This window comes from Agelaius phoeniceus, chromosome Z, assembly GCF_051311805.1.
Source record: "Agelaius phoeniceus isolate bAgePho1 chromosome Z, bAgePho1.hap1, whole genome shotgun sequence".
Taxonomy (NCBI): domain Eukaryota; kingdom Metazoa; phylum Chordata; class Aves; order Passeriformes; family Icteridae; genus Agelaius; species Agelaius phoeniceus.
The window spans coordinates 55,318,483-55,390,040 of NC_135303.1; the positions used below are offsets into that span (position 1 = coordinate 55,318,483).

Below are 71,558 nucleotides of genomic sequence, written 5' to 3' on the forward strand. Positions count from 1 at the left end.
GGCCTGGTAAGGAAGGCCTAACCTGGCATAGTAATGGTAGGACTTTGACATGTTACACTGACTTTGAGAAGCTGGGATAGCATAGCAATGGACAAGAATTTGCCTAAGCAAACATTTGAGGATTTTCAGTTAGTTTAAAAGAGCAGTTGAAGCAAACTCAACTATAATTCAGAATGAAAGGGCTGCTGATCTCAGGATGGATAAGGAATGCTGAAGCCCTATATTACAGCCTCTGTGTTGGAAGAATTGGTAGGCTTTTCCCATTATCCAAAAGGGCATTACTTAGTAATCATACACTGCAAACCTGCTCTTCCCTGCACCTTCCTGTTCCAGTCAGTCATGAAGTTTGCCAACACTCTTACAAGGCAGCAGTCAGCAGCATACAAACTGCGAACAAAATAGATCTGGGGGAAAAACCTCACAATTTTTGGAGCTCCGTGGCATCTCTGTGCTCCTGATACTGGCCTCGAAATTTAGCTACTAATGTAATAAATGTAAGCTATGTTCTCAGACTGGAGCAGCCTCGTGCTGAAGGGAAACTTCTTATGTTTTAGTTCTCTACCACACTCAACGTAAAGAAGCTGACACTCATGTTGAAGTGAAGCTTCTTATGTCTCAGTTTAGAGCCACTGCTCCTCGTCCTGTCGCTGGGAACCACTGAATAAAGTCTGGCACCATCCTCTTAAAATAACACCTGCCTTAAGAACCTCCTAAAATTCCCGAGTCGAGTGTCATGACAACGTCTTCTGCACACTTCTCACAGCCCCGGGATCGGTGCACGTAGCTGTACAGCTACGAGTGCCCTATTGCCACGGGCACCGGTGCTAGACGGGGCGTCTCCCCGGGCGGCCCCGCCAGCGCCATAACGGCCGCGCCGGCCCGACCCCGCCCGCCCTGCGATCCCCGCGGGGGCAGCTCACTGGGGTACCCTCCCAGCCTGTAAGATCGCTCCCAGCTCTGTCCGCCGCTGAGGGCAGAGCTCCAGCAGGCGAAAGGAAAGAGTTTCCCCCCCCCAGGGAAGGGAAGCCACGACCCGCTGTCCCAACGCCAGGCGACCCCTTTAAGCCGCCGGGCGCGCCAACTCCGCTGCGGCGCCACGGGATTGGCCCGCGCAGCCCGCCCACAGCCGCAGCGCGCCAAACCTGCCCGGGCGCACCGCCCCTGCCTTCCCCCGCCCCCGCCCCGGCAGGCCAATCAGCGCCTCCGGCGGGGCCGTGGGCCCGGCTTCTGCCCAATAGAATGGCAGCAGCCGCACGGCCTCGCCCTCAGGCCCCGCCCCTAGGGGTGCGGCCGCCGACTTTCCCGCCCAGCGGTTGGCCGGCGGGAACAGACTCCCCGTGACACCCGCGCTTGGCCGGGTGATTGGCTGCGCTCGGGCGCGAAACGTAACGCGGGAAAACCTGGGGCTCGGCCCGGGCTGCGAGCGCGGAGGTAACGCGGCGGTGGCGGCGGCTCCTCCTCGGGCATCGCCGGGACCGGGGCTGCCAGCGGGGCCGGCTTCGCTTCAGAAAGGTGCGGGGACGCTGTGACTGCTTCGCTCCGGGCGCTGCCATGTCCGGGGGCCGCCGCTGACTTGGCGGACCCGCTCGGGGGTGGCCGCGGAGGCGGAGGGGTGCGGAGGGCAAGCCGCCGAGACCACAGGGAGCCGCCGTCCTCAGTAATGAGCGGCTGAGGCGAGCCTGAGCGGCGACAGGTGCCGACGGCCGCGGGACCTCCGTGCAGCTGCACGGCCCATTCCGGGACACGGGCGCGGACTGCGGGGCCCTGCCGCCGCGGATCGCCGTCCTTTCGCTTTCTTTCCCTCCCTTCGCCGCTGCCCGCGAGGGTTCGGCGATGGCGGAGCGGCTCCCGCCGGGCCCCCCCCCGGTGATTTTTTGCCAGGACTCCCCGAAGCGCGTCCTGGTCTCCGTTATCAAAACCACCCCGATCAAGCCCTCCTCGGCTGGGAGTGGGGCCGAGGAGCCGATGCCCGTCCCGCCCGTCCCCACCAGCCCCGGCTTCAGCGACTTCATGGTCTACCCCTGGCGCTGGGGCGAGAACGCGCACAACGTGACCCTCAGCCCCGGCGGCAGCGACAGCACCGCCGGCCCGTCAGCCCTGCCGCCGCCCCGCGGGGGAGCGGGCAGAGTCCCCGGCGGGGACGAGGAGAAGGCGGGGAGCCCGGGGAGCGGCGGGCGGCTCCGGCACCTGAAGGTGAGTGCGCGGCGGGCTGGGGCGGGCGGGCCGCGCGCCTGCGGGGTGACTCCGCGGCGCGCGCCCCTCCCGCGCTTCCGCCCGGGCATTTAAAGTGAAGTCACTTCCGGCAACGGCGCGCGCGCCGCGGGGAAGAGCGGGGGATGGAGCGGCTGCCCGTCCTCCCTCCTTTAAAAAGTAAAAAAATGACCATGAAAAAACCATCCTCGCCGCCGAAAAAAACTCTTGTCTTCTCTCCTCGTGTCTGGAGCGGTTTGTCCCGTTCTGGGCTCCTCGGTACAAGAGAGGCATGGAGCTCCAGGAGTGGGTCCAGTGTATGACAACAAAGATTATTTAGGGACCGGAGCATTTATTTTGTGAGGAAAGGCTGAGGGAGCTGTACCTGTTCAGCCTCAAGAAGAGACGATTTTAATAACGGATATGAGTATTTTACCACGGTGCCAAGAGGATGGAGCTAGGATTTGCTTGTAACAAGCTGGAGGAAAAAAAGGCAGTAGGCAAAAAGTGATACACAGGAAGTTCCACCTCAATATGAGGAGGAATTTTTTTATGTGTTGGTGACCAAGCATAGCACAGGTTGCCCAGAGAGGTTTTGGAGTCTCTGTCCCTGGAGATACTCAAGAACTGTCTAGACACAATCCTGTGCCATGTGCTCTAGAATGACTGTTTGAGTAGGGAGGTTGGAGCAGATGACCCGCTGTGGTCCCTTTCAGCCTGACCAATTCTGTGGTCCTATTGTCAGTTTCCCCCGTGCTCCTGAGCTCATGGTGGTGCCTGCCATCTCCCCTCCTGCACCGGGCCCTTAGGAATGGGCTGGGCACAGTCTGGTGTGGCTCTGTGCTGTCACAACACCATCCTTGGTCATGCCTTCGCTCCAGGGCATGCTGTGCCAGTTGGCCAAACTGCAGGGGGGAGGAAGTGCCTGAGTTTAGTTGCCTCGTTATTTACACCCAGGATGGAATAAGACGCGGCCGTCCAAGAGCAGACACCGTCCGAGACCTGATCAGTGAAGGAGAGCACTCTTCCAGCAGGATACGCTGCAATATTTGCAACAGGGTCTTTCCACGAGAGAAGTCACTGCAAGCCCATAAACGAACTCACACTGGTGAGTAAAAGGAAGGTGTGAATAGCTGGGGAGAGCCACTTAGGAAGCACAAATGAAGGAATTAAATCGCCCCCAAACAAACATAAAGGAACCCCAAAGAACTTAACCTGTTATGATTTTATTGTAACTGCTAAATTAACATACTTTGCTCCCAGTGCTTGTTAGTCAATCAAAGTCTTTGTAACCATATTTGTAGTGGGGAAGTGTAGCAGCAATTTGGGCTATAATAGTATAGCCAAATTGTGTAAACATTTTATCTGTCATAGACTCACTTTTTAAGAAAGACTGTAGTCTTGGGCTTGGTACTCTGTACTTGAGCCTGGTAGCACTTTCTATCCTGATTGCCTCTTTGTGATTTGTTTCCTCCTTGCTGATGTATTTTTCACATCACAATTGAAGTTTTGCTGTAAGAGGTTAGAGTAACTTAAAAAGTGGCAACTTCAGGATTGTCCCAGGAAGTGGGCTTAAATATTGAGAGAAGAGTCTACATGCTTAAAATCACCACCCAGTTGTTTTTTCCCACCACCTAAAATTAATTTTCTGGGGTGGAGGAGATCAGGCTAATTTATTGAACAGTATTTAGAAGGTGATTTGCATTTAAGTTTAAATGTATGATGAACTCACTCAATACTCAACTGAGCTTAAATTGAAGATGATGTTTGGGTTTTTTTTTAAACCAAGCAAATACATTTTATTTCTTCAACATAACACTGTTTGCCATAAAACATGAAAAAATGTAGCTCACAATACAGACACAACCACCAGCACTCTCCTCAAACCAACCAAACAAAATCCCACAAAAGTCCTGGCTGTCACCATCTCCTTCTGACTCAGGTCACTATGACTAATCTAAATAATGATATTAAACAGCATCATTCCTCATTTTTTGGTCAAAATAAACTATTTCACTTGGTCCTGCAATGTGTTGAACTTGTAAGAACTTCTTAACTGAGTAGAGCTTACCCTGTCATTCCTCTGAATTAGTGAGCCATACTCACCCTCATTTTGTTGCCTTCCTGAGGGCGGTGGCATGGCATATCTTTGTGTAGTGTGTGCAGTCAGGTCCACTTGAGGAAGGAGACACCTGCTACCTTTGTTCTCTTTGTTGCAGTTTGCATGGAGAACTCTTCCTTGATCACTGATTTAAGAAAACTTAAATCTGGAATAAGTTTCTCATGCAGCCTTCATCATTATAACTTTTCTTAAACATGAGCTATTTCTCCTAATGAGATAATTCTATAACCTTGCAGTGATGTTGACCTCAGGTTATTTTACCCTAGTTCAGGCTATGGTAAGGATAAAATGTTTCTGGTTATAACCTGAATCCAATACAATCCTTGTATTACTGAATCCAATTACTTGTCCATATTTCTTGCTTTTTATCTGCACAGTTTTACAAAACTTATGTAGTGCTATCTAGCAGTCTTAAATCAGGAAATATGACAAGGAAAAGTACAATTTTTTTTTCTCTTCAGAAATAAGTGTATTGTTCAGTAGCATAGAGCATGCACTTCTAAGTACACCAGGATTTTTTAAGTAGATGCAAGTTTCTGAAGCCAGGGACCACTGCTGGTTACTATGACACTTCTAGTCATCTTTCATAAATCTCTTCTGTTACTACTTTTAGGTGAAAGGCCTTATTTATGTGATTACCCAGATTGTGGGAAAGCCTTTGTACAGAGTGGGCAGCTCAAAACTCACCAGCGTCTCCACACAGGAGAGAAGCCTTTTGTCTGCTCAGAGAATGGTAAGTCATCAGAGAACGATTTGCAGCTTTCTGGGGTCAGACTAATATTGGGAATGTATGCGTGTTAACATGGCAAAAGCTTTGGAGTTTAAATTTGGTGGAACTTTTAGGGAAGGGAAGAGCCCTGCAGAATCTGCCTAATTCTGCAAGTATGTATCTACGGATTGCATACATTCTCTGTCAGTGGATACTAATGTATAAAATAATGACGGGGGCGTGTTACGAACCTAGAGCCTTTGGTTTTCAACAAAACCTAGGGGTTTTGTGAATGAGGAAGGGTGGATTCAGTGCCATTTCCATCCCACAGATGCTACACTTTCTTTGGTTGGCTGCTTTCTGTAACACGTTCTTCATTGTCACTCTGTGTTTTTTTTAAGGCTGCTTAAGCAGATTCACACATGCAAACCGTCATTGTCCCAAACATCCCTATGCCCGACTGAAGAGGGAAGAACTCACAGACAGGCTGAGAAAGAAGGAGACAGCTGACAATAAAGCTGTGGCCGAGTGGCTAGCAAAGTAAGTTTCCTCATCTTTCTCAAAATACTTAAAAGAGTGGTCTAACACAGCATTCATTCTTTGGGATAGTTAAACCCCAAGAAAGCAAAACTAAATGTTCTTCCAGTACACATCAGCACAGCCTTGCCTCTCCTTAAAGTATTATGAACTCCTGGTCAAGACCAAGTTCTTGAGACTTTTTTCTTACAGTTTTGTTTTGTGTTTGCTCTCTGCTTAAATACCTTTTTTTTTGCTTGATCAACACCTGCTAATACTTTATTAGCTAGTGCTACAGTTTTGCTGAATTTGCATTTGTATGAGGGGTACTGTATGTCTAGGAAGACATGCCTGCTGAGAATACCATGGAGACAAGAAATCTGTCACAGATGTTCACTTGGGCACTTCACATTGAAAATACTGAGTAAAGAAGCTTTCTGACAGCTTAAATACTACCATATAAGGGCTGAAAGGTAAAGCCAAGTGCAATGCCCAGTTCAATGCAAGCTAGTATTTGGGAGGTTTTTGCCCATTTTGAATTGGTGGTGTGCGAGTCAATTGTTGTGTGTATTTTACAAGTATTCCTCACGTTTGATGTTATAGATACTGGGAGACTAGAGAGCAGCGTGCTCCTGCTTTGAAGACCAAAGCAATCCAGAAAACAGATCAGGAACAGCAGGACCCAATGGAGTATCTTCAGTCTGATGAAGAGGACGATGAAGAGAAAAACAGTGCTCATTCAGCTGCCCGCCACCGTCGCCTCCAGGAGCAGCGTGAACGCATGCATGGCGCGCTGGCGCTCATTGAGCTGGCAAACTTAGCTGTGGCACCCCTGCGACAGTAGATAGGAGGAGCAGTCTCTGCCCATTAAAAATGTACTTTCTGGTGTTACTTAACCAGTTAGATCCCAAGCATAAGCTAAGCACCTTATTTGCTTATAATAGGCTGCTATTCTGTAGAATTTATGAAGAATGTTGTTGCCCCATAACATGGGGTAAGAGAATTGCACTTTTGATAGGGTAGAAGACAGATGTAAAATTTCTAAGTATTTTGTAAATATGGGACTGCATAAGGCAGGGTTGATAAATTTATGTGTCATGGAAAGCTAGATTTTTGCAAGGTTAACTCATTTATCTGAAGCAGATTTCACAGGAAACACTTTCTGAATAAAGTGTTCACAATTAGCAGGATGGTACATGTGGCCAAAGATGGCTGACAAAAAAAGTATTTATCTGACTATCTAGCAAAGTGATGAGTCTGGGGATATTGTTAAAACAGCAATGAAACCATGTTTTTCTAATGTCAGTATATCTATACCTAGCATCTCCAAGGTGAAGGGCAGAGTTTAGTTATCTCAACTTGTACAGGGAAAGAAAATGCTTCATGCAGGGAATATCTTCACTGTGACTGCCCAAGGTATGAGGCTTGACTTTGCTGCTTCACATTTTTTTGATTTGATTTCAGCAGAATCTCTTGGTAGCACTTGTTATTCCTAACATGTGTAGTTGGGAAGTTTTGCACATTGTTTTATCTGAAAATGATTAGTCTTGCAAAGTCTAGAAAAAGGTAAAGAACTGGTAATATTTTTTTCAGGTATTTGGGCCCTTTAGTGATTTGGCACTTGATTTTGTTAATAAAAGGGTTATTTACAGGGTGGTATGAATTTGTAGTAAACTATTCTAGGTCTTCTATTAGCAAACACTAAGTTTTAAAGCATTGCTTTTATAATGATTAGCAAATAGAAGCCTCAATACTTACTGTGCATAAAGCCACCTTACTGCTTTAGTCCAGCATAACATGCCAATTTTTTGTTCACTAACCATAGCACAGCTATAAAGTAAACACTGCAGAAAAGTATTCACTATACAAATAGAAAATAGGCTTCCAAAGGTAGTTACAAGTGTGTTAACAGTGTGATTTCATATATTTCCCAAATAAATGAAGTTGCAGAATGCTGCCTAGTACTCAGATGCTGATATAAAATGTTTAACAGGGTATCTTGTCACTTTGTGAATGTTATGTACTTTCAGTAGCATTGTCTCACAGTGATCTTTTACCATATTTTGCTTTGAAGGCAGCCAGAGATTCCTAATATACTAACAAAACTTTGTTTTCAGATTGGACTTTTTGTGTGTGATTTTGTTGTCAGTTGTTGTTGTTGTTAAGCTACTGCTTATGGGGATATTAATAATGTGTATTTACTGACCTGCTTGCTTTAACTTCTTCCCCTTGTTGGAAGTCAGGAAATTTAGATGAGAAGGGAAGTCTCTTTCCCTCTTGCTTGAACTGAAAAGGAAGAAAACATTTTGTCAATCACTTGATGTAGGCTGACCAGATGCATACAGCTGTCCCAGAAAAGTAGAGTGGTTTTATATCTGAAACTGCAGCTGTTGAAGTATGTTCTCTGATAACCTTTTGTGGTTGAAAATCTCATTAATCCAGTTTGTTTAAATCCTGTGTCGATGCACTTAACTAAAAAGTAATTGAATAATTTAAAAAAAGAAAGTGTCTTTCATTGATTGTAAATAATTTTGCACCAGTGATACGGTTTAACTTTTGTTTCAGCTTCTGAAAAAAATAGGAAACACTAGTCATATAAGGCTTCTTTGCCTATGTAAAACTGGTAATTCATTCGTGTATGTAGGTTTTGGGTTTCTAAAAAATATTAAGTGCTTCTGACTGTTCATCTGGCTTCATGTGAATAGTCTGATCCCAAAATGAGCCCTGAACATACATCTGTTGTAATTCTGAATCATAACTCAGAATTGCTCCCGAGCAGTATTTCACGGGGCAGAAGACTGTAATTAGCAGCCACTTGCAGACTGGAATATTACTTCATCAGGTTTGGTTGTGGATTTTTTGGTGGGGTTTTTTTGTTGTTGTTGTTGTTGGGTTTGAGGTCTTCAAATTTCTTTTTTCAGTCAGCCAGAATATTTCCTCAGGTCTTTGAAGTATGACAAGTACACTGGATTGTACTTTGCCATAGACAAAATTCAGACAGCTGAAGCAGTTTTCGATCATGACAAGTTTAGGGTAAAATACCAAGTTAAAAAAGCAAAGATGGGTTGTGGAAGACTGCTTTTTGTTTTATTAAGTGATTACATACAAGAAATTGTTTGGTTCTTTGAAAGATTTAAGTTGTAGTTTGGCGTGAGTTAAAAGCAGAAGAGTTGATGTGCTGTCATTCTAATAGATGCTTTGAATAAAAACTTGATTTAATTTTCAGGTTTAATGTGTGCTGTTTGGTAATTATTAAATACTCAGCCTCTTCCTTGTTTCTGACAGCCCGGCTTGTTGGAGAGAAGGTTAAAGGTGTTTATTTTCCCTGTCCCTTGAAATCTGACACAAGTAAACCACCCGAGGCAAATTGTTTTTTAATTTCAGGAACTTGGGAGAATCCCTCCCTCCGCGCGGAGCTCAGGCCGAGCTCTGGGGGTGCTGAGGGCTGGCTGCACCAGGGTCCCCGCGGGGTTCAGCCCTCTCCCTTCCGCGGGCGGGCTCCAGAGGCCCCGCTTTGCCGCCGGCCTGGTTTAACAGCACGGCCGGGCGCTCTGGGGGCCGGGCTGCCGCGGCCCCGGCCGGCCGGAGGCCCCGCGCGGTGCCCGCCCCGCCGCCGCCGAGTCCCGTGGGCCGCTCTGGCGGGGCTCCCCGGCCCTGGCGGCGGCAGCGCCCCCGGCAGGCGAGGCGAGGCGCGGCGCCGCTCCAGACCCGCCCGCGGGGCCGCCGCGGCCGGACCCGGGGCCGCCGCCGCCGTCTGGGGACGGGCCGGGGAGCAGGAGGAGGAGCGGCGTCCCCACGGCCACCCTGGTGCAAACCCGCGGTGCGGCCCTGCTCGCCGCCGCTCGTCGCCGCCATGAGCGCCGGGCAGGCCGCGGGGGAGGAGGCGGACGCCGTCGCCGCTTCCCCGACACTTCCCAGGGTGCTCTCGGCGCTCTTCTACGGGACGTGCTCTTTCCTCACCGTGCTGGTCAACAAGGCGCTCCTCAGCGCCTACAGGTGAGCGCCGGGGCGGAGCGGGCGGCCCCCAGCCGCGGGTGCCTGTACGGCCGGTGCCGGGCGATGCCGGGCTCTGTCCCTGCCCGGCGGAGAAGCCTTCCCGTTCCTGTTCCCCTTCCCGGTGGCGTGACCCTCGGGCGTCCGTGCAGCTCGGGATCCCGAGCCAGCTGGTGGGTAATGTGCTGGAAGCAGGGCTGGTTTCTCCAATCTGGGACTCTACCCGTGCCCAGTATGTACCAGTTCTGCAGCACCGCCCGACGGCAGGCACAGTTCCGACTACACCCGTCTTTTCCTGCGGGTCTTTTCGCTATTCCCAGAGGATCGCACTACTTGAGACACCCGTGAGGGAAACAGCGTATCCTCTAACTGTTCCTGCTGAACAGTATCTTTCTTCCAGCATCTTTCCTTTCTGAGGCAGCCAAAAACGAAAAGTGAAACTCGTAAAATGGCTTGATCGTAAAAACACTGAGAGATTCAGTCCTTGACTTGATGGTGCTAATTCCCATATGGAATCCTGGTGATAATTAGAATCTTCTACCACTGTAAAGCAACAGCATTAACTGCACCCCTCTTACACTGCACTTTACTCTTAGTCTTGCAGCTGACGGAAATAGGAACTTGGGCATTCATCTCCAAGTCATACTTTTCCCATCTAGATGTATATACTTGTTGGACTTCAATCATCCTTGTGGGTCCCTTCTGACTCAGGATATTCTATGATTCTATATTGTCCTGTGACTGTCATTTTTGTCACCAGTAACATGTTTTACTTGAAATCTTTGCTCTGTTTTTGCTATGGTTTAGCTCATCTTGAATCAAAATAAGAAAAAGAAAAACCAAAATAAGAAGAAAGTTAAAAAGCCAAATGTCATTTTCTAACATTCAGTGCTATTTGAACATATAGCAGTTGTATTTAATATGTCTCATAAATTGTACATGGTGCAAGTTGAGATTTTATTTTATAGTACTTTTTATCCTACGGACTGCAGCTCCCTGAAGGTCCCTAGCATACATCTAGCACATCTGCATGAGATAATCGAGTACAGTATGTCCATCAGTAAGCCTAAGTTTTGTATTAAGACCTTACAGCATTGCTGGAAGTATTTAGGCCTCTGCAAATCACAAATGTCTGCAGAAATCTGTAGTACAGATGGGCAAACTCTCCATCTTTATGTGGGGGAGCTGTAAATACTAAACAAAAGGCAGTTTAAGTGTCACATGATTATAAATGGAAGTCCTGCTATTTTTTATGTTTTTCCTGCCCCCAATACTTCTGTTTCCCTGATCTCTTTTGCTATCAATTGCTCCTAACTCTGTGTTAGGACTGTAGGGCTCTTATGGCCTTTTTGCTGTGAGTCAGTGTGTTTGTTTCTTTTGTCAATGCTTTGTTCCCATTTCAATTATGTTAATATTAGATGTACATTTCTCGCCACACTAAGTAGGAGAACTGCAGCTTCTGCAAACGTCATGAAGTTCAACAAGGCCAAGTACAAGGTCCTGCACCTGGATTGAGGCAATCCTAGGCACAAATATAGTGTGTATGGAGAATGGGTCAAGACTAGCCCTGGGGAGAAGGACTTGGGGGTGCTTGTGGTAAAAAGCTGAATATGAACCAGCACCGTGTGTTTGCAGCTCAGAAACTCAACCACCTGGGCTGCATCAGAAGAGGTGAGGCCAGCAGGGGAAGGAAGGGGATTCTGTGCCCCTGCTCCGGTGAGACCCTACCTGTAATAATGCATCCAGGTCTTGGACCCCCCAACTCAAAGACATGGACCTGTTGGAACTAGTCCAGAGGAGGCCACTAATCACAGTGGCTCTGATCGCAGGATGGCAGCACCCCTCCTGTGAAGACAGGCTGAGAGAGACAGGGTTGTTCAGCCTGGAGAAGGTTCCAGGAAGACCTTATTGTGGCTTTCCAGTACCTAAAGGGAAGAGCTCAAGAAGGACTTTTGAGAAGGCCATGTAGTGATAATACAAAGGGAAGTGGACTTAAGCTGAAAGAGGGGAGGTCTAGATTGACACTAGGAAGAAATTCTTTACTGTGAGAGGGGTGAGGCACTGGAGTAAGTTGTCCAGAGAGGCTGTGGGCTCCTCATCCCTAGAGATGACCAATCATCAAGAGCAGTCTGGATGGGGCTTTGAGCAACATGGAGTAGTGGAAAGTGTCCCTGCTCATGGCAGAAGGTTTGGAGCTAGATGATCTTTAAGGTCCCTTCCAACCTAAACCTTTCTGTGACTCTATCTATGCTTTCAGCTAAAGCCAACTGAAGGGTTATAGTAGGAATGTAGCTAGTTTAGTAGACAATAGATGTTTCTACAACATTTACCTAAGAACTTGATTTTGACAAAAACATATTGCTAGTATGTTTGGATTGTAGAGATAAGCTTCCATGTTAGAGCAAATGCAAGATGTTTTAGTTACTATCCCATCTCAGGATTTAAAATGTATATGTGAAGCTACTCAAGAAATGATGCATTAAGAGTTCTTTAAGTGTGTTACCTTCAGTTACGAGTAGTCCCCAAACAGCTAGCAGTTCAGAATTGATCAACTGTACATACATGGGCTGTATCATTTGGGCTTCAGAAATAAAATATTTCTACTACATTAAGTGTAGTCCTGAACTCTTCTTAAACACAGGGCAGTCATCCTCATGTTTAATTGTTGAATTTGGTTTTAAAATTTAACTTTTTTATTTTTCCTAATTACTTATTTCCATTCCTCAGTACTAAATATCTGTTCATGCTTTTCAGCTTCCCGTCACCAATGTTTCTTGGAATTGGACAGGTATGTTCACAAGTAAAGCATACTAAAAGTATTCATTATTTTTTAAGTTAAACTAATGATAATAGAGGTAGATTTTAGGGGGCAAAATCACAGTTACAGTGAACTGCTTGTCTTCTGGATTAGATACACTTTAAGGAACTGTAATTTGTTTCATTGAAAACAGGCAACTTTGAGCTTGAGTAAAAATTATTGCCTGGAAAGACTGGAATGCTATTTAATTCTCCTTGAAAAGTTCAGTAATTAAGGAATCTGGCCTTCAAAACTGTCCAGCTTTGTTCTAGCAAATGCATACATTCTGTGAGGGTCCTTGAGCCTTTGTGGACTGCATGCAGAGATATTGCCCCTGTTTGTAGCCAAACCATTAATTTCCTCATAAATTTCTCCCCATTTCCCAGCAGTTTTCCAGTAGGACCAGTGCAAAATTTTTATTCTTTCTTGCTTTATTTGCCCATGGGTAAGTTGGAGTATGGCAGCAGAAATGTTTGTTGTTGGGAGACATTGTAATAAAACCAAAGTTCAAATGCTTGTGGACTGGGTCCATAAAGAAGAATGTGTCACTGCAGAGGGATCACTGATAAAGACTGAGCCTTGAAGCAAGTGTTATTTAGGCAAAAACATTTTATAGGGAATTTGCTTTCTGCCAAGGCTGCACGGCAGGGGGTAGTGAGGAAGTATTGAAAACAGGGTACCGCAAGTCTGACATCTCTGCTGTTAGGTGCTAGAGAGAGTGAAATGTCTTGTAAAGACTTTGTGATGTGATAGAGAGTTTTACATACCCAGACAGCTCAAGGAACCATAGAACATGTTTCAGTGAAAGGCTTGAAAATGTGGCAATAATTCATGTCTTGATGTGGCTTTTTTCTTTGTAGAAAAAAGAAAAAGAGTCTTTGCAGAATCAAAGACTTAATGACATTTCCATTTTTTTGTTGACAGATCCTTCCAAGATTTTTGTGAACATTATATAAAGTACATATGATACGATATAATGCTTTAGTCTGCAGAACATGACTCCACCTCATCCTCTAGATAGTTGATTGCTCTATTTTCATATTAGGAAAATTTGACCCTTTGTTTTGACTCCCTGGAGCAGCATTAACACCTGTGATATATCATTGCTCAGATACTCTTCTTCATTCTGTCTACATCTTTACTATTTCTTCCTCATGTTGTCAACAGATTGATCAATGCCCATCTTCCATGTTGCATTACCAAAAAAAAGTTTTGGGAGTTGTTCTGCAGACTAAACTATTCTCTGAGTAAAAATTTCACGGTTTATCTGGGGTTGTGTCCTATTTTATTTTCTCAACTCCTTCTCAGCATGCATTGTTTCACAGAATGCCACTAATTTTCTTCAGGATAGTAAAGTATATTTGTGTATTTTACTTTTAAATAAATAGCTGGTAAAATTGTTTCAATAAGAGCAAAATTATTTCAATTTGTTAATTTCATTCTGTGCTGTTCTTTTAAAGAAATACATAAAACCTAGCATTTGTCAAATTCATATAAAGATTTTGTCTTTGAAGCAGTTTTTTCATTCATACATTACAATTTTGCTCTTGCATGACTTCTCATTTTTTCTTTTTGTTTAGATGGCCACCACTATACTTATCTTGTATGTGTCAAAACTAAATAAGATTGTTCACTTCCCTGATTTTGACAAAAGTATACCTGTGAAGGTAAGGATCACATACGTCATAGTATTAATAGGAAAGAGTTACTTCTTATAGTAGCATTCTTTCTTATGGAGACAAGAAAAACATTTGCATTTCTTTTTCAAATGGGATTCTTTGCATCATTGTTTCATTTAAAAATTGATTTGATAATTTTAATTTCTCTGTAATATTCTAGTTTGGGCAATAGATATAAACTCTGTTTGCAGAGAAATCATTGCAATTTAGTTATGCAGCACATGGGAAGGTTGCTTTACCTTTATATAGCAGGATGAAATCTTCCACATTTCTGAAAGGTTTTTCTGGATATAGCTCTCTGTGGGATCAATGGGAGATAGGTGTTTGTGAAAGACTTTTGAACACAGCATAAAAAGAGGAAGGCTGCTTGGAAATATGAATGAAGCATGTGATAGTAGAAAAAATAGTAGAAAAGTAATGTGTTAGATGAGAAACCAGAACAATAGCTGACTCCCAGTACAACATTTACGTTCCATAGGAGGGGCTAAAATAATGCCCACTGAAAATACTGATGGTGGCGACTAGCTGCATTATACAGACCTTAAATGTATATGGTCTAAAGAGGCAGGATAGAACAAATGTGACAGGACCTCCTCAGTTACCTCAGTTTGGGAACTAGAATGTGAAATTAGTACAGCAACAATCCTCAAAGATTTTTGCATCTATGCAATGTTGTTGGAATGTTTCTTCGATGCATTAGCCTGTGTGTTTATGTCTTGTTGCAGGTTATCAGTTGTGTTTGCTCCAGGACACAAGGAATGTTCCCAGCCCTGCTGCAGGGATCAGATAGCATAGTTTTTCAAGCCCACATCTTTACTGCAGAATGTCTTGTCTTCCTGTCAGTGTGAGGTTTACAATGGATGTCTCACAGATATGTTCATTCTTAATGCATGTTGAAATCATTGGCATTTCTACATGTACAAGTCTTGGAGGAGAATCCATGGTATTATTCATAAAATGGACAATCCTTCTTTATTATTCCAGAATAAGAAAGAAAGTTTCCCCATGGGTAGCTTTGAGTTCCATGTATAAACAACTCATTGAGACCTTGAGAAGTTTCTTCCCTCCATCCCCACAAGTCCTGCTGTGCTTCCTCTCTGCTGTTGTCTTCGCTTTAACTTATATACAAAGGCATTAAAAAAATACAGCATGTATTTTCTTTATCCTAATAATACCTGTTGTTTGGAAGATTTTGCTGGATAGGCTGGGAGCAGTCAGCATTTTAGCATCTAGGACATGTACACTGTTTGTGGTGTTGGATTTGACTAGTCATAGTGAATCAGCTGGATTGCCCATTGTTGATTTCTCTACTTTTTAAGGAACCCTTAGTCCAACTCCTTATCCTTTTGTCAACTTTTGCTATGGCACTAAGATAACCATTACTTTTCACTCCTCAACTGGTAAATGTCTTCAGTGCATTCAGCTAGAGTTTTAAAGTAGTGAAATGCTTATTTTACTGATGAAACTTTGAAGTTCCTGACCCCTTTTAAATAAATGATTCACTGATCTCTGCTGTTATGCTGGATGTTGTAATTTTGTCTTTACAATTGAATGAATTTCAGAGGAAAGATAATATAATATCTGCTCTGTTTTCAGCCTATAAATTAAATGAACCAAAATGTTCTAAATAAAAGTCTGCAGATGAGACTGTGCGTTACAAAATTTTTGCAAACTTAGGCCAACAGGCTGAATATTTATTGTTACTCATACTCCTGCTTTCTTTATACTCCTGTTTACTTTTACTGTGACTTTCACTTAAAAGTTAACTTCCATTGACTATCAACTTTTACTTCACTTTTTTCTCTCTTGCTGTGGAAGAAACACAGCATTTTTAACATAGATTAAATACACCCTACTCCTCTGTATGCTTTTCCAGCAAGGTTTAAAAATGAATAGCCTTTGACTTTAGTGTCCTCCAAAGCGTCCCTGTTTAGAAACCAGAGCAACTATTACACATTAGGATAGAGGATTTATTATGTCTTTCTGCCATCTCAGCCCCTCTTGACTGATAGTGAATGGGACCAAATGTACACACTGCCTTTGTCCCCATTGATTACCTTGGCTGGCTTAAATCTTCTGCAAATTCCAACCTTATCCATTCTGTGATAATGTAATTTTTTCTGTAAAAGGAAAATTAATGGCTTTGAATTGCAGCTGATAATTGTAGGGATTAATGTATTCTTGTACATTTTCTTAAGGCTCATAAGTTCCATTATTTTTTCTCTATATTGTGTTATGGACTATAGATTTCTGTGCAAGTCAGTCTCTTTGCTGGTTTAATTTACTCATAGTTAAATTTACTCATAATTACTCAAAGTTTAATTTACTCATAATTACTTAACTTTCCTTTCTAGTATCTTACAAAGCAAATTTTTTGGGTTAATCTAAAATGTTGCAACTTCCAGCTGTATTAGTATGTGTGGAATATGTAGAAGAGCACAGCATACTTATAGTTTATTAACTTTTTTATTCTACCTCTTCAGTTGATTATTTAGATACTGTTGTTATTATTACCTTTATATCTAAAATTAAATGTTAAAATGGATATTTATCTGAGGATTATAGTAATTAGAATAAGAGTGATTAACATTTACTCTAAATGGATTCTAAGTCTCATTAGTGGTAAATTGCAACTCTTCTAATGACATCAATGAAGCTGTGGTCATGACCAGTCACATAAATAGGAGCTGCAGATGAGCTTGCAGCTTAGTTATCTTTTTTCCTGTTGAAAAACCCCTCTTTCTTCGTAAAAGTACATCTGATATGACAGGTATCAAATTCTATCAAGTAAAGTTCCTCAACAGTACTTCTAAACAAAATAATCTGAGTTATGCTTTTAATTTTATCACAGTTATTTCCTCTGCCTCTGATTTATGTTGGAAACCACTTAAGTGGATTATCAAGTACCAGCAAACTCAGGTACAGTAAGTAGAAGTTATAAGTAGACCCTTTGGATTTTACCCTTTTCTCTTGTGGGGTAAAAAAGAAACACTAAAGAAGAGCATTGTCTGGAGTCTTAAATCCATGTGGTGTCTGTCTGTCTGCCTGTCTGTCTAAACCCCTGGTACTGTTATTAAATTTTTACACAAACATTTGACCAGTTTACAAGTTGTCTACTTCCTTTAAGGGGAGTTTAGCCAGTCCTGTATTGACATAAAATCACAATACTCCCATGTAACCATGAAAGTGCTTACACTTCTGCCTCACACCCAAGCATCTAGCTTTTCCTGGGTGTCTTAACCAGAGAGTTGGAAAACTGTGTTTCTGAAGGAAGAAGCATAAGGAAAATGTTTGTATCATGGTGTCATGGCAGATATTTAGGAATCACCAAGAGATGAAAAACTACTGTGTAGTGGGGTGGTGGTGATGCGTGGGGAGGTGGTGGTTGTCAGGGAGTGCTGCTGAAGAGTGCCTTGACTCCCATGTGCCTGTAAGCTTAGACTCATGAGAGTTGCTTCCATGCTAGTGCTAAAGAGGTGCAAGCAATGCAGATAGAATGAATGACTGTATTTTCTGTGGAAGACAAGCATAGAAGCATGGTGGCTGCACCAGGACTGGAGCATACAGCTAGAGGATACAGCAGGATACACCACTACCATTGTGGTGGTTTTTTTATGTTGTTGCAGGCTTCTGAAGGTTTGGTACTAAGCTAAACCAAAACAGAATTTTGCAGGTTTCTGTGCAATTCATAACTATTAGACAGATGCTAGGAAAGAAAGTAGAACCACAGAATCATAGAATCATCAAGGTTGGACAAGACCTGTAAGATCATCCAGTGCAACTGTAAACACAGCACTACTACCACTGTAACCCTGAACTAGTAATCTTATCACCCAATGCCAGATCCAAGCACCCTCAGGGATGGTGACTCCACCACCTCCCTGGGCAACCCATTCTAATGCCTGATCACCCTAACAGTGACAATTTTTTTCTAATATCTAGTCTGAATCTCCCCTGCCTCATCTGAAGGCCATATGTTCTGGTGCTCTCACTGTAGGCACAGTAGAAGAGACCTGCCCTCACTTCACTGCACCCTTCTTGCAGGGAGTTGTAGAGAGTGATGAGGTCCCCCAGTGTATTACTTTTAATTTGTTTGCATTTCTGTGGTGGTGTTCACAGGGGTCTCAGGATGAGGGAAGAGACAAGAATTTTGATTCTATGTTTCGGAAGGCTGATTTATTATTTTGTTATATATATTATATTAAAATAAAATTATATATTGAAACTATACTAAAATAATAGAAGAAAGGATTTCATCAGAAGGCTAGCCAGGAAAGGAATGATAATAAAATCTTGTGATTGACCAGAGAGTCCAAGACAGCTGGACTGTGATTGGCCATTAATTAAAAACAACTGCATGAGACCAATCAAAGACGCACCTGTTGCATTCTACAGCAGCAAATAATTATGGTTTACATTTCATTTCTGAGGCCTCTCAGCGTCTCAGGACAAAAAATCCTAGCAAAAGGATTTTTCATAAAATATGTCTGTGATACATGTCTTTTTATTTATAGAATTAATGTTCTCCAGCTATGAACACTAGATGCCTGGTTCTGCAACTCCTTGTTGAATGTATTCACGAGCTGTTCCACTGAAACAGACATTAAGACTTAGGCAGTACTGTGCCTGGTAGCACTTCAGCCATTGTGAATATGAAAGAAGTTTCAAAACTGTAAAAATTGGGTTTTACTTTCCCTTTTCCCTGATTCCCTGTAGTAAATTTAAATGCTTAGTAGGGTATGTAAGTGCACCTTCTCCCTCTCCTGTGGCTGGTATACCTATTTTAGATGTACCAGTTTTAACTAATTTTTATAACAGAAACTTTAAAATGCCTGCAGTGTTCCTACCATTAATATTTTGTTACATTGCATTTTGGTACAATGTATGATACTTATTTACATCACTGAATTCTCCACCTTGTTTAGGTTGTCTGGAAGGTGCAGATGATCCCATGCATAAATTCAAAATATCTGTTGTAAAGTTTTTAAACATTGTGTTAGGAATTGTATCATTTACTAATGCAATTGTTAATAATTATCTTTAGCAGGGGATTAATTGGTCCATATGGCCATGCTGTCACATTTACAGTGTCAGATGCAAGTGTTTTCTCACCCAGAAAGGTTTCCAACTGCATTACTTCATGCAGATCAACAATATCTTGCTAAAAATAGACGTTTGTTTCGTAGTTGCAGCTGTGGCCCCACCTTTTATGTTTCTTGTATTTCCTCTAATTTTTTGGTCATGGATTTATTTTACTTTTTCAAAGTACGGCTTGTTTACTAAGCATGTTTTCTTTGTATTTTATTTCTGTTACATGTTTTCAGAGAAAAGTTTAGTGTCTCTCCTCTTAAGTTTCAATAGAAATAGTTTTTATTTAACTATGCCTATGAATTTTGCAGAAAGATTTATTTTATAAGTGTTATGCTAGGTAAAAAATACCTACTATATTCCATTTCAGTAATGCAGAGTGACCTTCAAACATAGCCAGTTGCACAAATTTACTAGCTGGCAAAGCTTGCTGTCTTTCAATTATTTGGTTGTCTAATGTGCATTTCAGACTGACATTCATATATATGTACTAAATGATTTGCTATTTGGTTTGGTTTCTTATTCCTGGACTAATTGTTCCATCTCCTGGGTTAGTAAAATAATAGTTAGAATATAAGAATGCTATTAATCTGATACTATGCTTGGATTTTTTTTTTTTTGACAGTTTGCCGATGTTTACAGTGCTCAGGAAGTTTACCATTCCACTTACTTTACTGCTGGAAATCATCATACTTGGGTGATCCTTTTTGTTTGTTTTTGGGGTTGTGTTTTTGTTGGTTTTTTTTTTTTTTTCCATTTAAGATTCCTTTACTTTAGATCACATCAAATGGATTACTTGTGTCATCTCATCAGAAAATTGAATGAGTGATTTTTACTTACAAATAGAGAAAAGCAAAGAAAGTGATTTATGTAGCATTTTTGAAGGCATAGATATAGACATTTTAGTGAAGAGAGGGAAAAAATCAACTTTCCTCCATTTTCATATCTCATTCTCTAGACTGTTACGTGGGTTTCAGGTCAGCAGACACAACTCAGTCACTTTCAGTGTTTATGTTTGTGTCTTGTCTTCTAAACTGTGAACTGCTTCAAACAGACAGATCCTTATGTCTCCAAAGAGTGCTGATAGCGTGGCAGTCTGCTTATGTAGAGTAACTGTCTGGGTCAAGTGTGAAAACATACCAGGTTAATGAGGCAAAAGGGTATTTACCAGTTCTTAGATCAGAGAATTCCTTACTTACAGACACCTATGTTATTTTTCATGAGAAATTAAGAAGGATATGCTAGCTGCTCAGGATCTCTAATTTCAGTAGTACTGAGTTGGAGGAACAGGAGTAGAAATAAATCATACTTTGTCCAGAACTTCACAGTTCTATCCACATGACTGGTGCTGAGCTCACAAGATGAACTCACAAGGAGAAAACCAGCTTGCTGAATCTGACCCCAGGCAGCGTGAGAGTGATGATCAGGGGAAAGCTAAAACTGCAAAAAGCCCCCAACTAAACCGTCATCTGCTTTTGGCTGAAGCAGCAGTTAATTGATCAATGTGATTCATATTTGGAGATGCTCTGGAATTCTTTTCTAGTTTTGACTTCTCCCAGGGAAAGCAAAACTTGCTGTCTTCTGTTGGCCTGAAGACTCCCACAAGCAAGTGAAAAAAAATGTGAGTCAGTGAGATGCACATAAATGCTCAGCTGGAGAACAGCAATGTGGCCTGTGAGTGCAAGCAACATCCTAACCAGTGGAAAGCTTGGGAGGAGAATGCTGTGTTGGTGCAGACTGACACAGTGGATTTCGTCAGGGCTGAAAATGAAAGGACTCTAGAGAGTCTGTGCAGGCTTATGTCAGGATTTTTGAAACAATCAAGATTTGGCTTGTTACTCTTGAGAGTCATTATGATCAAAGCCTAATTTATCTAGAGTCTGCTCAGCACATTATTCTTGGGACAGTGGTCCACAGGTGTAGTCCTTTACACACAGGATTTCTCCAAGAGTATTTCTTCAAAGAGAATTGTACATTCTGTTTTGAGGATCTTCTCTCTCAGTCTTATCTTGACAAAATAAGGACTAGGGGAATATCTGTAAGGCATGTTGGAGTACGATGCAAAAATTAGTGCTTAAGATATTTTCAAATAAAGTGGTGTAGATATAAAAACCTTTTAACAGGTTTACAGTATGCCTTTTACTACTCTGTGGCAGCACTGATGTGGTGGTGAAGAATGTTATAAGCTCCATGTTTTCCCTTTCAAGTAAAAAGTTTCAGTTTGAGTTCAAAATAAGTATCTATTTGAAAATAATCCAGACAGTGTGCTGTATAGCATCTTCCTCAACAGAGGTGGTATGAAAAGCTTCATGAGAGATGTACTGGACTGCTGGACGACTCTGAAATATGTCTATTATGAATATCAATACACATTAAATTTGTTTGGTTCAGTGCTGTTACTTTGAACCTTTAATCTTTACTTTTATAATTGTCTAGTAAGAGAGTGCTCAGTATGCTTTTTCAATTTCTGTTCTCAGGGCCAAGGTCTGACAGCATGGCACATGAGCAATCACATTTTTTCTGTAAGGTTGTCAAGACTTTGCCCTCCTATTAAATGTTCTGTGATTGTTAATTACTTTGAAACTTTTCAGGCAGACAGCCGTTTAATCTCTGCTTCAAATAATGAAAATGTGAACTGTTTCAATTTTTGCCTGCAGGAAACGGTACCCACTGAATATCATAGTCAGCGTATTTGCCATCATTCTTGGGGCTTTCATAGCCGCTGGGTAAGGTTTTAATTTCTCATACAAAGCCATATTATGAGGGGAGGGACAGCAGGAGGACTTTTTCCTTGTTTAATTCTGAGTAAACCTAAGTAGAGATAAGTTACTTTGGATAAAGTTTTGATTTGGAAAATCTCTCTAGTGACATCTCTAGGAGGTGCAGTTATACAAAGGAAAAAATCTAATTCCTGCTGACAGTCTTTGGGTGTGTCTTTTTCCACCTCTAGGTTTTCCATGTTTGCAGGATCATAAGTGAAGCAAGTTAAAACTGTGTGAGGAATCTTGTTTATCATGGTATCAGTGTATTTTAATAATCTTGGAAAAGTATATTCTTGTTCTGGATAGAAAGAATGATATTTTGGTTGTGAAATATGGAGTTATACATTATATATTTTTTTAATCATAAACCCCCCCCCCCTTTTTCTTTTTTTTTAACTTCTATTGTGAGATAATTGCTACAATGCACCCGTATGCTGTTGTCCTCTGTTTTATGTTTGAACATTCCTTTACCTACCTGGAAAGTTAATGTTTTGCTTGTTTGTTTCCTGGCTTTGCTATGAACAAGGGTAAATAATTTCCATGTGATGTGACAGAGATAGAGCCATGTCCTATCAAATGAATTACCCTGTATTGATGAGATAACTAGTCAAAACAAAAAGGATGACAATATGTCTGAAAAACATACAAACCAGCTGGATTTTATTCCCTAGCTGCTTTCTTTCTGTAGTGAAAGAAATAGGTAAGTAAATTCAATTATAATTGGACTGGTTGTCAGGGTTGAGATGGGTGGAATTTTTCTCTGAATGAAAACTGAACATTTCCTGCCACTTTCACACTGAGCATTAGGAACTCTGATGTTTCATTTGTGATGGTCCTGTGACTGGAGAAATGTAAAGTACTTTGACTTACAAAGAAGGCTTGAAGCCTAACCTGTGACTGGCTGGAGTTCATGGGATTTGCATATCCTCATTCACAATATTTGTCTTGGTAAACAAGGTAATGCAATGGATTGCATATTTTTTGCTTATTTACAATATAGTATTTCTTTCTTTCTTTCCCAGGTCTGATCTGTCTTTCAATCTGGAGGGCTATATCTTTGTGTTGCTAAATGATATCTTCACAGCAGCAAATGGAGTTTATACAAAGCAGAAAATTGATCCAAAGGTAACTTGGGGTGATTGATTTGAATTTAGCAGTGAGCTACTGTCTTGGTTTAGGGCAAATTTAGGGAGGGGTCCCTCTAGAAAGCAAATTCAAGTGGCCCTTCTCCCTACCTGATCGGGAGATAAACTTCCTTGGAGAAAAGTGGAAAAAAATATTTATTTAACAAGCAAGGTAGTCACAAACATGAAAAAAAAAAAAATAATATTAAGCATTGGAACCTCACACTGTTCTGAAGAGATGGCAAGAGAGACTCTCTCTCAGAGAGAGAGAGTCCTTGTCATGGAGTGTAGCTTGGCTTGCTCAGTCTCTTATCAATCCCTCTGGTGCTAGAAAATGCCGTGTCCTGGGCCCTGGTGGGGCACAGGCATGAGCACCTGGTGTTTTCCTGGGTTTTCAGTCAAGAGCAGCTTTGAATAGTTCCAAGAAAAAGAAAAACTACAGTCCAGGGAACTTCTCTGCCTCAGCTAGCTGAAAACTAACTAAAAGCAAAGGGGACCTCTCTCCCACTGTCCGTGCTGCAGACAACACACACCGAGAGAGAGGTGAAGCTCTTATCTCTATGTTCTTGAATACAGCTGCCTCAGACATTCCACCACTTCTCCTTTTCCCCCTCTTCACTCTTGGATCTAGTTTTAAAGGCACAAAACTTGTTTCTAGGCTAAACAGACAAATGGGGATAAAATTCAGCATCATAAAGTCACCCCATTAGTCACCCTAGGACACCAACTTATTATATGACTTTTATGTACTTACCATTATGAACTCATAAATAACTTTATTTACTTTCACATTCCAGTTGATACATGCATTCTTAATAGAGAACAGCCTAGAAAAAGTTGTTATTTCTATCTCTGGCTAGGCTTTGGTAAGCAAACTATATTTTCTTTTCTCCCAAGGCTTTTAAGCAGAGTTTGTAGTTATTAAAAAAAAAATCAAACCATAAAGCAAACAATTTACCTCTAAATTTGATATGTATATATATATAGGGATGATGACTTTTTTTGACTAGAAACACGTTATGTGAGGTTTATGTAGAATAAACAGAGAACTGTCCAGCCTAAGTCATAACCACAGTAACTGTAGAGTTTCTCAGTTATCTAAAAGCAAGTCTTCAGCAAAAGCAGGTGTGACAAGGTATTAGTTGATGTCTTGATATACATTATTCATGTAAATGTTGAGCAGGCTGCTCTTCAAATGCAGTGCCATGAAACATACTAAGCCATTGCAAAGAGCAGTCTTAGATAGAGGTTTGGTTTCTGACTTCTGTGGTTCACTCTGTATAGCAGAAATATATGTCTTTTAATAATCTTAGAAATCTTTGTCGATTCCAGATTGCATTTTTATTTATAAGCAGCGCTTAACAGCCTTACAATTTTCTGCAAAATACCGGAGAAGAGATAGGCTGCAGAGATTTTCTAAGCAGCATGGCTGAATCTGTAGGAAGGGAAGGTTATTTTTTCATTCTCCTAATTTCCTGCCTTTGTGCCAAGCAAGTTAACCCACAGGTTATATGGCAACCCTTAAGTTGCATAAAGTTACATCAATTACCAGTGATTACAGAGCTCTATCTATGAGTCAAACTTCATTAATTTTCCTGTTATATGTTTTTGTGGTTGATTTGTAGTAGAATGACTAGGTGACTGCTTGCCCAGGGAGAGACTTTTGTGAAGTCAACACAAAGCCCTTCTGGACCAGGGCTTTTGAAAGTTCCTAGAGTTGTATAGGAAGTGTCCAAGGTATAACAGAGCAGTAACACTCTGCTGAGTGCACAGACAGAGTGAGTGAAGTGGAATTTCAGCTTAGTATGAAACACTGAATAAAAGGATTGCAAGTTAAGTTTGTATTTTAAATTGAGATGTATTCTATCTGTTTACTTGCTGACAATAATGTCAGAAGAATTACCAGAGAAATATGTAGTATTTTGCTCCCAAGTGGCTTTTAATGCCAAATGCCATGTTTGTTTTTCACAGGAGTTGGGAAAATACGGTGTCCTGTTTTATAATGCTTGTTTCATGGTGATTCCAACAGTTATTATTAGCTTTTCTACTGGAGATTTTCAGCAGGTAAGTAGCAATATTGCATATCTCAGACTGATAATATTATTTTGTTCATATTTCATTTGGGGAGTGAGAGGGGCTTTTTGGTTTTTTCTGAAGAAGTAATTCTCCCTCAATTGATTTGTTTGATTAGTTTGAAAAGTGTGAGTTAGACTTGTCCTTCACATGTAAGAACTTGTGAGTATTCGCTTAAGGAGAAGCTAATTTGTGTGATAGTCCTTATTTGAGTCTTTCTCTAGGAACTAAGGTATGTTCAGGTACACCCAGCTTGAACAAAAGGTTGAGAATCCACCTGCACTGTGTGATTTGCTCTAAATCAAGATTGATTTGCTCTAAAACAAGATTGCAACTATACAGACAATTTTCAATCTTTCTCTTTGAATCTTTCTGTCATTCTGATGTCCAGGGCAGATTTCTGTTTAGTCTCAGTCTAGTTTAGTAACCTACATTGTGGTTTGTCATGGAATGAGAGCAAGAGTCTCCCCAGATAATCCTAATACAGTATCTATAGGCAGTATGTCCTTAAACATAAAATATCAGACCAGAAGGCTTTCCTGGCTCCCTCAGACTTGCTGAGTTGCCTTTTTGGTAATAGTTAAATGAGTCTAGTCATTCATATTCCTTTCTAGAAATGTTTTACATTTGCCACAGAAAATTCTTTGGAGGATGTAATAAATAATTGTAATGTTCTTTGTTGTATATTGTTGTGCCCTGAACTCACACGATTTTGTCACTGTGTTTTTAGAATTCTGCTTTAAGCAGAAAAATTATGATTCCCTGAAAGTGTTAGAATTAGGTCTGCAGTGAATGTGAAATTTCTTTATGTCATCAGTCCAGCATGACCTTGTGCCAGTTTAGGACAATGCAGCCGCTGCCTATCCTGGAAAAGGAGCCCAAGTTTTTATAGCTGTAAGATTTCAATTACTTTTCCAGAACACAGGGTTTGAAATAATTTTGGTAGACCTGGTCAGAGGAGTTTACCTTGTTGCTATGTTTACTTCAGGGGAAAATAAGGAGTGTGTTGTGCCCACTGGCTGATTTGCTGTAAACATCTTAATGCTCAGTTACCTGAAGAGAATAAATATCTACTAAGGAAATACATTTTGGTTGCTGTGCATCGCATTGGTTTGGTCACTTAAAAATAAAAGTACTGTTAAATGTTGCAGATAACTAGTGTCACTGTGACACACAGAAATCAAATTACAGACAAAACAGAGAAAATGGAAAGATACTGATGATAAGTCAGCAAATGATTGTAGATAACCATTTTACTGAGCAGATTTTCCGACCAGTTTTTACCCTGGCAGAACTTCTTGCCTTGACCGTCGCAGCATACGTCTTCTGCTGTGAAGTCAAAGCAACATTACCATGTCTGTCCCTACCCCCATGTGATAGGGACATGCTTCTACTCCTCTAGCTAGTTCTGTAATCTTGGAGAGATTGCAGCTTGTAAATGAATGTCTAAGTTACTAATTTCTCCTCCCCCAGATGGCTCACTGTAAGGACAGGAAAACATGATGCAATGTAAGAGGAAGGGAGCCCCAGAATGGTTATACTTGGCAGCTTGTTGTTGCACACCAGCAAAATTCTAGTAGGGCAGAGCTGCTCAAGATCCTTTTTACCTATTACCGCACATGGTGGAGACTCAGCTGGCCATCAGCATGGACTAACAGCCTTTATTCTGTTTCTCAGGGATGTGTTCAGCCTTAGCTGAATTTGTTGTTTATGTAGCAAGTGTAAACTAACCAGATTAAAATGAGCCATATCCAGGAGTGGCTGGAGATGGAAAAGAATCTCTGACAAGTTTCTTAGTGGCTGGTTGGCACTGTGTGTTTGTTAGCTGCACTTCACTAGGGAGGATACTTCAAAGCAATTGAGCCTTTTCATTGATATTCATTATTGAGAGACCTTAGTAATGCTCAAAAACACAGACTTGGGCCCTGAAAGTTGTTCATGAATGAATCTGTGGTGTGGAAGAGATTTAGAGGAAATTATTTATGTATTTGCTGTTTCTGTCCATCTCACATCAACACTGTTTATTATGTGTTATTATTCACAGTGTTAGTATCTGTCAGTAAATAGCAAAACACAATTTTCGGTATTGTGTTCATGTTCACTGCTTACAGTGTGCACTTGTGTATCTGCACTGCTCTACATGTTACAAGTACTTGTCTAGGTATCAGGGATGCTGTCATCCTGCTGTCTGTCAAGTTAGATGTATTAAATTGTTTCCAGAAGTAATATAAGTGGTTCATAATTTTGGTATGAATTAAATGTATTTTGTGAATTTACATATTTTCATATTAAGTACATTTTATATGTGTTTACAGTTGATTATATAGCACATAATTCTCTCTCTCTCTTTTTAATAGGCAACACATTTCCAGCACTGGACAAATTTTTTATTTGTCTTTCAATTTATTCTTTCCTGCTTGTTGGGGTAAGGATATGGGGGAATAAAGCAGGTTTTTTTCATGTCAGTGTTTCAAATTGCAAATCTCAAACATAAGACTCACTAATAAGTTACATTAAAGTTCAGAGAAAATGGGTTTTCCCTCAGGGTTATGTCTTGACTTTTAATTATTTCTGATAGTGTAAATAACTGTTCAGTGCTATCTGGATTTTTGACCTCACAGTACAGTGCTGAGCAACATGACATTTAGCTTTGTATTTTCTGTACGGTCTGTCTTTTCCAATAATCTAACTTTGCAGTTAATAGCATGTAAGTCCTTAAGTATAAGAACTGTTTCAGTGTGTTTGTTCTTCAAAGCAGCTGGAAAAGTGTGGGAGACTTAAAAGTAATGAAACAATGCTTTGTTCCTGTTGAAACTGCAGAGTCAAAGGAAGAAGGAATTGCATCCTGTTCTTATCTTCCATGTCATATCCAAGGGGTCAAACTAACTTCAAGCACTGACATATAAAAAGCACAGAGAAAAGAGTTGACTCTGCTAGAGCTCAAGTAGCATATTTTAACATGTATTTTGAATATTCATACATCATATGATGTATGTGCACATCTTAAATTAGAGATTCACAGAAATTCTTTTACAAGGGTTTGAAACAGGTGGGATTATAGATTCCAGAAAATTGCTATTCCAGATAATGTTGAATATCTTGAAATAATGTTAAACTTAGCTCCCTGGGAGGAATTTATAAAATTTTCTTCTTTGTTTAGGTTTCTCTTGATGTATTCTACTGTCCTGTGCAGTCATTACAATTCTGCACTCACAACAACAGTAGTTGGTGCAATCAAGGTGAGTTATGGACCAGAAGAGGGAAATAGAAATGCTCAAATAGACAGGAAAGAGCATTGGCTCAGCAGTGATCTTGATTCTGCTTTGAGATGGAAACTCAAAATGAGGGCTAATACTGAGACACTGCTTGTGCCAAGCAAGGTCACACCACAAAGTGACCCTATTCTCTTGCCTTCAAAGTCAGGTATGCTCCAGAAAACATTGTTAGTATTGATCTGTTTTTATTTCTTCCACAAGAGAAACTGGAACAATTTTAATTAAATGGTGTACATTTAGCCACATTTCATCAGGGAGTATCATGTGCCTCTGTTGGTTGTTAGGTTATTGTGTGTTAGTCAAGATGCCCTGATGCAAATCCAGGTGAACTTTTACTTTGGGCTAAACTAATTTCCTTAGCAGCTGATATGTAAGGCTTTTATAGATACAGAATAATGACTAAGCTGAAGTACAGAGTGTGCTTTATGGTTAAGTGCCTCAGCCTCTGTGTGAGAACCTGTGTTCTAGCTGAACGGACTATTTAATTTTGGTTCGTACAAATTCTGGTCAATTTAACCAACACCAAAACATGCATATCATAAAAATTGAACCTGGTGTCCTTAGAGTCTGTTTTCTTTAACTCAGTTTAACTTAAAGCTGTGCATCTTGCTTTGTATTGATGAGTACAGCATGTCTAGGAACATCCCTGACTGCCCCTGCACTTTTAGGTAGGCCAGTTTGGAGAGAAACATAGAATTATAAAGCTGAAAGAGAAAAGATAAAACTGATGCAGCTGTGGGCAAAAGATTTTCAGAATTCAACTTACCTTAACAGGAATAACAGTACTGAAAGTGCTCCCTTCCATGACTAAGGAAAACCATAAATTCACCATAACAAAGTCTGCAAAAGGAGGGCAGTACTTCTCTTTCTACATCCTTTTTCTTTTTTGAAAGCTGCAAGATTAATCTAGTAGTTTTCATTCTGTGGCCCTGAAAACATTCTTTTAAATTTTCTATGTCTGCATCAAACCATTAAGTCAGGGCAAGACTATTTCTGTTTTCTTAGCTGTAATAGTCTTTGACACTCTTTGAACAGCCTTAAAGTTGAGAATCGGGTTATGATGCAACAGTCTCCATTAGAGACTTGTAGAGACAGATGTCATTATGCAGACTAGCTGCTAAAACAATTGAAAGCAACAAAGTGTTGGTAAAATGATCACACACTTCTACATTTTTCCTTGTGTCTTTAGGGGTCTATTTTTCCAAAACTTGAAGCAGGTGGGTGAGAGGTAGAATTTTTAACTTTAAGCTGTGCCTGTCTTGAACCTGTACCAAGTGATTTCAGAGCACATGTAGTTGGAAAAGTAAGCAAATAACCCTCTTAAGGTAATAATGAAGAACTTTTACTGTGGCTTTAAGGCATCCTTTTTATGCTGGAGAACCCAAAACCCACTTTTAAGAAATGAGATTTGAATTCCAAAGATAATAAAGAAATAAATATCAAAAGGTGACCTTAGGTCCATTTTACCTAAATTTAAATAGCCTTTTTTTTCCCCTAGAAAGTTACTGTGCATTGTATACATTTAGAAAACATACTGATTTTATTATTCTTTTCATTGCTACATTATCCATAAGGCTGACATCCATGAAATTAGTTTAAAGGCTGATTTTAAAGTGGTCAGCAACACAGTATAACTATTTCCTTAGAAAAGTGAATTAGTTGATATTGTTTGTATTCATGGAGATGAAATCTGACTTAAATAAATGCATTATTTTTGTTTCCTTTCAGAATATATCCATTGCTTACATCGGAATGTTGATTGGTGGAGATTACATATTCTCCATGTTAAACTTTGTAGGGCTAAATATTTGGTAAGTGAAACTTGAATAGCCTTTATTTATTAAAGCTGAAAATTTCTCAGTGAGTTCTAGTTTTATATTTTGTTTGATTGGACTCATTTGGTGATGCAGTTTTGAAACTACTGGCCTGACAAAGCACTGCCTCAGCATGTCATTACAGTTAGTTATGTCTTTTCATGTCTGTTTTCAGACATTAAATATTGCTGTGGTAAGGCCTAATTGTGGAAATATGCCTGCAGTTTTACTGTGTGGAATTATTTATTTTTTATGAGCAGCAGTTCTGAGCTGTGAGGCTTCCAAGTAAAAGTCAGGTGGGAAGTGAGAACACTGACTGAATGAGTTGTGCCCATTGAATATAAGCTCTAACTCGTGAGTGGTTACTTTCTGGGCTTAGATGATGCCCTGTGTGTGTGAATCTGTGTGAGCAACTGGTAATTGATCTTTGTCTGCTTGGGGCTGCTTTCTCAGATGGGTTACATAGCTCTTAGGTGCTCCTAGTTTATGATAGCTGGTGTTCTTTAGCTCTTCAGAAGGAAAGTTATGTACCTATGAAATGACATCTGTAACATCAGACATCTTTGACACCACTGTTCATTCTCTTTTGTTTAGCATGGCAGGAGGACTGAGATACTCATTTTTAACATTAAGAGGAAACAGCAAGCCTGCACAACCTGGGGATGAAGAGAATGCACTTACAGTGTCAAAGACTTAGACAAAATGCCTGCCTTGAAAGAGACTGAAGATACAAGTTTGTTTAGCATTGCCAAGACCTTAAATAAGTGTATGCTGGAACATATTTGGAACAACAACAAAAAAATCTACCTCAGTTGTCACAGATGCACACAATTCACTGGCTCAGAAATATTCTTGCTCACCATTTTTTTTTACATGCAAGCTAGTTTGATTTTAGCTTTTTCTTCTTAATCTGAAAGCCATTTTGTAGGGAGGAATGCTATGAGCCAATCTTAAGTTGTAGATTTCTGCATTTACCATACTGTACTTGGTGCTATTTCAACAAGATCTTTGAGCTTTGTTTCAGTGACTGCCTGTAGTCTCTTGAGGCAAAATTCCCTGTAAAGATCATGAGGCTTGATTGACCATTGCCTTATGCCATATGCAAACCTAGATATCACTGGGGAGATGAAAGATCCTAGTGTTTCAGATTGATTTCACGCATGCATGTGCTCTTGGGTAAGTGATATAGAAAGTATGGAGCAAAGAGGGTATTTGGCCCCAGATTGTTCCCTGTGTGTCAACTAAAAAATTCAGGCTATGTCCATGTATGTACATTGTGTAGGCATTCTCTCTCTGTGTTTTTCTCATCCTCAATCACACTATGGTGTTCTGCAGAAATTGTCACTGTTGTTATAAATGAACCCTCATAACTTTGCAGCAGATCAAGGAGAGTAGGGAAATGACAGGGGATATTTTAATATTTGAAGATTTTTTGTGTATGTGTGTCTGTGAGCCAGTACTGACAAATCTATTTTTGTTAAGGTACATTTTTCTTTTTATATCACATTCCTCTCCTCTCACCTTTTATCTGCCACCACCTTGCTGCAGAGAAGTGTGCTACTATGTACAAACATAGTAGGAAAGAGAAATATAGATATGTGGAAGACTGACTTGTGTTTAAACAAGGAGCAATGCTAGTCCCCTGTTGTGTCTTATATATACAGTAAAAGCTTATCTGGTACTCATTTATGCTTTCAGTTCTAAGCAAGAAATCATAATGAGCCTGGGGATAACTACAGTAGGCTCAGCTGGTACAGTGGTTAAGAGGCCCAGACTGACTGTCTTAGTGATCATCTGGGACAATAAGACCTGTATCTATATTTCAATAACACCTGTATCTGTATTTCCTTCTTTGAAAATATTTGACAATGCTTACCTGTTTCTCTGAGGAGAAACTGTTAACCTTTGAAAATGTGATAGGCACACTGAAGTGCTGGAAGACAGCAGAGAAATTAATCTTGTTGAAGTCCTCAATTCCCTGTGAGCATGAGCCAAAATTTTTGAAAATAATCAAATCAAAAGAAGATTTGAAAAGACTTTGACATGGAACCAGGGTGGTCTAATGACTTGTTTGATCACTTCAATTAAAATACAGCTAATCTGAAAATACAGAAAATCAGAAAACGTTACTCTGTGTGTAGCACATCAATGACCAGTCTGAATTAGATCTAAGAAACATATGGGTAACACCAGAAGATTCAGGGAGTGACTGCCTGCATGGATTTGAATGGCAAGAGGAGCAGTGACTGCAGATACTAGAAGTGGCATTTAAAGATATGGTCAAAGTGAAAAGAGAAATCTGAGCTATCAATTTTCTCACAGCTGGCAAAGAATGTGACTTTCATTTTCTATCTGTTGAAGACCTGTGGAGGGAAAGCATTGCTGGAAATATTTTTCCGTCATCATCTGTTTTTAAAAATTTCCTATATGCTTAAAAACCTTCAATATTTTTGAGTGTATTCTTTTATAAGGCTCCTCTTTCTTCAGAACATCTCTACCTCCACAATTTCAATTACTGAACCTTAACTCTCTTCCATGAGACAAGGTATTGGAAAGTTTTCATTTTTTTGTGAAATTAGTATGAGTGCCATTTGATTGCAATACTGAAGAACACACAAAGGCATCTGCTAAATAAGATGTAGTTCCCACAAAGGAACACTTAACATTTGCATATAATTAATTAATATTTTGCTCTAACTTTTATAAATAAAATGATACAGATTACAGTTTTCACAGGTGTTTTGTTTGGGTTACTTTTTTTTTTTGTGAATGGACATATTCAATTGTACTAAGCACATGAACAACACTACTATTTGCTTTTTATATGATTAACTCCTCTAGTGTACTTCAAGTAGTTTCTTTAGGTCATTCTGTACCATAGTGAAGTGATTTTAATTTCATGTTCATAGAATGTTTTTGAAGTGCTTCAGACTTAGATTTTTCACCTGAAATACAGACCTGATAGTTATAGTCTTTATGACAGTGTTACTCAGAATAATTTAAAAAATAAATCTAGGAATAACAAGAAATAGGTACTATCTAGAAGTACTTGCAATTGCTTGTATACTTTCACAAAGAAATTCAGCTTCAGTCACTTTCTTTTTTCCTCTGTGTCTGAGATACTGTTGATTTCAGTAAATTTGCTGATTAAAATTCTGGCAATATGGGCTCAACCAGAGACAACTATCATGTTAGAATTTAGGAAATTGTATGGGTTTTTCACCCAGATCATCAATAATTGTGTCTTTCAGTTACTAAGATAGAAACTTAAAACTGATTTTTTAGGTTACAGCTGCTTACTTTTCTACAAATTTCATATTAATGAACTTAAGGTTTTAAATATGACATTCATACCATTATAGGTGCCAGGGTATATTTACAAGGAAACATACAAAGAAAAATCATTACTGGACCAAAAAAATGTTGCCCTGTGCATTAATCTGTTCGTGCTCTAAATTTTGTGGGGCTTTTTTAGCGGTGAAGAAATGTGATCACCCAAGCGACTTTCTACCTATTCACTGTGTAAATTTTTTGCAGTGATTCCTGTGGAAGTCAGAGAGGAAAAAAGGACCTTACCTCAAGAAAAAAACACTTAGACCGAACAATTCTTCACATACTTAAGAATTTATTAATTTTCTTCTCATTATCTTGCCCTAATTTACTTATATTGGGCCCATGACTTGTAGACCTATCTGAGACTCATTACCAACCACAGGAAAAGAAAATGGAAACATGGAAGTCCAGAACAGAAGACTGACAGCTGTGGAAGATTGTGTTTTGATTCCATCATTAAATAGAAGGAATTCTTTTAAATTTTGGGGGCATTAATTTAAAAGAGGTACTCAGCATTATTTTTTACATGTAGAAAATAGTGATACCTCTTCAAATTTAAAGTATTCCTTGAACAGTGAGTAATTTTTTGGGTTATTCGTGATTGATTGTAAATACTTTTGTAAATGTAATATTCAAACCTTTTTTATTTGTTTGGTCTGGCTTACTTATGAGGTGAGCCCTGAGAGGAAAATGAAGACTGCTTTAGTGTGAGGAAACTGGGTTGTTGTTAAGCTAAGACAGTAATGATTTTTTATCTTGTTACAGATAACCTTCCTTGTGATTCAGACATTGTCTTGTAAAGCATCTGCACAATTGTGTGTTTCTATCTGAAGGTGTCAGTAATGTAACACGATAAATCTTTTTTTCTGGTTCTAGTGTGAATTTGTCCTGGAAATGTCTGGACCACAATTTAACTCTTCACTGTAAGAAGTAGTGTTGATCTCTGTTTGGGGTATTCTTTTTTAAGGGTTTGTTTTGGATACATCTCTGGTCTCTATGAATGGTAAACAATGACAATACAATTAATTTTTTGGGTTTATGTAGTTTCCAGAAAAGAAGTGAAACCTTTCTCCTGAGGCCAACATCAGAAATCACTGTTTACTTTGGATTTTCTCAATAGTTTACAAATGTGGGTGTAATGTAGTGATGTTATGCTAATCTAAATCCTGGACATTTCCTGGAAAATGAAATCATGTGACTAGATTCGTCCTCTAAATTCTCTTCCAAGGCTCAGAGACTAACAATGGGCTGGAAGGAGGCATTTTCCATGCAGAGAATGTCTGATTCATACAAGCTCACTACCTTCTCTCACCATGGAAGTGTTCCAGCATCAGCTACTCAGTCTTGCTGGGGCTCTGATCTGTTTCTGTACTCTGATAAAATGCATCAGATTCATGTGAGACCTTTTTCCATATGTCTGAAGTTCTTTGCCTTAGATTTTCTTTCAGTCAATGGGAGAATGGGCAGGTAAAGGAAATTGCTTCACTTTCCGCTTGTAATTGGGTGGTGGATTGTTACATCACTAATCAGGAATGGTTTTCCTTGTATTTCGTTACCTTGTTCCTTCAGGATGAAACACAGTTTCTGATATGTATGGTTTGCTTTGGGTTTATGAACTTGAAGGTTTTGTGTACTTGGGGAGAATAGAAAACTGGTCAGACTGGTAACAGCTCACACCCTGGTGTGTAGATGTGAATTCTTTCCCTGTTGCTACTTCTGCTGTTTTCTCTCTGCTGCAAATGCTTTTATTTTAGTGGCATTGCCCAGATCCTCAGTTTTCTGGTATGTGAAGATGCTAGTTTATGTCTAGCATATGTGCTCCAGTTTTCAAAGCAACTTTTCTTGTTCCTGCTGATGTTGTTCCAGTGTATTCTTTTCCAAATTGCTGACCTATCCTTAATGATACCATTAATGAACTAAATTTACTTTAGTCTAAAATCTTCCAAAGCTGCATGTTGGCAGTGTTTTCTAAGATAGTATGCTTTCTTGTAGAATAACACAGAGTTTAACAAGCATCTGCTTCTTCCTATTGATTATTCATGTGTTTCTTAAGCTCGTTAGACGATCAGTATAAAGCAGGGATGAACAGCTCCTGGGTTCCTTGGCTGCCAATGTTGCTGATGGCAGCTTGTTGTTAAAAAATTACCTGAACAGTAGACTTGTGTTTGATTCCTTTTTCCTGCATTAGAATTGATGGGACAAAATATACAAAATTATTAAATATATAAAATACATCAATTAAATATATAATTAACTATTAAATATATGTTTAACTACCACATCTTCTAGTGGATTAATAAAATAAATCAATTCCTGTAGAAGACCTGCCTGAATACCACACACTTCTATGGCAGTGCATAGGTCTCATTTTGACTTAAGTGAGGCAAAGAGCTCCCTTCTGTGTATGAGATGAGGAACAGCATGTGGAATTTGCTGTGTAGAATCTTTCTTTTCACTTAGGGTTGGAAGACTTCTTTCTTTCAATGAACCTTTATGCTGTGTTTCTATAAACAAAGTCTTCTGGCCCCAGTAAAATTCATAAGACTCAGATAATTTGTGTTGTCATGTGGCACCTGAGATTCTGATAATCATGAAAATTAAAATTGGCATGTGGAAGCTTGTTTCTCAACAGACTCTTCACTTTTCATCTACAGGTCTGTTAGGAAACTTAATACCCACCGCTTCTTTACTGGGATCTCATTTCCCTGTGAAATCAGAGAGTAATTGTTCTTCTGTTGGCAACACCTAACCATTCAAAACCACTTTGCTTTCTGTGTCTCTGTCAACACAAAAGTCCTTAATCCACATTTTTTTATATTGACTAGTTTTTCATTTGCTCTAAAACTTACCAGGTTTACCTTGGAACTGCTTTGGTTATTTCTTCTCTATGTTTATAGTTCCTCTTTTTATTTATATGCATAGTGTTTAAAGTTCAGGGTACTTTACAAATGCCAGGATTTGTTTATTTTCATACTAAGACTAAATCCAAAAGTAAACTCAGTAGTACAGCTCTGAAGGAAGAGCATTTTATAGGTGGTGGCAAGTTTGATGTGATCTTTCCTTACAGACAGAAATCTTGTATGAGAAATTGTTGTATCAGTTTCAGGTGGTCTTTATCTCCTACCATTCTGCCACCAGCATATAAATTCAAAGCTTGCAAAACAGAACTTGTGAAAATACATACATGGAAGAAAATTCTGCCAGCTCTTCAACAATTGACTTGTTGCTTATGGACATAACTGAAAATGAGAGTAATAGCTACCTCCTCTACCACATGGACTACCTTGGGGAGAGATTTGCTTTAATGACAGAAAGTGCTGAATAAACTAAGATGCATTGGTCACAAGGAAAAAATACTAGAAGACTGGTTCTATTCTTCAGTTGAGACATTTAGGTTGTATCATTCAGGAAATGCAGATGATGAGGATTGAACAATTCACAAATTCAGAGATCCAAATGTAATCTGTATCATTTTTGCTTTCTCCAGTGGTCACAGGAGCAAGAGATGGGATTGGAAAAGCATATTCCTTTGGGTAAAATAGATTACCTACCTTTCATTTTACCTTAACAAAATTACAATTGCTATCCCTCCATCAGTGTCTTCAAATTAGTAAAATTATTCTAGAATTCAAAGCTACTGTGACAAACATGGTCCTAATCTTTCTCTCATGTATAACCAGAATAGCTTTAATCAGATTCTGAAAGGAAACCAGTGGTGCATTTCAGAGGAAGGTCATTTGCGCCTCAGTGGTCTCATCAAACCAGGGAACTAAAATGAGTGATTCAAAAGAGGGCCTATTGTCTGTCCAGAAAAGGAGGTCTCCTAAATTGTCCCTTTTCTCCCAGTTTCACAGCTAATCTGCAATGAGCTGGTCCAGTCTTAACACACAAAATGCAATTTTGTAGCCTTTACACTTGCAAACACATATTGAAAGTTTTATCTGAAATATCCAATAAGGGAGAAACTTGTATAAATTAATATAAACTACAAGTTATGGAAAGTATAAGTAATCCTAATGGTTTAATTCAGAATCAGGAGCTCTAGGAGGCTGCAGGAGGAAGACCTTTGTGCTGTCCCTGTAGCTGCTGCTGTGCAGAGTCACTGCAGCAGTACCTTCCATTAACCCATGGTGGCCAGCACTGAGGGCAGGCTGGCCTTGTATTGTGTTGTACCAGCCCTGCTATTATTGATTGTGACTGAGCAGTACATTTTCTTCTTGGTGTCTTCTTTCTAAAGTGTCTCCCTTTCTAGAAGCTAAACAGCAACGAATCAAGAGTTGCTGTCTTCAGGGCTGAGGTGACTGGGTGGCAAAGAACATCCTGTAACATGCAAGAGCTTAGATGTGATGCCTTCTGCTCATAGATTATAAAATGTATTTCACAGGAAAAGAAAAAATTTGAATTGATTTAGAAGATTTCTGCGCTAGTCTTTTCATTATGCATTGTTTAAACACCTAGATACCTTATGACTGCCATTGCTGGGAATGGCAATACAATAACTACTTTTGAAAGAGCATTGAATGTAGAACACTCAAAGACAAATACCAGATATTAGAGACAAATAGCAGGTATTAGAGTTTAACATTTGGCATAGTTGTGAAAAAAACCCATATGAGAGAAGGGAAAATGCTATTTCCTGTCTACTCACTAAGTTGCAGTATTAATTAGTAAATGGGATGGGTCTGATGAATACATAGGTCAAGGGGAATGGGATGGGATCAATACAGGGAGAGCAGGTATCAAAAATGCCTAAACATTTTTATCATGTCTCTGGGTGAAGTCCTCTGTTTATGCAGCTGAACTAATTTTCTGTGTGATATTTTATCCATGTGAAGGCTGCAAGAATCTGTGAATGTCTAGATTGGAGCTTGTCACTGTTCTGCTTTGTTTGGGCTGTATGGGTTATGCAAGAATAAATCCCATTAAATGGCCAGCTATAACATGTGAATGGCTGCATTATGCCATAAGAAAAAGTAAACCCACCGCTGTCCTTTTTTTAAACTTGGCTAGAGCTGGATAGATTCTGTGGAACATTTGTTCATTATTTTTGGCATTTGTGGGATGACTGAAAGTCATCTTTCTCCATGCTGAGATGTACCATCCTCTCCAGGTGGTCCCTTTGATTGAAGCTGTGCTCAGCTACTGCTCTGTGGGATAGATCCCAAGCCCACACCACATGAACTCATAGTTTGGCACATCATCTTGCTGGCTGAAGTAGAAGCACACACTTGTGTGTGGCTTGTAGATAAATAAATCTGGTCCTGCTGTTTTAATATTTGTGTGTCTTCAGAGGCTCTGGCTCAGCACTGCTGCCTTGCTGCTCTGATGTCAGGATACAAAATTCTCTGATATTATTCTGGTGTAGGTTCCTCTGGCATTGTGTGCTGATGTGAAGGCAAGCCTTGTTGCTGATGTGAAGGCACAGTCTTATAGAGTTTGAGTTCTGATGTCAAGTGATGAATTTCTTTCTGATGCCCTCAGCTCAGGCATGGGTCACAACTAATTTAAGGACTTGGTAGCATATGCTACAGGATTCTTAGGAGAGCTGGTTTTGTGTTTTGGAAGGCTAGTGGAATGTGGTTTCCTGTGTTTAGTTTTATGTAGAGAGATCCCAGTGGGTGGTTCATTGGATAAAACTCAGCAGGCAGAGGTCCAGAGAGAGATTACAGTATCTACAGGTTCCATACTCCTCTTTCCAGGATTTATGCCTAGATACAGGACTCTGCAAAGTCTCTTAAGCTCAAAAGCTGCCTGGGGCTGTATGAAGAACCTGGCAGCCGTGAGGTCTCAGAACACTACATTGTTGATGCCAGGACACAGACCTTTTGTTTCACAAGCTTGTTTGAGAGGCAAGCCTTGTTGCTGATGTGAAGGCACAGTCTTATAGAGTTTGAGTTCTGATGTCAAGTGATGAATTTCTTTCTGATGCCCTCAGCTCAGGCATGGGTCACAACTAATTTAAGGACTTGGTAGCATATGCTACAGGATTCTTAGGAGAGCTGGTTTTGTGTTTTGGAAGGCTAGTGGAATGTGGTTTCCTGTGTTTAGTTTTATGTAGAGAGATCCCAGTGGGTGGTTCATTGGATAAAACTCAGCAGGCAGAGGTCCAGAGAGAGATTACAGTATCTACAGGTTCCATACTCCTCTTTCCAGGATTTATGCCTAGATACAGGACTCTGCAAAGTCTCTTAAGCTCAAAAGCTGCCTGGGGCTGTATGAAGAACCTGGCAGCCGTGAGGTCTCAGAACACTACATTGTTGATGCCAGGACACAGACCTTTTGTTTCACAAGCTTGTTTGAGAGGCAAGCAGATGTGGAACTCAAGTTTATCCTCTTCAGAATGAATATCCAGGCTTCCCTGAAGGCTCTACATGTATTTTGAGTAGATCAGTTGTTTTGAATGACTGATCTTCTTGAAGATGAAGATCCTGACCTTTTAACAGACTGCTGTGATGTCAGAATACTGTAATTTTGTATCTAGTTTGCTGTATGTACTTGAAAAGCCAGGCTTCTGTTCCACTTGGTCCATGAGTTCTTGGGCTGGTAAGGTTTAAACTCTCCAGACTTCCAAGAAGAAACAAAAGTAAGTCATCTGTGAGTCTGCTGCTAGTCTGTCACATCTCTACTCAAGGATTAGCATTTCAGGTACTGATGTAGTATTGTTTGTTCTGCTTTTGTGGTGTAGTAACTACAGATGTGCTTTATCACCTGTTACTGACGTAGCACCTCAGACATACTGGGTTTATGGACAAGGCCATGGCATATTCTGAGATTTATGGCTTGACCTCTTTACACTTCTCATGTGATGTCAGGGCATAAGCAGGGTGTGTTTTGGCTCATGTGGTCACCATTCTTGCTACTGTTAATAGTTCATCATTCTCTTATAAGTTAAGCCAGTGCTTGTGTTCAACCAGTGTTTCAGAAGACCATTTTGAGACAGACCATATTCATTTAAAATTCATTAATTTCCTGATTTAACAGCTTCTTAAATCTTAAATATTTGTTTCTTGTCCTGAAATTCTGTGTAGTATTACCAGCAGTATGACACCTCTTAAATATGATCTGAGTTTTTCTGTCCTGGCTGGAAAGTATTCTATTTTCTCCACTAGATCTTGGATTTATTCCTGGAAGTACTACTATTGTCCTTGCATTACACAGATCATGCAGAGCTAGCAGAAGAATTACTAGATCATCCTACTCTGTCATCTCAGTTCTGGTCTGCTGGAACAAAACCAGGGTTGAAATTTTTGAATCAGAATGAATGACTTTTTGATTCATAGGGACCCTGCAGTTCTGAATCCCAGTTAAAGAAAGACAAAAGGTGAAACATGGATCATATCAGCCTCTTCTCTAGGAAGTTGAAGATTACTGTAGGCAACTACAGATTCCACAAAGCATTAATAAGGATTTTAAATTATTATATCTAATAACTCATGTAGAATATAAGGAATTTGTCAAGGTAAATGTAGCAGTCACATGCAGAAGAAGTCATGGTTTGAATTTAAAACCTATCTCGCCTTTCACAGAGCTTTATTGTTTAAAAAATCAATTCAGACTGAGCTGTAAACACATGCTAGAAAATGCAGAGGGATGTAATAATTATTTAATGTAGATTTGAACTTTTAATCATGCATTTTTGAGATCCCAGTGTGCTTGAATTTTCTTTATCATTAGCCCTATTTCTAAATGCTTAGTTGTCATGATTCTTTATGGCTGGTGTTGTTAATAATGTTCTTACATTTAGGCAGACCGAGTCTCAGAAGCATTTTAGTCCTTTGCCACTGGGAGTCAGGATTTCCTAACATATGCAGCTTCCCATTACACACTGGCTGGGAGCCAGTGCTAATTCTTTACTGTGAAGGGAAACACCATTCTTTAACGTCAAAGCCTTTGTATATTAGGAAAATTCTTTGTGCTAAAGACATCAACACTAAAAGTTACCATCATTTGAAATATTAAGCCAGGTTTAACCTTTCCTGCAGATGGCCAGGGAATTCTAACCACACTTAGTTTTGTTTGCTCGAGGGTCCGTTTGTATCTCATGGTAATTACAGTGTCCTACAAAACCTGTTTCTGGAAAGGATACACATTTTCTATGTGGATGAGGAAGCAAAAGAGACTAGTCAGAGACTAATCAAAAGAGACTAGAGACTCCTTTGCCTTGACTTCTGGTTAGAATGGTGCACAGCAACAAGAGAGGTTCCTCTCACCTGATAGGTAACACTTTCATAAGGTTGCTCTAAATATGAGCTTTTAGGTGAAATACAATGCAACCTTAGCAGTAAGAATCATTTTATAGTTAGATTTTAGGAGGGGATTTTCTGTCAAATGACATACAGTGAAAAATGTGTGATACTGAGAAGCCAAGTGAAGCAGAACTTTTTTTATTTTGTGTATTACATGACTGGCAATTTGTCTTGGGTCTGAAGATGCAAAAGTCTAAACAATCCCTGTGCAAACACCCCCAAATGACAGAAGGGAGCAACTGGAGGGACACTGGAAACAGAGACCATATCTCTGACTGAAAATGCCTTGAGTCAAATTCCTTACAGACAATGGAAAATCGACCAATATGTAGGCAATTATAGTTCTCTACTGGAGAGCTTCAAGTGGAGTACTTAAAGCAGATTTCTGAAAACCCAAACACCCAAGGTGCAGATGCTTTTGGAGCCCTGATCAATTATGTTAGAGGATCTACACAAGACAGAATTGTGAGAAAGGCTGAAAATGCAAATGGTTGTGGCTGATGCCTTTAGCAGGGCAATAGCCCCTTGTACTCTTGATGGAGAAAATTTTTGAGCAAAGGTCCTTATTTCTTAACATTCTCTGCATTGTCTCATCATACCCAACGGGACAAACTGTTTCCTCAAATAGTTTAAGAAGAAAGTGTTGCAGTGAGTCAGCTATAGAAATGAATGGATCTTCAGTGGATGGTCCTTGGCAATCATTTCTTCTTCTAAGCAAATCAGAAGATTCTTTCAGATAATACAAGCTTTATGCTTTGTGATGGCTAATTTAGCTCTCTTTCTTCTTTCTCTCACAGGCATTTTTCTAGTTTTAGTTTTATCTTTCTTTATACACTCAGCTCAGCTGACAATTGTTAATAACTTAATTTCCAAAAATGAGGCCATGGCCCTTTCTCTGACTTTGCCTAAAAATCTGATGGGAATGGGGGGCCTCAGAAAATCAGGAGAAAACCATTCTATGTTTGTTCTGCACATGGTTACATGAAACTGATCATAAATGGATCGTTACATTAAATAGCGTTTGCAGCTATAGAATTACAGCTATTGCAAACGTCTTTGTGGATGTACATTTTTGTGACTCTATTTTGAGTATTTATGTCTATAATTCACCTTTTTTCCTTTGATTTTTGAATATTTAGTTCTTTAAATTTGCATCTAATTAAAAAATAAGAAAAAAAAACCAGTTAAAATTTATCCATCAAACCTGGATCAGATCTAATTTATATTCAGTGAAAATTATTAAGGTCCAAATCTTTTCTACTGTTGGGCCTTCATTTCAATGGGCTTAATGTAGTTCCTCAGGAAAAAAATATAATGATGGAAGGTGATGCTATGAAATGACTGGAAAGCCAGCAACATGACTAGGCTCCAAAATAAAAATAAAAATAAAAATAAAAATAAAAATAAAAATAAAAATAAAAATAAAAATAAAAATAAAAATAAAAATAAAAATGTATTTCTGAGAAATTCCATGTGATTTTCACTCCCTGTAGACTTTCATTTATTTGAAGTTGGCTCACATTATTTTTATTTTTCATATTATTGGGATTTGATTGTTGTCCACTATATTTTTCTTGTAAAGGTCCAAAATTATGCAGTGAAGGAAATATTCTGGAAGTCTCTAGAAGACTGATTATTTTTTGGCCTGGTTTTAACTTCTCTTGTTTATCCATTAGGTAAGTGACAGGTGAATGAAAACAATTTCAAAATTCATTATTACTGTTTTTGCAAAACTGTAAAAAAATGGAAAGATCCTTGTCGCCTTACTATTTCTTAACAATTTTATATTCCTCTCTTGTACCTGGCAAGAAGTGGATTAACTATAGTGATGATAAGAACTTTTGAAAAACTGAATTTGGTGAGCATTTGTCTCAAAATTATCCTCCCATTTACCAGGCTGGCTTTACAGGGATCTGCAAGTCTTTTCCCTTGTTATCTAACACAGCAGGGTGCTGGATATTGCTACAGCTGTACCTCCAAGTATTTCTCCAATACTAAGAGCATTTTTATATTACTCTGTCCCTTGAGCTCTTCTAGACATGGATCACTCTAAAAATATATGCTTACTTTCAAAGAGTGTAATGGGCTAAAAAAAAGTGAATATGTGTTCTTTACTGCCTTTATCTGCCCTCAAAAATCTGTAAATACAGATAAATAGGTTACCTTTAAAGTAGTTCTTGGAACAGTGCAGAGGAGGACTAAAAACAAAATCAAAGTGCCAGGTTTGTTTTTTGGTTGGTTGGTGTGTTGGTTGGTTGGTTTTTTGAGGCTTTCAAATTACATTTGGCTCTTGATGAAACAGTTAAATAGAGTGCCTTTAGAATTAATGTTCCCTTTCTTTTCTTCAAAGGAAATTAACCATTAATCCTGGTGAATGTCTTGTATAAATACTTTAAGATTGACAGTTAGAATTTATTTAGGAGTCAAATGAGTTTTTATCCTCCATTAACTTTACAGATTGCTAGAATGAAAATCATTCTTTCCACTGTCTCTTTTTCTATACATGGCTTCTATCCAGCAAATTCCTTGATTTACATGTTTAAAAGTATGTGTCAACCCAAGACTATATCCATACAAGTTGGAAAGACTTTCCCTTAAGAAGGCTTAGCAGCTGAGTCCAGCAGAGTATCATCAGGTCCAGGGTACTTAACTAAGAGAGCAGCACATCTGTCAGGGATGTGGCAGACTCCTGCAGCTACCAAAATCAAGGAATGGACCCAGAAATTTTCTATTCAACGTGCCTCTCTCTCTCTTTTTTTTTTTTTTTTTTTTTTTTTTGTGGGGCTGGATAGGCTTGTTTTCCCTTGGAAAGCAAGGGGTATCTGACGAGGAAAGCTGTAAATTCTTCCACACTTTGACTGAGTACAAGGCCACCCACTGGACACCTTCCTGACTGAGGCCATACTGCACTGCACTGTGTAGCAGCATGCAATGAAGGACTTGCCTGTTCTGCAAACACTCCTACACCTTCTGCACACATCCATGGCTTTTCAATTGCTCAGTGACAGCTTCAAGCTTCACTGACAGCAGCAGTGTTATCCATGTGATCCAAGGTGTGGGGAGGTGTGTTGTGTGACCCCCGAAGTCAGGCTACACTGATGAGGTTTACACACTGTTCCACCTGGTTGTGGTCAAAGCCTTTCCCACAACTTGCTGAAATAGGTGACAAATCCCAGTGAAGTATTTCAATTGTTTTCAGCAGGTTTTAGCTGAAGTCCAGAGTGAGTCATCTGTTATTTATTGTGTCAGGTTGGAAATTAGTATCTTAATAACAGATAGATGGCACGAACAAAAGGAAAGAGAGAAAAATACAGCAATGAAAAGTATAGAGTATCTGATGTGGAGGCACTAAAACCAGCAGGGAACTCTGGACACATTACTCTTGTTTCCTTTTTTTTAAATATCTACACAATACCTTTTTGCCGTCCATTGGACATTGTATTGAAAAGACTTGCTCCATTTTCGAACTGATTGTATTATTTACCTAATTATACTGCCACTTCTGTTTGGATACTGAGTGCTATAAATTAAAGGAGTCTAAACTGTGGGTAATTACAGACATCTCAATGTTTGGCTTTCCAAGTTCTGTGGGCCACAGGTGTGCCTGAGAACAGCACTCAGAGCTGGAGCCGGCAGAAATCCACAGTAAGAAAAACATTTCTCCAAAGACACACTGGAATTGAAAACCAGATTTCCACTCATTCAGACTGGAAAGCTCTTTTAAAATGAGATAAAAAATACCAAAGTAGGTGTTATAGAGGGCAGACAGAATCACTAGCACAGGTATACTGCTCATTTAACACATTCAGTACTGTGGTTGTGAAACATTGATCAAGCCACAATACCAGGGGATTAGAAATTATGGAATGCTACTAACTGCAGTCCTGTTTCATTTCTTCTGCTTGTATTTCCTGAGCAAGCTGTACAGGCAGAGCTAGGTCCTGTTTGCAAAATACTCCCTTAGGATCCATTCATATGTTCAGGATCTGTACCATACTGTTGTTAAAGCCAAATAAACAAACAAACAAAAAAAATCCACTTCTGCAAGATAGAAAATTCCTCAGCACAAACGTGGTTGGGGTTTGTAGAGTTTGGTAGGGATTTTATTTTTTTATTTGTTCTGATTGGTTGTTTTGGGGTTGGTTTGTGGGTTTTTTTGTTGTTGTCGTTGGTTTTTTGTTTGTTTGCTTTTGTGGTTTTTTAGTAGAAACAAGTATTTTTAAAATGAAAAATAAGGTATGTTGTCCTCAGATACAATAAAAATACAGCTGTAGCACTTTAGATTAGCAGAGAACACAGTTAATGAATTTGGATTTGGTGATGCAGGAAACGATACAGAAATTATGTCTGCTAATATAGAATTAAGTAGTGAATAAAAAAGGAACCCACACAGCCCAGGACAAAATATACCTTACTCCCACAAAGACCTGTTAAGATGCTAATTCATTCAGCTGTCCTCCCTGCTATAGGCTGAGTTTCCAATCTGCTCTGCTGTGTCCTCTGCCTCTTGTCCTGCCTGCTCCAAGAAATAAGCAGGTAACATAGTGAGTTCACTGACTAGCATAAAACAACTCATCTCCCAAGCCTTTCTGCATACTAAAAGGATATTTAAAACTGTCTGTTGTGTCTTGCTGGTCCCTTAAGGTAAACTCTTCAATTTACTCTCCTATCTGTAAATTTCCACTGAATATGAACACCACCTAAGATTTAGTGCTTCTCTCTTTATATTCAAATGTTGCTGTAGTACTTCAAGAAGGCCTTTCAAGATCAGTTCTTGTGCCACTTGGGCATTCATTTTGCTACACTGATTTTCAGAACATCTTTGGAACTCTCTAAACTATCTAAATAGGAGGGGAGTGATTCTGGAATGCTGTATATCCTAAACAACTTCATACTTCATTCTGATTTATTATCTTTTCAGTAAATTTCAAAAAGCAGCACATTATCCTATCTGACAGCAAATTCCCAAGTGGTCTAAGGCCAGAAGAAGTTAGATGTAAAAGTCTTAGAAATACATCTTATAACACATTGAATTGGCCAACTTGGTTCCACTTTTAATTTTCCTTAAATTAGTTTTTACTCCATTATTTAAAATAAAAAAAAAAAAACATTTAAAGAAGAAAAAAGACAATAAACTGTCCTGGTGTTTGAAAAGCTAGGCTTTTTACTCTAGGACACTTAGGACTTTTAAACAGAGATGTAATGCCTTGAATCTTCAAAGACTATCATAAATCTGTCATAGGGAGGGAGAGACATAAGAAACATTGGAAATTGTTTTTTGGCTCTCTCCTTTGCAGAATTGCTTTAATTTTCTGAAGAGCTATCCCTGGGTAATTCATTTGTCAGCATGAGAGTTTTATTGTTTTTTAATATATTGGTTTATTCTTATAAGAGATGGAGGAAAGCCATCTGGAGTACTTGTTTGTTGGCTGACAGTGCTGGTTGCAGCCATACAGTTCTGTACAGACAAGGAGTTGCAGAGAAAGTCCAAATGGCTTGTTTGATCCTCATTTTTATGTTGCTCTAGTTTTGGCTGCCCTTCTGATTGCCCACGAGAAGGATGGCCACAACATCACTATACTTTTTAAGACCATCTCATTTTGTTTATAGAGCTCTTCAAACAGAAGGTCACTGTAGGTGTCTGCTCCAGCTGTTGCTCTGTTCTTTCCCACTCACTGCATTTACACTCACAATATCCTTTTATTTATAGTTTCACCATTCTCCCAGCCTGGGACCATGACGGGGTCATTTGCCACTAGAGTTGCTTTTATAGGTTGAAGGTTCAAAGGATGTTTTGTCCCTTTCATACACAGAACTGCAGCTTAGAAAGAGGGCAAGAAAAAGGGCAGTCCTTCCTCCTTTCTTCTGTCATGGAGACAGATGTCCTCTAAAACTGCACACAAGATGCAGCACACATTTCAGGTCTGCTGTCAGTGTGCTTGCTGTTTCCTCAGACTTCACTACTTGAGTAGTGTAAGGTGGTCAAAACTTGCAGTTTGCAAAGAGCTTTGAGGGGCAAAGAGGAACAACTGGAAGGGAGCAAGTTTATCTCATCCTCCACTCAAACAGATGTTCTGATTTGTTGCAAATTGATCTGCTGGACCCAAAGCCAGCTTTCTGCATTCTTGCTCTCCCACAGGCGCTGGCACAAGGCCTCTTCTTAGCGAATGAGCACCAATGGATGAGACAAAATTTCTGGGTAATAATTCAGCAAGTCTGATTCCTATTCAAGGCAATGCTCTCTGTCTTCTGTATGATAAAATCAGAATACAGGCCAGCAAGAGACATTTTGCCAAAAACCATGCACAATTTTTGCCATGAGTGTGCACCTGAATTCCTGCCACTTGCAGAGAGCCTGCAATCTGATACTCTATTGACATTTCCAAGCTTTGCCTGTCACTTTTTCAGCAAACTTCATCTGGATTTCAGGTTGCCCGTAAAACTTGAAAGCAGGTTTAGTAGCAAAAATTTACAATGTGAACATCTAGTTAGAGGAGACCTTATTGAGCCCTTTTAAAGGAGAGCCTTGCCTTTAAAAATGAGTAAATAAAGAGTTTCTACTTCTTTTCCTCATGAAACTACATTGAAAATATGAACAGCAATAAATCAACTGCTGAAAAAAATGGCAATGTAGAGCTGGGCTCCCCTCCTGCATAGAAATGACATCGGAAAAATCACACACATTTCCCTTTCCCTTCTAATTGACCTTGTAAAATTTAAGCTATAGCCTCCCTAAAATGCCTTTCAGTGCTGCAAAATCCCAAGAAAGGTTCAGACTATGAGAGTGCAAATGTTAAAATAGTCAAGGAATTAAAAAAAAAATACAGAAAATGCTGCATCACATCCATCCTTGTTTACCCCTCCTCTTGTGTAAAAAGATAAGTTCCACTTGTTAAAATGCTTATCTTATCCATCAAAATTATTTCAAACTGTTCTGCAAAGCTGTGCTTGTGTAGGGGATCTGGCATCCACATTCATTTGTTTAACATATGCTGACAGTGTTCATCTATAAATATTATGATAACAAGGGGAAGAAGTCCTGTGTGTCTTATTTCTGAATTTGTTTTGTTTTACCTTACTGAAGGACTAAAGATCTTCTTAGAAGACCTAATGTTGTTTAGGTCATGTAAGAAAAGCTCCATTGATTGAATCCTTCCTATATTTGCCAGGCCATTTTCCTGAAAACAGCTGGGTAGAGTGAGAGTGTTATGCTTGTGTTGTATTATTTCTTAGAGTAAGAATGTTGAAACAATTGCTTGATGTATGATGGACATTACTTAGCAAGACATCTGCTTGTTTCTCTCATTACTTATTACAGCTCCCCTCTCTTTCTCCGTAGATGAGAACTGAGGTTTTCTTGGCTGGTTGGTCTTTGGTTTTGGGTTTTTCTTTAGTTAAAGAGCTGGCCACAGATCAAAAGGTGAAGGTTATACAAGCTGATTTCACTAAAAATTCAGTGTACAAGAACATTGAAAAAGATCTGAAGGACTTGGATACTGCTGTTCTGGATCAGTCATTAAGGTCTGTTAATTGACAAGTATTTTATGGCTGTGGTGTATTTAACAGACCATTGTATAAATGATGTGTTGTAACAACTTGTTAGCCAATGATTAAAATCAAATATACATAATGAGCCTGTGGCTCATTATCTGGTACGACTTATGAAGCAACAGTGAAAAGATGGGGTTTTGGAAGGTATTTTTATATTTTAAAGAAAGTCAACCTTTTAATAGTGAAAGAAATGAAACAACAGCAACAATACACAAACAGCTTTAGCAACAGTCTGTTTTTCTGTTTCCCAGAGACAGCATTCCTCAGTATCAGTGACCTCAGTGAAAACAGGACTTAACACCAAACAGTGTTTCTCCTCACATGTAGTTAACAATCTTCTGGGTCTTGAAGAGAAGCACTTTGTTTAATTAGATGAACTATGCACTTTGTCTAGATTTGATTCTTAACATTGTATTTTCCCTTACTAATTAGCAATGTTGGAATGCTTCACAATCCTCTTCCTTGCCATTTCCTTAATGGGCCAAACATAGAAGAATTAGGATTATTCTGTAGATTTCATCTTCAAATGTAACAATGAGGAATGGTAATTCATTGAACAAGGCACAGATTTTGCCCCTGCTACAAGCAAGTATTAACTGTTCAGTTGGGTTGGAAATGAGCTGGGCCTGAAGAAGCATATTTTGATTTGGGTTTAATGCTTGGAAGAGCTTGAAAGAGAAGAAGAATGGTAGTTTTCAGCTAAACTGCAGGAAGCATCCAGCGATAGAGGGGAGAGTGCAGCTGACCTGGTTGGAACAGGGATTAGCAAACCCCCTGACTCCCTGCTGGCTTGTAGTGTAATGGGGTCCAGTCCATTCACAGCCACAGCTGAAAATATTGGGTTCTTGTTAGCGTTATTAAAACTTAGTTTCTTTGAGACACATTGCTTAAGTATGTGGAAATAGACAAACAAACAAACAAAATTAAAAAAAAAAAGAAAAGAAAGAAAGAAAAAAGAAAGAAAAAAGAAACCTCATTTAAATGCTGTTTACTTTGTGGGGGAATTAATTTACGGCGGTTGAATTGAGTGACAGGATTAAGGATGTGATCAAGTACTCCATTGCCTTATTGTTATTTGCCTCTATATCACTTGCAATGAAAAGGCCAGAATTTCTAAGTGTGTATCTTCCTAGCACCTCTCTCAGGATTCATTCAGTTTTTGTGTCATCTTCTCTTCCAAATCGGAGAATTTCAGGCAGGCTGTTTCCGTCAAACTCTTGCTTAAGGAGTTTACTGTTTTGTTTCTTCCTGCTGGACCTTGTCAACTGCAATATTATTTCTGTTCCAGGTAGATATATGACTCCTTCCTATCTGTTCTGGGGCTGTAATGTATTTCATTAAAAAGTACATTAGTAGCTTTTCTATGTATTATAATTTAATTCATCAGTGATTTTCAGCAGGACAGTCAGTGTTAATTTAAGGAACTCACCTGTTTCTATTACCTGTGAAATATTTTGATCAGAACTGACTGGAAAATTCTTAACACAATTTCTCAGTTGAAACACATCCTTGCACTACAGCTGAAACAGCTAAAGCATTTCACAAATCATTTTTGTTTTGGTATGCAGGGAGATTTCCAGCAGAATTAAAATTTTCAAGACAGGTAAATCTGTAGTTTGAATTTTAGCACTGTACATTTTTTGGTCACAATTATCTTTTGCCAACATGTTGTTGTATCAATGCAGGACAGAAACTCCAGAAACTGTCTCCTGATTCTGTATTGTTACCCCTTAGTGCTAATTTTGGTTGGCTCCTTCCCCTCCAAGAACATTTAGTATTTCATGCTTTTCAACTCTGATTAAGATTTGTATTGCTCTGCTGTTTGCAAGCAGCATGTTAACATGAACACGAGCAGAAGATCTCAACCTTGACTTTCATGCCTTTCATGTCTTTCTAAAAATGACATGAAAATTAACAGCAGATGTTTGTCCCTCTCTGGCTTTCAAAATTTACATCCCAAATTTGTACTGCTGCCTAATGACTTAAGATAATAAATCATGTAATACCAGTCAGTGGGAGCAAATTCTATAAGTAGCTTTGTGACATTTCTGCTCCCAGGATATAGGATATATTCTATTTCTGTGTCAAAAGAACAGAAATATCTGCAATATCTGAATGCTATATATATGTGCCATTCTGTGCCCTCTTGATCTGGATACAGGAGGTTTTTCTTTTTGTCATTTCCCACGTTACCTATATCTCAGAATCAACCTCTTTTGTTTTTGCAGTGCCTGGGCATTGCTTACCCCACTGCTGCAACCACATCCTTTTCAGTGTTCCATGTATATTCACTTTCCTCCAAATTACAGAGAAGAAAGTATTCTCCTAACCAACATTCCTCATGGTTAGGTCCAAATAATCTTTAAATCTTTTTGGATTTCCTTTCTCCTCCCTGTCTGGATTCCTGCTAGATCCCGTTCACCATTTCTCCCAGTGTAATGCCTGAGGTCCACGTATCCTGGCTCCCACAGATGCCAGTGGGATTTTCAGCACTGCAAAGGAAGGACATTTTCCCATGTTTATTTGGAAATTCCTCTTCATCCAAGCTGATGTGACTGACTGTGTTTTCAGACTTTGTCAACCCCACACTGCTCCTACTATCCTCTTGAGCACAATGACCCTACTGAAAAAAATATCAGGAAATAACAAATATTCAATTAAACTGCGCCATTAACTTGCACTACTTTTCACTACAAGCCTTTACAAGTTAGGTCACACTGCTGTCCTGACACAATTCATAATGTAAGTATGACTTCTTCCTGGTACTTAGGTTTCCTATCAATAATACCCTTCAAAAGCACAAAGAAAAGCTGATTTCTTATCTGAAAAATGCATCTAATTTCACTTTAAAAATCAGATTCATGATTAAGTCTATTGCTAAAATAAGAATGAAAAAATAATAAAAGAATTAGCACTAAAAAAGATCCTAAAGCTCTTTCTGGTCGCAGGAAGAAAATTATATATTTTCCTGATTTTCTGCAATTTCTGATCCAGCTAGAGGCAGAACTGAGAATGCAAAAAAAACATGGAGTTGACTTTCTCCTTGCAGTTATGATTCCATGTTGAAGAATTATGAAATTCAGAAACTGTTGAAAAGCTTTGGACAAACATAAGACTTTCACTGCTTAGAAGGCTAACTTTTGGAATTTTTTGACAACTCGGATGATTTTCAGGCCACAAGCATTTCTAAAATATTTTCCAAAATGTTGAATGTGCCATATTTTAGCTATTTGAGCTGTATATATATAGCTTGATCAAGTGAAAAAACTTGTTATTAAAATAAAATCAGTTCAAAAATGCTGTCAGGAAGATGGGGAATGGAAAGAATTCTTCAAATACTTGTCATATAGTTGACAAGAATTGTTTTGAAACAGATGCAAGCAAAGTATTTTTTCTATAACTTTGAACTGTGTTAAGCTTCTGCCTTCAATGCCTTTGGTGGTAGTTAGGTTTTTCATTAACTTCTGAACTTCACAGTCAATCAATCAGTAAGATATCTTCTACTTCTGTTATTGCTGTATGATTATATGTATAGGAACTCCCACAAATTGTCAGTCAATTGTAGAACAGAGCAGAAAACAAAATATGTATCTGTCCCCAGTTAAAAATGTGTGGCAGAAATAGAATAGGATGTGATGGGCCTAATAAAGCAAGAAACAGCATTTGAATATATTATCTATTCTTCTAAGAATGGTAGTTTGGGTTGGAATAATGCTTTTCAAGCTCTGGAAATACCCATATTACTAATCAGAGACTTTAATTCAGCTCTGTGATTTAGGATCTCTGTCCTCTTTTTGTACTATGCGTATTTTAGATGTGGGGTCCTTAAACTAGAAGTTTGGCTTTTTGGGTGGATTTTCTAGAAAATATTGTTAAATACTGCACTTTAGAGGCCAGTACATGCTTTTAGTTTTGGCAAAAAAAAAAAAAAAAATTCTAGTTTAATTTTCGTTTTGTTTTGTTTTGTTTTTCCTTGTTGTTGCTGAATGCATTGGGTTTTAGTGATGCGTACAGGGAGTTGTGAATGGGGAAGCTAAACCAACAGATCCATGCAGCAGGAAAAAGAATGTGCTGGCTAAAGAGCAAAGGGGATCTGCCAATTACTTAGGAGAATAAAATCTTTCCTCTGATGACAGACTTTTCTCTCTGTTAGATGTACAATTGCGTGTACAATGTTCCCATGGTTCTGATTGTGGCAGGCATTCAATTTTCACTTATGACATTACTCCTGTCTGGTTTAAACCAAACTAAACTGTAAAAAGGGGGTCTTTTGAAGGCACATTTGACAGTATAATAGGACACCTATGCCTTCTGGGGAAAAAAATGTTTTCTGCTCATGCAGAAATATACTACTATACTTTTACTATAATCCTGTAAACTGTAAACAGAATGTAACTGTTTAAATTAAATTTCAGTCAGAAAGTTCTAATTTTGAATCTGTCCTCTGGTTCGAGTACTTTCCCTTGTCCATTATATACAATGTACTCAGCTACTAAGGTAAATCTTTCACATTGCTTTATGAAGAAATCCCCATTAAGTGTTTATCAAAGCATCATATCAGTATAAAAATGATCAGAATATAAATAGCATTGCTCCATTGAAATAATGAAGTAATGTAAATTAGCAGTACCCAACAACCAAAAATGAGTGAAACACTGTAAATGAAGTCAGCTCAGGGTATATCTGATCCTTGGAATGATTTTGCCTTTGATTAAATAGTATTAAACCAGTGCTCACAATTTGTCTTCATTCTGGAAAGTGATGAATTTTACTATGCTCATTTATCTAAATTTTAAATTGTAGATACACAATTGTTGTTTATTTTAAATTGTAGATAAACAAAAGTGCTAAGTTTTGCTTACGGAACCAAGAATAAAATTTCTGGTAGGTGACTGGTGACTTGCCTAACTTCATAGATTTCGCCTAAATTTTTGCTCTGAATTTGAATTCATGAACTCACAGAAGTGAGGAATGAATGATTTTGAGTAAAACTCCAAAAGTAACTTGATCAACTCAGGTTTCCTTCAAATGAAAAATTCTAATGATATTTTCTTAAATGTAGCTAAAGTTTAGATTGGCCAAAAAAAAAAAAGAGCTATTCTTGGTAAGAAAATATAGTTTTCTATTTCCTTTTTCTCCTTTTATATAAATCCCTCATTGCTCAAAATTTGAACTTCATTCAAACCAGATAATTTTAGATCCTTAAAAATGTTTACTTAACATGATTTCCAAATGATATGGTACATTAGTAATGTTATGTTGTCGACTTGTCTTTTTTCATTCTCAAGTATCTTTTAACTTTGGGGTTTCTTTTGTTTTGGCTTGGTGTTTGTTTTCGTTAGCTCTTTTGTAACATTTTTTTTTAGTCCTCTGGAGGGAAATTATTTTACTTGTCAGCATTATATCATGCAATATCATGACAGTGTTGGTGTTACAATTTTAAGACTATCAAATGATGGGTTTGGAAAACAGTCTTTTTTTTTTTTTTTTCTTTACTAGGACTTTTATATTTTTCATTACAGAGGAGGAATTCAACCTCATCAAGTGTCTGACTATTTCTCAAAGATCTAACTCCTAAAATCTCTCTTGAAAGAAACTCAAATTTGCACAAAGTTAGTATGTGCATACTCTTCATGCTGTGGAGAAAAAAATAAATCTAAAAGATTGAAGCTAAAACTTTTCTTCAAATTCAGAAACACTTGACTTTGAAACATTTATCTGCAGGTTATGCTACTAGGTAAATACTGAAGGCACAAGTTTCATTTTGTTCCACTTTTCATTGCAAAAGAAACAACAAGTGCAAGTGTCTGACTGGCACAGTAGGGATCATCCAGAGCACAGAGCCACATGAAACAATAGCTAGAATAAGTGGGACTCTACTTTTTCATAAAAGTGTCTAAGCTTCCAGTGCAGTCTGCAGTAACACTTGTTGGATGTCCAGCTCAGGACAGTGCCAGGTTCCATCTTTTCTGGTGCAGAGAAAGAGTCAGCCTCGCCCAGGTGCACCAGCAGAAACTGTATCTTGAAAACTTCATTTTTGTGTTTTCCACCAATGCCCTGGGCCTTAGATTGTTCAATGTTAGGCCATTTGTGTTAAGGACATGTTTACACTTACTTCTGAGGATAGTGAAAGCACTGAGCTTCCTATACTAATGGTTTGTTTTGTTTGGTTTGGTTATATTCTATCTAGGCTTTTATTGGTTTGGTTATATTCTATCTAGGCTTTTATTATTCTACAACCACTGCAAGCAGAGTATAAGGCAAAGGTAAATATCATACAGGTGTTGCTGCATCTTGCTATATTAGCCTTCATTTTAGCAAATTCTTCAAGAATATTTGAGATGTCTAAATCTGTGCTGTGTAGCTGTCGTCAGTGAACTGCTGGGTGACTCTGCAGAATTTCTGTCTCCCTCTATACGCAGCTTTTTTCCTTATTTCACCATAGTACTGTCACTGATTCCATATAGTGCCCTAATCCATTGCAAACATCGGTCAAAATATGTCAGATGCTATGGGAATCTGCAGAGTGCCTTATGTAAGTATTATATGGCATTACACTGTTGTCATAATTTTTTTTTTTTATTTTAGATAGTGATTCCTTATGGTGTTTCTGCTCCAATGACAATGTACCAAAACCCTGGTGTTATTACAAAGACAGAAGAAGAGTTTCTTAGTGAATCACTGGAGTATGTCACCTTTGGAGATGAGATTTTTGGATGTTTCACCTGTAAAATTTTGATTGAATTTTGTTGTGTGTAAATGTCTTCCAAAGACTCCAGCTGAGTCCGTCTGGGCTCAGCCTGCTCTTTCCACTTTTTTGTAGACCTCAGATATCAAATGAGAAAGTGGCAATGGGTTGCTACAGCTAATATGGCACCAGTAAAATATGAAGAGAGGAATACACAAGTAAAGCGTAGTGGTTACAGCATAGTATGATTTTCTCTGCTTATGAGCCTTGAGTGAGCTCAGTTTCATGTCTGGTTAGTCTTTATCCTCTCTCCAGCTGCCTGTTTTCATGACCTTGCTAAGGAATTTTCCAAGACATCTACTCCTTCAGAAAAATTGGCCAGCAATTTCAAACGTTTTTAGTGGGGGAGAGGAAAGACATAAAACCTGAATGTACTATCACAAAGACATCATTTTCTTGGATACCATGCTAACAAAATAGAGCAAATATTTATACACAACAGCTGTTAATGATGAGCATTAAATGAAAGTATAAGAAAGGCAACAGATTTGCTGAAAGAAGAGGAATTAACATTTTCCTCCAAGAGAAATGTGGTTACTGAAAGCCTGAAGTAAAAGCTTTTGTGGGCCTTATATAGGCTCTAAGAAATTTATATTACCATTTTAACATAATCTTAAAGGTCACCAATAATTATACTTATTTGATATTTATGAATAAAATTATAATTTGCTTTATTTCCATCTTGTTCACAGTGTATTTTCATGCTTTCAGTGAGTGTTTTGTGTCTTTGGTTTCTTTGGAAATTTGCAAGAAGATAAAAAGAAATCTCAGAATGTAAAGTACATGCTGGGCTTTGGGAAGCCCACAATGATAAAAATTTATTTCTTTCCAGAGCCTGTGAGCAGCTCTGCAATATCCAATATGGGATGTAAGAGGCAGCAACAGGGATGCACAGTAATTCTGCACTGCTGAATTAATCCAGAGGACAAGTGTTTTGACTGGATGGCTGTCAAATCAAACTGGGTGCCATTAAAAGGTATTTCAAGGACAATGAAATCACCAGACATAGTCATTGTGGGATCATAAAAGGAAAGTCCTGCCTAATTAATTTGATACCCATCTAGAATAGGGTTACTTGCCTAGTGGATGAAAGGAATGTGGTGGGTAAGGCTTTTCTTGAATTTTGTAATATTTATTATGATTTTGGTAAGATTTTTGATGCTGTCTCTCAAAGTGTTCTTCTGGACAAGCTGTTGTGATGATCAGGTTCACAGTGTACTGGATGAAAAACCGGCTGAATGTCAGAACTTCAGGGGTTTTAGTGTGTGGGGCTGCATCTGCCTGGTGAGCAATCACCAGTGGTATTCCTCAGGAATTCACTGTAGGACCAGTTCTGGTCAAAAACCTTATCAATGATCTGGATGCAGGACTTGAATGCACCATTAGCAAGTGTGCCAATGATACCAAACTGAGAGGTGCTGCTGACTCTCTCAAGGCACAAGAGCCTTGCAGAGGGATCTGAAATAGATTGGAACACTGGGTAATTATCAGTGGCATGAAATTAAACAAGAACAAATCCAGATTCTGCCCCTGGGATGCAGTAAAGCTGGGCACCAGTATAAGCTGGGAGAGGAGTGTGTGTAGAGCAGCCCTGCCAAAGGGATCTGGGGGTGCTGGTGGGCAGCAGCTCAGGGTGAGCCAGCAGTGTGTGCCCGGGCAGCCAGGAGGGCAAACCCCATCCCGGGGTGCAGCAGACACAGCATCACCAGCTGGGATTGGGATCATCCCGCTGGATCCAGCCCTGGTGCGCCTCACCCTGAGTCCTGTGTGCAGTGCTGGGCCCCACACTCTGAGAAGGGTGGGAAGAAGGTCCTGGGATGGTCCAGAGGAGGACAACAGAGCTGGTGGCAGGGCTGGAAGGCACATCCTGTGAGGAGGGGCTGAGGGCTCTGGGTCTGTCTGGTTTGGAGAGAAGGAGGCTCAGGGGTGACCTCATTGCTCTGTACAGCTCCCTGGGCAGGGGACCTAGAGAGGGAGGCACTGATCTCTTCTCTCTGCTCTGGACATTAGGAAGTACCTTCCTACTGAGAAAATGGTGAAACACTGTCACAGTCTTCCCAGAAAGGTGGTGGATGTCCTGTGCCTGTCAGCGCACCTGGACAGTGCCATTGACATTGGGCTTTAACTGCTCATCGGCCCTGAAGTGGTCAGGCAGCTAAACTACACAATCTCTTTAAGTCCTTTCCAACTACTTTATCCTGGGCTAGGTTTGTTTCTGCTATTTAATCAGATAGATCTCTATTAATTAAAAATCAGTAATTTTCATGTGTCTTTTAATTTTGCATGTTTATTTAACTTCTGCATATCAAAAAGTATTTGTAAAACACTTGTATGAAGATAGCAAGGACTCTATTAATAAATGAGATTTTTTGCCAAATGTGAGGGACAGTCTCTGTAATTTTTGCCATGTAGATGGAAGAGAAATCGCAAAATGTATCCTGCTGGCTCCAGAAATGCCTATCTGCTGCACTGAATTTAATGACATCTATAGACAACACACCACAGACATATATTATAGCTTTCTGCAAGTCTCCTAAATTTGTTGTTATAAATCTCAAAAAAACCCAAAAACAACAAAGGACTGAGCTGAGATATCTGAACTGAAATGATGAAAATTGCAATACACAAAATGATATGTATCTTTCCTGCAGTATAATCAGATTTAGCCCAGATCTGCAAACAGTTGTAAAAAAATCACTTTACTCACATGGGCTCCTATCAGTTGGTTCTGCCACTGAATTCAGTGAAAGTGCTGATACACTTATGTTCTTTCATGTCAGAATTGGAAATAAAACTATTACTTGAATATTATCACTCGATGTAGAAAACATCTGGATATGAGACATCTATGCTGGACATTTCAGCATTGCTGGTTTGAAAAGCAAGGAATAGAAACTGTTCATCGCTCCATAAAGACTATGTTCTCAAGTGATTAAACTGTATTCTTCAAAGTGTTATATTTGTGCAGCTGTGCAGCAAATAAGTACAGAATACAAGATATGTTACATATTGCATGTACACCAAAAGCTGTTGAAGTTCCTGGGGGAAGTGTGCATTGAATAGGAGGCCCAAGTGCGGAATGTAGGGTTTGTGTTCGTAGAAGTGCCTATTTCTGTACATATGTATGTGCTCAGTCAGTACATCCTCAGATACTGCATGGATGCAGTATGTGTGTCTTTCCCAGTTCATCCACTCTAAGCACATCCAGAGGCCTTGTCCCCAGGCCGCTCTCTGCAGGTTTGATTTGCATGTATTGGTAGGTCCTGCAGGGTGAAGCAACTCACAAGGAGCAGGCACTGCTCCTGCTCTGGCTGAGTCAGTGGCAGTCACTCAGGGATTCAGTCACAGCAGCAGCACACCTGAGCACTCCCATGCCTGCTGCTTGTCATGATCCCAACAATATAGCTACAAACTCCTTTATTTTCCTTCTGACTTTCACACCATTTACCTAACTCAAGTTAGAGGATACACTTTCACTCTTCCTACAATGACAATGTTTTGTCACTGGAAACAAATGTTTATCCGACGGACAGGGACCCTAGTAACACAGAAGTACCATTGGTACAGGCATGGGTTAGTGAGCAAGAGACTTGGTTTCCAAGGTTCGCAAGTCCTGTCATCTGTGACAGATGACAATTCCATGTTTCTTGTCTCACACCGGTTTATGGCTGTGCATTCTGTGTGAGTCTTGCAGGCTGTTGAGTAGAGAGCTGAGTAACCAGCTCAGTGTTGATTTGTTTCTGTTGATGAACATAAGGATGTTGTTACTTGCTGCTCTTGCATGGTCGGACTGTGGAGCATTCTTGTTTGACCTTTCAGCTCAGGCAGATGGTGTGATTCATGGGGTGTCCTGAGCAGGGCCAGGAGTTGGACTGGATAATCCTCATGAGTCCTGTCCAAATCAGCATACTCTAGGATTCTATAATTTTGTTTTTCTATTTGCACAATATTAGGCCGGATCTTGCTGACTTCCAATCTTCTAATGATAAATTAGAAATACTCTCTCTAATGATAAATTAACATAAAAAAAGAGGTTTCTCTTCCTTTGACATCTCAGAGAGGTTAGTGAGTGGATCAGCCACCAATGTGTAAGCTTGGAGGAGAAGCAATCATACCTTCCTCTTCATTTTGTACACCACGTGTTCTCTCTGAGTGCTGAACAAACAACACAAAAGTTAAAGTATCTGCTCTTGCTCTAAGTTACATTATCTGCCCTTGCTCTCGGACATGGTTCATGGGGAAATGGAAACAGAAGGGAGAATGCCAATTCTTCCCAGTACTCCCTACCTAGGGAGAACATGAAGGAGCAGACCAGCAAGTCAGGCCTTCTGCTTCTCCCACAGAACCCATAGCATGGAATTTCCTCTTTTGTGATAAAACATTGCTAATAACCACAAAACTGCACACTGGAGCAGTGGCTCATCATGGAAGGATTCAGTATTATCCCTTTTTATGGAGTGGAAAGAAGTGTGGAGAGCTGAAGCCCCTGCCCAAGCCACCTGGAGGAAGGAGGATTCCCTCAAGACAAACACTGTTCACCTCTTCTCGGCTTCATTCTCCAAGGAGCCTTTGACTTCTAAGGAGACTCACAGCTCAGAAAGTCAAATGCCTTAAAATTAAGAAAAAAAATAATGGCTATCCACCTAGAGCCAAACTCTGCTGGGCTTATGTGCTTATATCCTGACCCCACCATACCTGGGAGTTTGGTGAAAAGTTGCCATCCATGCCTTAATGGGTGGTTATACCTCCTTTTCCCTGGGTCCCTGGATCAGGGAATTACAGAATGGTTTACGTTGGGAAAAAACTTCAAAGATCATCTACTACAAAACCTCTGCCACAGGCAGAGGCACCTTCAGGAAACCCAGCCTGTTTTTCTGAGTGGTGACGGAATAGAAAAGAGATAGAAGAGCACTGGATCTGCGGAAAAAAGAAATTGGGTCAGAAATACTGGGTAGTGCACAAAGCAAAATATTTAAAAGCTCTCTCCTTCTTTCACACACTGGTTACATTCCCCAGCTTTTCCCTGTGAGCATGCATGTGCATAGTCACATATGTGTGATGCCATAGTGTTGGTGGCCTGAGTTACCTTGAAGTTGGTCTTCAATAAGGGCCAAATAAAAAAAAAAAATTGGAGAAAGTCAGACTTCTTTGTCCTTGAGGCTCCTTTCAGGTATAAAAGTGCAAGTGTTCATTCGGGGTTTTGAATGCATTGTGTGCAGGCCAATCCCCGAATGAACACTTGCACTTTTATGAATGCATTGTGTGCAGGCCAATCTAGAGTTGAGTGAGGGTTTTGCTGATTTGTTGGGTTTTTTTGTTTGGTTGGTTTTTTTGTCTTCTGGGGCTGTAGAGGTTTTTTTTGTTTGGTTTGGTTTTTTTTGTTTGGTTGGTTGGTTTGGTTTTTTTTTGTTTATTGCTTACTTTTGTGTTTTGTTTTTTGGTGGTTTTTGTTTGTGGTTTTGTTGTTGTTTCAGTTTGGGGGTTTTGAGGGGTTGTTTTTGTTTTTTTGGTTTGGCTTGGTTTGGTTTTGTTGTTGTTTTGTTGGTTTTTTTGTTTTTTACTTTTGACTATTTTTCTGTTGGTTTCATTGTGTTTATTTCCCCCAAAATCCCTCTTTTTGGAGTAAAGATAAAACAATTTACAGCTGTGGGATGCAAACTTCAAATCTTTGATTCACACAGATTTTTGTTATTACATTAGTTACATGCTCAGGCAAAGCAGAAAATCACTCTAGGAAAAAAATCTCTCCAGTTAGCTCAAGACTACTAGATTAAGGAAGAGAGGAACTATGCAGTGCAGGATTGCTTTTAAAAATATGTTGTATTCAATCAGGGAATTACATCAGCAGTTGAGTCAAAGCCTTACTTTCATGAAGATTGGAGCTTCAAATCTGTCTAGACAAGTAATTTACAGCAAGGGGAAAAGTCTAAACCACTGAATCCTAATGTTGTAAACAGTCTGTTATCAAGACTGGTAATACAGACAGAGCTCTACTTTTTTCAAGGACCACCCACAAGAGAAAGAATTTGATATGGCAACTTGCCTGAAAAATTTATTTATGATATCCCAGTATGCGGTAGCTGCATGAAAGAGCTGTACGAGTGGGGAGTGCTTTGCTGAGGGAGCAGCTGATGGGATTGGTCCTGACAGTGACTGCAGCATGCACTTCAGAAATGTTAGTCCTCCTAAAACACAGAATAAAGACAGGGAGTCTTCAAACAGCCCCTTGACTATTCTGCTCTGTCCTTTGGTCTTTCCAGTACTATGGCATTTCAAGAATCCCAAATTAATCATAACATGTGTAAAGGGACAGTTGTCTTTCCTCCTGCCCCCTTTCCTTTTAAAGAGCCTTCTTCATTAAGAGCCTACTTGCAGACCTTCTGCATGGTCTTTAAGCCACAGTAGCACATATCCTGGTGCATATGGGTTTCTGGAGGTGAAGGGAGAGCTCAGCATTACAACCCAGAGTTTTCCAAAGTGAGACACACCATCAGTCACTGTCAGCAGCTGCAGCAGGAGCATGGCAGACATCTGGTATAAACTGCCCCTTGACAGCCCCTAGCATCTCCTGAGACAACTGTAGGACAATGAGAGTTTCTAAATCCCATTTTCAGTCTTGGATATTAAAGCTGGATACCAGCATCCGCACTTACACATTTTAGAACAGTCTGTGTGATCTACATTGAAATTGCTGTCCAGCTTACTGAGAGAATTGAGAGAGAGATAGCAAAATACACTTTTAACTTAAGTTCCCTACATTGATTTTAGTGTATTTTAACCTTTCAGAAATTATTAAAATCAAGAGTGACTGAAATGTTACATAAAGCATATTTTGAACTAAAGCTATCTAAACTTTTCCAATGTTTCAAATCTAGCTGAATCGGGGCATTTGTCATGAAAAACTGAGGCAGACACACCGAAAAGGAGACCACCTGTAAAACAGTTCTCTCCTCTCCACAATGTTTTGGGGTTTTGATTTTAGTGGGTTTGGTTGGGTCGGTTTTTTTTTTTTTTTTGCTTTGGTTTGGTTTGGGTTTTTTTCCAGTTTGGTTTGGCTTTGAGTGTTTTTTAGGGGGTCAATTGGTTGTGAGTTTTTGTTGTTGTTGCTGCCAAAAAAAAGGGTACATGAAAAAACAAAAGGCTGGTTAGTGTTCCTGGCTACTTGTTTGGTGAAGAAATACACAAAAAAGGAAGCTGGCCCAAGAGGGTTATTAGTACATCCTTCTCTCCCCTTCTCTTTCCTCCACTACTCTACAAACTTCTGAGTTGAATGGTTCAGGAGTGAGGGAGTGGGGAGCAAGGTCAAACACAGCTTTACACAATGAAATCACATCATGATAGCTTTGCTAGCTCAAGGGAAGAGTATAAAATCTACTGGAGGATGATCTGTTGCATTTTGCATCGCCTTGAATTGTCCAGGCAGCTAGGATTGTTACTCCCTAGGAACAAATTAAAAATATATAGGGTAGTCCCAGGGAACTTTTTGGAAAATCTGTGGGGCAAAACAATTGTTGCTACTGTTCAAAATGCTAAAGGCAGGTTTCAATACAACAAGAGACTTTGTTGAAACTGTCACCTGGGAGGAGATGTCCTCCTGCCACCAGGCTTTGCTGTGTTGTGAGGACAGTGTGAGTCTGTGCTGGGGAAATACCTTCACTGAAGAGGTCAATGAAAATTAAATTGAGATCAAAGTTCTTTTCACTGTCTTCAAATAGACATTCACCTAAAATTTGCAGTAGAAATAAATAGTGGGAAGAAACAATGACAAAAACGTATTTGAGCAGAAATATTTGGCAAAGGAAAGGAAGAAGTCAAAAGCAGCCATTTTGATGTAGATTAAAGCCTATTTTGGGTGCAGGAGAGAGGAGGAGGTGTCTGGCCCCAGTGCCTGACTTGGATCAATAGAAGGGGGGTGATCTAGGCCGAGGACTGATGCAGATACAGGGCTCAGGAGGGGGTCTGTGATTATTAAGACCTCTGGATCAAAGTGTCTCTCCATGAAGACAAGAACATTTGTCCCACATCAAAGATACTAAGATGTGAAGCCACCTTTTTGGAAGACTTATTGCAGACATAGGGAGGCTGGTTAGTATTACTGCTGTTTAATGGCTTAGAATATGATAATACTGTGAGTATTGGGAAACGTAGTTCTTTCCCTACAGATTGGACAGCCTAAGTGGCTTCTGCAAGAAAATAGATGCAGCCTATATTAGGATTATAGCTGCTTCCTGTCCAGGGTAGGTTAACTTCTAAGTGTGCTTCAGACAGTACTGATCTGTCTGAGCAGAAAGTAAGCAGGAGAAAGGCTTCCAGTGACCTCAGTGGGCTTTGGCTCAATCCCTATTGAGAAAGAATGAACCTGCAGGAAGCAAGACATCTTCTGCTGAAAGCAGATATTGTGTTTCAAGGAAAACTATAGTATTGTAATCTGTCTACATTCAGTTCTAATAGGGTTTTTTTACACAGCACAAATTTCTTGCAGTTAGATTAACTCAGATTAACTGAGTTAATCAGACCAACTGACAATTCTTACTGAATATTGAAGTGCTACTATTGAAACTATGAGAGCAAAATACCAGATTTTAAATGCTTATGTAGGATGGCTGAGCTAGTGCCTGGGAATGAGGCGTAGCTTGGCCTCACTCGTGGAACAGGCACAGCAAGGATGTGCTCTGCAGGGAAGCGAGCAGGTTGAGGGAGATGTCTTTGCGCTGCTGACATAAGGAACTATCCTTCTTATGTCATACTGGAAAACGGAAGCACTACCTGGCACCTGAAACTGTCTCCTGGGAAGTAGCAAACCAAGAGCTGGCCTCACCCCTGAGACATGCTGTGAGAGTGTGTAACCAAAGCACAGTCAGCAGTGCAACCCCAGCTTGTGCACGGAGAACGGCAATGGTGCATTGCTAGGAGCACTCCAAATTGTACGAAAAGCAGAACAACTCAGGGCTGAGAGAAAAAATTAGACCTTTAGGGTTTATGTACACTGCTGTTTAAATAAAGCAGTAAAGTTAGAGGGAGCCATGCAGCTATCTGAGCAGGTACCTCTGGGGGGCACTATGACCACAAAATGAAACCCTGGAAAATTTGGCTGCTATTTTATTCCCCTGGTTTTTTTCTTCTAATGGCATTGCAGGCTTCGTACACTCATTCGCCTGCTCTCTCCAAGATATGTACTGAGGGGTTTTTGTTTGCATGGGGTTTTTTAAAGCAGAAATGAAAGAAAAATGAAATTCTGATTTTGAGGGAGTTTTTCTTGAGACAGAGCACAGTGAAACCCAGATGAAGGCATCAGTGATCTCTGTTCTGCCTCAGCCATACACAGACCACAGCATGTTTCAGCTCCACTCTTAGCTGGAAGGTCTGACAATCCAGCAGAAAGTCCTGCCTTCTGTACACCTCTCAACAGCATGCCATCCACATTAATAACTTCCGAAACACCTGACTGGGCATGCTCACACCAAAAGCCCGCTGATGTCAACACAGCATTGAAGAAGGATCAACACTACAGGAGATCAGCCCATGGGGCACACCTGGTTCTGGTTTATGTCTGCTCTGCTTGCAGAGTTTGGTCTAAATCCCCTGTGTTGTTCCGTTCCTACCCACAGGCTAACATATGGCTGGGAGTCAGATCATCAGACTGCTTTATGGGCTCTTATCTTTCACTGTGCTGCACACAAGCAGAAATACTTCTGGATCTTGCTCTGGTAGAGAAAACAATTATATAAGTGACATTAGGTAAATAAAACATCTTTTTGCCTTTGAAGAACACAAAAGAATGTTATATATCTTCTTGCTGATCAAAGGTTTTATATTGCCCTTTTTGTTAAACACACAGATTGTTGTATTTGTCTAATGTTTACAGCATGTAAGGCTGCTTTAATCTGTCACTCAGATTTCATAGTTTGTCTGCCTTTGGTTTTATCTCAGCTTTGAACAATAAGGCTTAGTGAGAAAGTATAACTGGGTATTTATGCCCCCTTTTTGTTCCAGCTTAGGTTTTCACCTGCATCTTCTTTCTAATCCATTCCACCCCCTACTTTCCAGCCTGTGCTGAGCAGCAGTGATGATTTAAGATTATAGTAAACAGGATGGAAATATTTCAGATATCATCGGAATGGTATTCTCCCTCACACACAGTGACAGAGGGACTTGAGTGTGCATGCAAGAGTGGGAGAAAAAAAAGAAGGCTGTAAAAGGAACTGAATTTAAGCATTGGCAGCCAGACAGTGGTGTTCTCTGGCAGACTGGCAGCTGCAAGTTGCCTGGAGACTTTTTGGGCATGGTCAGGAACCACAGAGGCGGTGGAGCCAGGCTTCATGACACCCTCAACAGCACAGCCAGACAGTCACACAGACTTCACAGCACCATTTTAAAGCATTCTTAAATCTAAATCACCTTGAATTGTAGAGTCCAAAGCTGATTTTCTAAAAATGCAAATGAAGTTCTGAGCCTATGTGAAAGTTATGAGACAAGTATAACTTGTAACTTCAGCTTTTTCAATTCATCTGAATGCATATCTTTTTTAAACAAATATATATTGATTCCCTGATATTTTAGAGTGGAGACCCCAACTCAGATTAAACAAATAAAGCAGCTCATCTCAGTGGGCTCCTCCAGGGCTTGCTGCAGCTTGGCCTGTGTCTGATTCTTTCACTGATCTCTGGTACCTAGATAGGTCATGCAGTGAATTTGTTTCTTGACTTCTTTGTTTTCTTCCTTAGATGGGACCAATATCTGTGAAAACTAAAGCCTCTTTAAGATGAAAATTAATGAAACCAGTTTTGCTAGCAAGAGTTGAATACTTTTGACTTTAATCAAGGGCCATTCTTTACCTTGTTTCTCTCTTCTCTACTCTATTTTACAGAGGCAGAATATGGGTCACCTGGAAAGAAAACCTTTTGATGAATAAAGATGTGCATGCTAGGAAGTGGAGAAGAAAGAAACCTAGAGATGAGCTGTTTAGGGAAAGGGATGTGAGATTTACAGGAGAAGTGGCCCTGGTGGCAAAAGAAGCTTGGAGAAATGTCTGCAAGGTGTGGGTTCTGGACATAACCTCCAGTGAGACAACCAAATGAGGACAGCTGCAGACTGAAAGACTAGGAATGTGTCACAGCTGAGGTACTAGAACAAAGACCTAGGAGAGCAAAAGATGTCCATGAAGATGGAAATCAGCTTGTGAGGCAAATGTCTAATGCCCAAAGCCAAGTGGAAGGAGAGGGGAAATTGAGAAAGCAGCAACAGGTAAGTAATTTCATTTTGTCCTCTGTGCTATAAAAGCAATGAAAATCTATAACCCTCCCCAATATGTCTGATTCTGCCTGTCCCACTGCTTCTCCACAAGTCTGCAGGCTTGTGGAGTCGTTCTAGCAGCTCACTCTTATTCCTAAGGGTCCTAAAACTCCTTGCTGCTACCTGGCTTGAAATGTGTGCCCATCAGGGGGTAAAACCAATCCCATTTTTTCTCCCTCCTTCTCTATAATTTTGGAGTGTGAAGTGAATATGACTTCAGTCACATAATGGGAATGAGCTGGGGGTTATGTGGCCCCTGCTGCACTTCAATTTTAAATTTATTTATTTCAGTTTATCTTCTGGGGCTATTTTCCAGCAAGATAATGTAGTACAGCCCACAGCCCACAGTTTTAATTAAAGCCTGAGAATTTTTTGTAAGGAAGTCCTCCAGACTGCAATGACTAAAAGCTTCTGAGGATTATATGTATATTATATGAGGTTATGTGTATATCACACTTAACCACTTGCACCCAGTGAGTTGCTCAGAATGGATAAGCAAAGCACACTCTACCCTTTTCTTCAGTGCAGGAATAGTTTTGAAAACAAGAATGTTTAAGGATTAATTCCCTACCAAAAGAAAAACCAAACCAGCAGAAGCTCTTGGTGTCTGAGACAAATGCTTGCAGAACATTGTCTAACTATCCACACATGCTGATTTTATAGATCCAGGCTTTAAAAGGCAGCTTTCTTCTCCCAAAGCTCCACCCACATCATAAATCAATAAATAGATCAATAAATAAAGTAACAAAATATCTCTGCTGCTGATACACAGTAGATGCCAGTTTCTCTTCCTGTTCTGTTTGGCTTCCAATGGATTGGATTCCAATGAATGGCACAGAGTGGGTGGCCCATGCATTGATAATCACCTTAATTTTCAGAGTTGCCTCTATTACTAAACTGTGTCACTGATCCCGTCTGGATTACAGAAACCAATTTTACTGATGAAATCACAGAGAATTTCAGTAAAAGTTGAATAATATTCTTTCAATATTGAATAACTGCGTGGGTATGGCTGTGCTTGCAACATAGGCATATGGCAAGCACATGAACAACATGCTGTACTCTGAACCTATTGTTTTAGTTTGTTTCTAGCAGTTTCAGCCCAGAAAAATCCATTGCTAGTAAATTACTTGTGATGGTTTGTTAGGAGAAAAAGATGTCACAGCAGAAGAATATCCTCTCTCCTTGATGCCTTCCCTCCCCCCTGCCTGTTGAGAGAGTATTGATGTTGCACACAAACAACTTTTTAATTTTCTTTTTCCTAAGTGTAAGCAAGTCTGGCAAAAAGAAAGTAAACTTCATGATTTAATAAGAGTAAATCAAGATTTGTCAGGAAAGATAGTCCTTTGTTAGATTGAGTTTCATACTTGGATAAAACAGGAAATCTTACAGACACATATGCCCTCCTTCAGGTTCTAATGTAACAAAAAATATTGCCTCTCCTCAAAAACACTGTCTACTTTTATCCTTGTACCTTGTATCACAGCTACATCAACACAACATTCATATCCTTGTGAGCAACAATCACAGATACTTGGTTCTTATTTGAAAATTTCAGATGTTGCTTTTGGAGTTTTTGAGGACACATTCACAGCCATCTCATTTTTTTTTTTTTTTACATTCTGTAATGTAACAGACTTCACAGTAAAAATGAAAATCAATGTATTTTTAAAATTTTGTTTTAATTTTTAGATATAATACTTTTATATATTCTCTAATCTAGTTGCAAACTTCTGCTTAATGTCAGCAACAGGTTCTCTTTTCTTAACAGCTGCTTAACAACTCTATAGAGACAGCCTCTGGCTCCCCAGGTGCCATGTAATTCCAGCAGTGGGCATATTCTAAATCCCACTTAAATGTGGAGTAATTTTCTACCTTTTCCACAAGCGAAGGGCCACCCAGCACTGTCTGATACATCTGATATGTTGGAAGTGCTCACAAACACAGCAAGAAAGTGACAATTGCTTTTTCAGTGCATTTTCACATGCTATTTGATGCTGTAGCACATCCAGCTGGTGCATCCATGTCTGTGCTGGAGATGGCAATTTCCTGCTTTGAAGCTGTTCCTCCACATGCATTTGGCTTTCTCTTTTTTCTCCATCAACCATCTTCTCATGAAATCTTAATTTCTGTTGTAGGATGTTTATTACCTCCCCAGCGAAGCAGTGCAGAGCACAGCCTCTTAAAGGATTAGAGATTCTTCCCTTCTGATCTGAGCATGGCTGCCTGCCACTCTCTGGGAACGGCAACTGTGTGGAGCATCACTCATCCTCTTTCTTACAGGATTGCTCTTTGCCTCTGCTGAACCTGGCCTTGAGCAATGTGAAAGTGTGCCACGTAATTTGATGTGAGGTGACACATCAGGTCAGCTCCTCTAGGGATGAGGTATTGCCTCTAGTTCCACCAATCATCAAGTTATTTAGCCAGCTACCTGGCCAGAGAAGCATATCCTGTGTACACAAAAGTGGAATTCAGCTAATTTCACCTTCAGAAGCTAGTTTCCATGTTGAATGTGGCAATATAATTCAGGAGGCAAGCAGAGTTCCTCTAGGTGCTGGTAAGCTGCCTTCACCCTGCTGGGGTGACTTCCTAATGTTCCAGCAGCACCCCGTGGAGCATCCATGTAGGGAAAGCTACACCTAAGCTTGGAGGTCAGAGTTACACTGGGATAACCCCAAGCACTCTCAGGGCCATATTAGTCCTTTTCCTCTTCTGGAGGCACTGGACATTTCAGCATTCATGTAAATAAAGTATGTGTGAAACATATGTTGTATCTCTCCACACAGACACACATGCAAGACACAAATGCTCTGAGGCTATCAGGTCATTTATAATGCTCTTTGGTTTTTATTACCAAGTAGACACAGTATTTTTCATGTACACAACTTGCATATTCACTATTATTTTCAGCTGTTTTAAAGTAATAAATATTCTCATGCACCTGGACATAGTGGTGCTGCAATTCTTACACATTTCCCTTTCTCCCATCACTTATTTTAAAAGTTCAGTATTGGTCCGTACAGCTTTAGAATTGTGACAATTATTTTAGTTTGATTAAAGAAATATTGCTGGGTAAAATACATGCTCATCAAATATGTGTTGAGCCCTTAGACAGCAACACTGAAGGGCAAGCTGGACTACTAATCTTTGGAAGTCATCTATTCACTGCTGCTGTAATAGTACTTTTGATTTCATACAAGCTGCAGGGCCAATATACCTCTCTTATGTCTGTGGCACCATTAATGTTTCCAGCACTCTGTTAAGTTGTAAAACTCATACTCTCTTTTAAAGGCAGTCACAACAGAAACAAAGCGTCTTTAAATGGGAAGAATGAAGTAATAAATGATCAAAATAAAGAGCGTTCCTCTGTTTACAAAAGTGAGATGACACTGCAGCAGCCCCAAGTTGTCTGCTTGAAGCACGTGGCACGGTGCTGCTGTCCCCCAAGGAAATGCCTTTTTCTTTTTAGACACACCAAGCACAATAACTGTGGCAGTACCTATCACACTTTCACAATCAAGATTCAAACTGACATGAGCTGCAGCTGCAGACCTAGTGCAAGTGTGCAGGAAAGGTTCTCTAGCTGCCACTGCTCCCCACTCAGCAGTGTTAGGGAGTTTCCCCACACAGCACAATGCCAGGGCTTTGCAGGTGGTTTGCTCTGAGATTTCCAGTATGCTGGTAGAGAAACAGAACTTCAAATGCCAGGAAAAGGAAAACAGCTCATGGCTTTTTCTTATATTTCCTATGGTGTTACTCTAAATACATGTATGATCTTAAAAAAAAAAAAGAGCAAAAATAAAAGCCAATGGACCTGCCATTTCTCTGCAATCTTGTCAAGACAAGACTCTGCATGGTGCTTCAAAACAGAATAATGGCATTTATCTTCAAAACAGCTAAATGGCATTTATCCCAAGGTGTGTTTCTAGCTGTGCTCCCCCTATCCCCAGCAGTCTGTGTGGTGCACTGACATAAATTTGTGCTTGTGAGAGTGCACTGCCCCATATGGAGCAATAGCTGCCTTTCAAGATGCAGCTTTTTTCTTTTGATAGCTTTTGCTATCAAGTCCAAACACTGGAAAAAATGGGAAGAATAAGTCCTCCAATGACACAATCTACAAAGTGTGAAGCTTTAGGATATTAAAATATTATGAAAATGGTCCTCACTTTGTTGGGTTCACTCACGTCCTCTGCATTGAACTTGACTTGCTCTAATTAATATGGTGTTTCCTTGAGTTAGAGAAAAA

General features: G+C 39.6%; 3 protein-coding genes and 1 long non-coding RNA gene across 4 annotated transcripts; 3 read left to right on the forward strand and 1 right to left on the reverse strand.

The window, feature by feature from the left end:
• Positions 1-1,337: 1,337 nt before the first annotated feature.
• On the forward strand, positions 1,338-8,762 carry ZNF367 (zinc finger protein 367). Its single transcript, XM_054652733.2, has 5 exons — positions 1,338-2,193; positions 3,148-3,298; positions 4,926-5,045; positions 5,423-5,561; positions 6,141-8,762. The coding sequence occupies exons 1-5, from the start codon at positions 1,834-1,836 to the stop codon at positions 6,379-6,381; spliced, it is 1,011 nt and encodes a 336-aa protein (XP_054508708.2). The 5' UTR covers positions 1,338-1,833; the 3' UTR covers positions 6,382-8,762.
• On the reverse strand, positions 3,401-9,782 carry LOC143691994 (uncharacterized). The gene is made up of 2 exons (XR_013179839.1): positions 9,498-9,782; positions 3,401-7,823 (listed from the first exon to the last, which is right to left on the reverse strand). It is a non-coding gene; the product is annotated as an uncharacterized LOC143691994 (long non-coding RNA).
• On the forward strand, positions 9,096-32,875 carry SLC35D2 (solute carrier family 35 member D2). Its single transcript, XM_054652265.2, has 12 exons — positions 9,096-9,533; positions 12,285-12,318; positions 13,908-13,994; positions 16,858-16,925; positions 19,720-19,791; positions 21,752-21,820; positions 22,879-22,981; positions 24,952-25,044; positions 27,411-27,478; positions 28,214-28,292; positions 30,057-30,139; positions 30,737-32,875. Exons 1-12 carry the CDS (start codon positions 9,391-9,393, stop codon positions 30,837-30,839), a joined length of 1,002 nt encoding a protein of 333 aa, XP_054508240.1. The 5' UTR covers positions 9,096-9,390; the 3' UTR covers positions 30,840-32,875.
• A 1,825-nt stretch (positions 32,876-34,700) lies between these two features.
• On the forward strand, positions 34,701-56,084 carry HSD17B3 (hydroxysteroid 17-beta dehydrogenase 3). The gene is given in 10 exon segments (XM_077171409.1): positions 34,701-34,942; positions 36,963-37,007; positions 43,521-43,589; positions 49,116-49,233; positions 49,705-49,767; positions 50,526-50,553; positions 52,623-52,657; positions 53,688-53,769; positions 55,494-55,553; positions 55,861-56,084. Coding segments are annotated over 10 exon segments (825 nt in total). The 5' UTR covers positions 34,701-34,788; the 3' UTR covers positions 56,032-56,084.
• The last annotated feature ends 15,474 nt before the right edge of the window (positions 56,085-71,558 follow it).

Bases quoted from the DNA above. Each gene is read 5' to 3' on its own strand.
- ZNF367 (XM_054652733.2), top strand. From the start codon at position 1,834: ATGGCGGAGCGGCTCCCGCCGGGCCCCCCCCCGGTGATTTTTTGCCAG. The intron at 3,299-4,925 runs GTGAGTAAAAGG...TACTACTTTTAG, and splicing joins CCATAAACGAACTCACACTG to GTGAAAGGCCTTATTTATGT. The intron at 5,562-6,140 runs GTAAGTTTCCTC...TTGATGTTATAG, and splicing joins GTGGCCGAGTGGCTAGCAAA to ATACTGGGAGACTAGAGAGC.
- SLC35D2 (XM_054652265.2), top strand. From the start codon at position 9,391: ATGAGCGCCGGGCAGGCCGCGGGGGAGGAGGCGGACGCCGTCGCCGCT. The intron at 19,792-21,751 runs GTGATCCTTTTT...TTTTGCCTGCAG, and splicing joins CTGGAAATCATCATACTTGG to GAAACGGTACCCACTGAATA. The intron at 30,140-30,736 runs GTAAGTGAAACT...TCTTTTGTTTAG, and splicing joins TTTGTAGGGCTAAATATTTG to CATGGCAGGAGGACTGAGAT.